The 58,954-nt window shown below is 38.5% G+C and overlaps 3 protein-coding genes across 4 annotated transcripts in view; all 3 read right to left on the bottom strand.

Annotated features, from left to right (window-relative positions):
• Positions 1 to 1,568: 1,568 nt before the first annotated feature.
• MRPS36 (mitochondrial ribosomal protein S36) lies at positions 1,569 to 14,384 on the bottom strand. The gene is made up of 4 exons (XM_027606262.2): positions 14,232 to 14,384; positions 4,541 to 4,604; positions 2,363 to 2,550; positions 1,569 to 1,833 (listed from the first exon to the last, which is right to left on the bottom strand). The coding sequence occupies exons 1-4, from the start codon at positions 14,271 to 14,273 to the stop codon at positions 1,816 to 1,818; spliced, it is 312 nt and encodes a 103-aa protein (XP_027462063.1). The 5' UTR covers positions 14,274 to 14,384; the 3' UTR covers positions 1,569 to 1,815.
• Positions 14,385 to 18,358: 3,974 nt separating this feature from the next.
• Positions 18,359 to 47,273, bottom strand: CENPH (centromere protein H). The gene is made up of 9 exons (XM_027606244.2): positions 47,016 to 47,273; positions 36,102 to 36,157; positions 28,633 to 28,681; positions 28,163 to 28,237; positions 25,526 to 25,582; positions 25,099 to 25,162; positions 24,712 to 24,763; positions 22,457 to 22,620; positions 18,359 to 19,745 (listed from the first exon to the last, which is right to left on the bottom strand). The coding sequence occupies exons 1-9, from the start codon at positions 47,147 to 47,149 to the stop codon at positions 19,653 to 19,655; spliced, it is 744 nt and encodes a 247-aa protein (XP_027462045.1). The 5' UTR covers positions 47,150 to 47,273; the 3' UTR covers positions 18,359 to 19,652.
• Positions 47,274 to 52,314: 5,041 nt separating this feature from the next.
• CCNB1 (cyclin B1) overlaps positions 52,315 to 58,954 on the bottom strand; it is an 8,814-nt gene continuing 2,174 nt past the window's right edge. Inside the window, exons 4-9 of one of the 2 annotated variants that reach the window (XM_027605747.2) lie at positions 57,610 to 57,792; positions 56,025 to 56,183; positions 55,377 to 55,613; positions 54,961 to 55,101; positions 54,293 to 54,403; positions 52,315 to 53,644 (exon numbers count right to left, since the gene is read on the bottom strand). In XM_027605747.2, coding sequence (XP_027461548.1) covers positions 53,537 to 53,644; positions 54,293 to 54,403; positions 54,961 to 55,101; positions 55,377 to 55,613; positions 56,025 to 56,183; positions 57,610 to 57,792 — 939 coding nt within the window. In that variant the 3' untranslated portion in view covers positions 52,315 to 53,536. The remainder of the gene's footprint in view (positions 53,645 to 54,292; positions 54,404 to 54,960; positions 55,102 to 55,376; positions 55,614 to 56,024; positions 56,184 to 57,609; positions 57,793 to 58,954) is intronic. The other variant, XM_027605748.2, reaches the window with a different exon arrangement.

Below are 58,954 nucleotides of genomic sequence, written 5' to 3'. Positions count from 1 at the left end.
TATTTATTTAAAGCTAGGCCAGAATTCCTCCTATACCATCTCTTTGGGAGCTCATCCTACGACACCAATTCCCACTGAACATGCCTTTTTGCCCTACTTATGCTAATTCTGTAAAAGTGGTCATTTTTTTCATTGTGACATTCATGGTAGGAGCTGTAGTAAAGATGGCCTTCAGACGGTTCTAGTATTGGGGCTTCTGACTGCTGGCCCATGGTAACACAGAAGTCACTCTTCATTGCCTGAAACCACTCTGTTTCGGAAAGCAAAAATATTGGCTTTCTTTTACTGAAATGAAAAAATTAGGGAGAAAAAAGAGAATAGTGCTAACTTTTATGAATATTTTCCAATTAAGTTTTAAAAATGATAACAGAAAAATCATGAATCACATTGTTTTTCTGAGTCACCAGGACAGCTTATTGCTAGTACCAAACACCTGTCTCATATTCGACTTGGGCAACATTTATACTAGGCCACAACAGAGAATTTACAAGAGAAGCAGATCAACTATGGAATAGCAAAAAAAAAAAAAAAAAAAAGCAAAGCTTAGTTCACAGGCAAATGAGCAATACTCAACAACAATTCAACTGTTTCTTTTTTAAAGATTTTAAATTTATTTATTTCAGACAGAGAGAGACAGTAAGAGATCAAGAGTGAGCGGGGAGGAGAGGGAGAAGCAGGCTCCCCACTGAGCAGGGAGCCCAACACGGGGCTCGATCCCAGGACCCCGGGATCACGACCCAAACCAAAGGCAGATGCTCGACTGACTGAGCCACCCAGGCGCCCCTCGACTCTAATGCCCATAAGCTACCCTTACTATTAGGGATGACTTCTTCGAAGCATATTCTAGAAATCATTCAAGGTATGGAAGAAATTTTATTTAGCTTTGTGAGGCTTTACTTTCACAATAATACATACCCTTGGCACTGTAAGACCCTATTAAAGTTTCATAAATTGCCTTAGTAAGGTAAATATTTAGGTTGATTTTATGACACTTTCAGACATTAAGTGTGAGAAAGTTAGTGGTTTCCAGAATTTGCACAGATGATGACAATTAAAACAGTAAAATAAAGAATAAGACTTTCTCAACACCCCTAATAACATATTAAGTTGCAATTTCTAATCAAACACCTATTTCTAGGTTATATTCATTTTGATCTCTTATTTTCCATTTTAAATTCTGGTATTTTCTTCTGAATACAGGTTACAAATAATCTTTTGTATTAACTCCCAGTTTTAATACCACAAAGTCACCTGTTTTACCTTGACTATATTTTTATCATTTAGTGTAGGATACACTTTTTAAACTAGTTATACTCCAGTAACTTTGTGAATGAAAAAAAGGGGAAGAAAATTAAGAACAAATAATGGAGTCATTCTTTCACTGACCCTCATCCAATTTCAGGAAAATCACTTCCCAAAAGCAGTAATTCTAATAAATCTTTCCATGTCTAAAAAGAAACTGAAACAAAAGGGAAACCATGGGAAACCTGTGATAGTTTACTAGATATTGTGTGCTTTTAGTAGCTCAACACTGGTAATACTTGATAATCAAGAGTAAATTAATAGGCTAACATTTAAAAATGTATACTTTAATAAGCATATAAACAATTAGGTAAGCTTGTGGAGAAGCTGACCAAGATACATATATTAGGAGATACAATTGTCCATCTAAATTTTCTAGATTTCTTTTTTTTTTTTTGCAGAGTATTTATTCAAGTTATTTACTATATAATTTCTCATGTGCCATTTTGGAAGTCCTTTATTGTAAAGACTAGTCCTCTGTCTGATGACAAACAGCAGCCACACTGTCAGTGATTATTCTGGACCTCCACGCTGAAAAGGAAAAAACAAAGCAAAAAGATTGGGTGTTAAATTTACAGAAGAAATGTTTTCATGGCCACTATATGAATTTACACTATTTTAAGCAAATGATCTTTAGGTGTTTAAAAAAAAAAGTTTCGGTTTTTCATTCCTCTTAGGCACTCCTATCAAGGTTATGAACAATTTCTGATCTGGAAAGGGCTCAAGGTCCACTCTGATTGGTGGTCCTCAAATTTCATGGTCTCAGCAGCCCTTCACACTGAAAAATTACCAAGGATTCTACCGAGCTTTTTTCATGTGGTTATAGCTATTGCTACTTCCCATATTCTACTTCCACACATATATTCCTTCATGTACTTTTACTGAGGGCTTGTACATGGTTTATTTCTCATATTCCTGGTCTACCCAACTATTTTGGTGTTAGCTACTGACCCACCATGACAAGGTGATGGAAAGAGCAAGTAAATCAGCCTATGAAATTCCAAAAGCCAAAAATGTTCATGTGTTTTGCACAGTACTAAGATAAAGAACAATGACATACTTGGATAAATTCAATTTCTTCTTGAGATACAAGTTTCCTTCTGTATTTCTGAGGTAATGTTTTTATTATTTCTGCAGTGTCTGGTGGACCCTGATGCACCAGCAAATCTGGGGATTTACTTCCCTTAGAATGCTGTGAAATTGAAGAAGAGTGAGACGGTAGTCCTGCTGATCTCAAAACTTCTGATACTGAAAAAAAAAAGGTAATTAGAGAAATAAATTGTTCAGGTGTCTTAAAATACTATTTTGAGTCTATTATTGAGTAAGCAAGTCATTCTTCAAATGCTAAGCGTAATTCTGAGAGGTATTACTGAGTAACTTAGTTGAGTACCTATATTTAATTTCATAAAGTTCTTTTTAAATAAGGAGGTAGCTGGGGGCACCTGGGTGGCTCAGTCGGTTGGGTGACTGCCTTCGGCTCAGGTCATGATCCTAGAGCCCCGGATCGAGTCCCACATCAGGCTCCCTGCTTAGCAGGGAGCCTGCTTCTCCCTCTAACCCTCCCCCCTCTCATGTACTCTCTCTCTCATTCTCACTCTCTCAAAATAAATAAATCTTTAAAAAAAAATAAATACATAAATACATAAATAAATAAGGAGGTAGCTGGGGCGCCTGGATGGCTCAGTCAGTTGAGCGTGTCTTTGCCTCAGGTCATGATCCCAGCGTCCTGGGATGGAGTCCCGCATTGGGCTCCCTGCTCAGCGGGAAGCCTGCTTCTGCCTCTCCTCCCCGCTTGTGCTCTCTCTCTCTTTGTCTCTCTCAAATAAATAACTGAAATATTAAAAAAAAAAAGGAGGTAGCTTTAAGTGGATGAATTACTCAATCAAACAAGTCTGTAAAATAATAAAATTTCTAGGTAGTGGAGTTCAACCCATACAGATAATCTACCTGACTTAAGTTTTGTGTCGCATTTACAGTTAAAAATATCCCTATAAGGGGCACCTGGCTGGCTCAGTCAGTTAAGCGATTGCCTTTGGCTCAGATCATGATCCCAAGGTCCTGGGATGAAGCCCTGAATTGGGCACCCTTGCTCAGCACGAAGCATGCTTCTCCCTCTCTCCCGCTCCCTGTTTGTGCTCTCTCTGTCAAATAAATAAATAAAATCTTAAAAAAAAAAAAGGATATATATATATATATATATCCCTATAAAATTTGATAAACTACTCCCTGAATTAAAGATCAAATATAGGCGCCTGGGTGGCTCAGATGGTTAAGCGTCTGCCTTCGGCTCAGGTCATGATCCCAGGGTCCTGGGATCGAGCCCCACATCGGGTTCCTGGCTCAGCAGGCAGCCTGCTTCTCCCTCTCCTTCTGCCTCTCTCCCTGCTCATGCTTTCTCTTCTTTATCTCTGTGTCTCAAATAAATCTTTAAAAAAAAAAGATCAAATATAATAAAGACAGGGACAATCATAATGATCACTGAGTAATGTATAGCATCACTATATTGGACACTGTAAGTTAATTATACTGGAATTAAAAAAAACAGGGACAAAGGATCGGGTAAAAAGGAGGGGCAAAAGGAAAACAGGACTTGTTCACAATCTTCAGTTACTTTATAGGAAATAATTGCTCAGGGCTAAGGCAGTCTTTACCTATTGAGTGAATGAATAAATGAGTGAAAGAAAAGAAGGTCAGCTGGGAGAAAAATATAGGAATGGCTACTATTCCTCACAATCTCTCCAATGTAAGCATTGGACAGAAGAAAGGAAAGAACAAAAATTTCCCTATATAAAATCGTTTTCATTAAAACGATAACTGTTGAGTCACTACCTTTTTAAATGGAGGTAATAAGTTAATTTCTACTTGCACGAAACCTAGCAGACCATTGTGATCTAAGCTACAATGGTCTCGCTGATTTTAAAATGAGAAATAATGCCTATAACAGAATATTCATATACAAATATGCCTGTACATATATTTTTTTAAAAATCTGAAGTACAGGGGTGCCTGGGTGGCTCAGTTGTTAAACGTCTGCCTTCAGCTCAGGTCATGATCCCCGTGTCCTGGGATCAAGCCCAGCATCGGGCTCCCTGCTCGGCGGGAAGCCTGCTTCTCCCTCTCCCTCTCCCCCTACTTGTGTTCCCTCTCTCGTTGTGTCTCTCTCTGTAAATAAATAAATAAAATCTTTAAAATAAATAAATAAATAAAAATAAAAATAAAAATCTGAAGTACAACTTACCGTTAGGTTTAGGATTGTCTCTTCTGTCAGGGAACCTTATTAATGGAGTATGTGGCTTGACTACCTAAAAGAAAAATAAAATACATGGGGAAAAAAAGATGAAGCACTAAAATAAACTCATTAACTATAAAAGAAACAACCTACTGGGCTTCATAGATACTTTTGTTAAAATAAACTAACTTAGTATTTGACAGCAACTTTAAATCTTCCTATTTTACTCTTCCCCAACCAGGAAAGCTGGTCTATGAACTATTAATTTGTTTATCTTATCTGTTCTTCATAGTAACTTTGGACTTTGCACATTATAAGACATTTTACTATACTACCAACTGACCTCAGAAACAACCCTATGAAAAAGATGACACAGATTTTATGTTGCATGATATATACTGCCCTGCTGCCTGGTAGAATTCTTGACTTGTATTGTTGTTTTCCTACTATGTCAATATCTAGCAGTGTAAAACAGCGTAAGAAGCATACTGAAAATTAGGTCATTAAGAAAATACTTTTGGAGGCTCAGTTGGTTAACCGTCTGCCTTCAGCTGAGGTCATGGTCCCAGGGTGAGAGACTGAGTTCCCCATCAGCGGGGAGCCTGCTTCTCCCTATGTCCCCCGCTCCCTCTGCTTGTGTGGGCTCTCTCTGACAAATTTTTAAAGGAAAATACTTTTTCTGACTACAAAAGTAACACATGTTCTGTGTAAAAAATTTGGGAGAAATGGAAAAAAGCACAAATAAGAAAATAACTATCTATAATCCTCAAACCCCCATAAAACAGACTTAAACACTTGTTAGCACATTTGGTCTGAGGGCTATACCCACAGAAATATATATTTTTAGAATATTGTTTTTATAACAGGTATTTGCAGAGTATTAATGTTTTATCCCTAAAATTCCAGATAATGCTATAGAGGAACTTAAATGGACCTTTCAATATGAAATTATCTGAATACACAATGCTAAGACTCTAATGAACAGTAGTATTTGCATCTAATCTCTAAGTTGCTCTGTAACTAATGATATTGAGATGTGCGTTTATCTGCAAAATATCCGTATATATGTACTATATATTATATATTTTATATGACTACAGAAGTAAATAGGCTTGTTGGGACTCGTCTGAAACCACCACCGTAATTGGGCTGCTGTGAGAAAATGCTGCCTCTCCCTCTGCCTGCCACTCCCTCTGCTTGTGTGCTCTCTGTCCTCATGAATAAATAAATAAAAAATCTTAAAAAAAAAACCAACAAAACTCTAATGTAACATTGTGTGTCAACTATACTTAAATAAAAATTTTTAAAAAACGAATTCTCCCTCTAGTGACTCTTTTTCCCTTTTCATAGCCAAGCTTCTTGAAAGAACGTTCTTCTAGCCATCCACTCTCAATACCCCATTTGAAAGTTTTTAAAATGTTCAACAGCTTTCAAGATAAACTTCAAACTCCACGTTCGTCCTTCACAAGGCCCATCCTGATCTGGCATTTCCTTAGCTCTCAAGCCTCATTCCCCACCACTGTCTTATAGACCTTTTATTCCAGGTATTCTTTTTTTTTTTTTTCATTTTTTTATTCCAGGTATTCTGAAGTACTTTTCTGTTCCCTATTCATCATGCCATTCAATCTACAGCTTGTGTTCTCTGCCAGGAAATCTATCCTCAGTCCCGCCCCACTTCCATGCCTCATGCTTTCATCTGGTTTTGTTTTGTTTTTAAGATTTTATTTACTTGAGAGAGAGCAAAGGGGGGCAAGAGAGAGAGCACGAACAAGGAAAGGGGCAGAGGGAGAAGCAGACTCCTCGCTGAGCAGGACACCCGAAGCAGGGCTCGATCCAAAGACCCTGGTATCATGACCTGAGCTGAAGGCAGACACCTAACAAACTGAGCCACCCAGGTGCCCCTCATCTGTTTGTCTTTTAAAACAATCAAGTATCACTCCCCTCTAAAAAGCTTTCCTGATTTCAAAGTGGGATTTTAAAACTCCTCCTTTGTGTTTCCACGGCATCCTGAACATGTTAAGAATATTATGCAGAGGACAGATCAATGAGCCAATGATTACAGGACAGCTAAGCTCCTGAAAAGGCAGAGTCAGAGAAATTAGCATTTCTGCAGTAGTGCCTGGTACATAGTAAATGCTGAGGAAACATTTGCAAAGTGAGTGAATAGAGACCATTTGTAAGTTAGGACTATGTATATATACACACACTTACACAACTGTATGTACACAGAATCCATTTCAGCATTACTTTTGCATACTTAAAAATATGATGTAATATGCCCTTATAGATTAAATTTCCAGTTTCGTGTCCACCCCCCTTTTAAAAGATTTTATTTATTTGAGAGAAGGAGAGAGAGAGAGAGAGAGAGAGAGAGAGAATGAGCAGGGGGAGGGGCAGAGGGAAACAGACAAGCAGACTCCCTGCTGAACAGGGAGCCCAATGCAGGGCTTGATCCAGGACCCTGAGATCATGACCTGAGCTAAAATCAGATGCTTAACTGACTGAGCCACCCAGGTGACCCTGGTATCCCCTTAAAAGAAATTTTTCTAAATACATGAGTAGAGAAAGTACTATAATTAACCCTAATAAACAAAAAATAAAATAAATCCTGACAAACACATTATACAATTTCAACAGTAATATAATCTTATTTCATCACCCGTTCCCCCATTAAACAAATCTCAACCATCTCCTCTTACCTGTTAATACCTTCCATATGTATCACTAACAGAAAATGGATTTTTGTGAAATCACAACCCCAATACGTTTTACCACAAGTTAAAATTCTTTAATATCATCTAATACTTAGCTTATGCTCAAATTTTCCTCACTCAAAATTTGATTTTTAAACTCTAAATGTAAACACGAAGCAACTCTGTATATTAGTTGGGTAACATAACTAAGAGAATAAAAAAGAGCTAATCCAAATAACTTTCATAGTGCTTAGACTATACTTCAGTCTAAAGGCAATGGTAATAACAAATACAAAGAAATTTTGAACTTCTTAGTTTGGTGTTGGTTAGTTGTATAAATACAGCAATTCTGAAACCATTTTCTATCTACTGTAGGACTGAGCCAATGAGTACCTACATTTATACTGATGTTTGGGGGAGCCAGGGATTTGCCTGTGGGAGAAAGAAAATACAAGTGTGGGATTGTGGGGGAAGAGAAGGAAGAATGCTGGGGTGTACAGATTGGAATCTAAGGGGTCAGTATAAATTCATGATAAATGCCTTGAGTTTATTCAGCCTGTCTCATTAATGGATATTTGGGTTGTTTCCAGTCCTTATTACAAATAATGCATACAGTAAATATCCTCATACTATTCTTATCTGTGCCAGTATATCTGTGGGATAGATTCCTAGGAAAGAGATTGCTGGGTCAAAAGATAAAAATCTAATTTTGCAAGATACTGCTAGATTTTCTTTCACAGAGGTTCTACTGTTTTACATTCCCATATTGGTTCCTAGAGCGACCAGTAAGTGCCTGCGTACACACAGCCTTCCCAACAGACTTATGTTATCTAACTTGCACATTTTTAATAAACTCTAAGTGAGGAAAAATGTTATCTCCATGTAGTTGTAATTTTGACTTATTGTGAGGCTGTCCAGTTTTTCACATGGTTAAGAGCCATTTTCATTTCTTCACCTGTGAAGAGTATGTTCACAGCTCTTGCCTATTTTTCTGTGCTTACAAATTCTTTATATAGTATGGTTATTAACCCTTTTTCTGTTGCAAATTTTTTACCTAGTCTTTTTTTGTCGAATGCTTTTTAATTTTTTGAATGAGTAAAGGTGTTTTTTTTCTTTCTAGTACAGCCCAAATTGTCAGTTTTTTCCCCTTACTGTATCTTGATTTTAAAGCATAGTTGGGAAAGTTTTCACTGTTCCCAGGTTATAAAGCCTTGTTTTCATTTGGTATTGCATGGTTTTGTTTCTTTTAATTTTCAATTTTGAAATAATTATGGAGTCATAGGAAGTTGCAAAAAATGTACAGGGAAATTCCAGGTACCTTCATTCAGTTTCCTACTACAGTAATATCTTACATAACTACAGCACAGTAACAAAACCAGGAAACTGACATTGGTACAGTCCATATAGCTTATTTAGATTTTATCAGTTTTATATGCACTCATTTGTGCATGTATAATTCTTTGCAATTTTGGCTTCATTTTTTACATTAAAATATCAGATCCATATGCAATTTATCACTTCCTCCCCAACAAACCCCTGACAACCACTGATCTTTTTACTGTCTCCATAGTTTTGTCTTTTCCAGAATGTCACGTATTTGGAATCATTCAGTAAGTAGTCTTTTCAGTTTGGTTTCTTTCACTTAGTAACATGCATGTAAGTTTCCTCCATGTCTTTTCATGGCTTGATAGCAAATTTCTTTTTAGTGTTGGGTAATAGTCCATTGTCTGGATGTACCACAGTTTATGTTATCTATTTACCTACTACTAAAGGATATCTTGGTTGCTTCCAAATTTTTACAATTATGAATAAAGCTGCTATAAATATCCATGTGCAGGTTTCTATGTAGACATAAGTTTTCAACTCATTGGGTAAACAGCAAAGTGCAATTGTTTGATCATAAAGTATACCAAGTTTTTAAAGAAACTGCCAAACTGCCTTCCAGTTTGGAAGGCTGTACCATATTGCATTCTCACCAGGAGTGAATGAGAGTGCCTAATGCTCCACATCTTTGCCAGAATTTGGTGGTATCAATGTTCTTCTGGATTTTGGCCACTCTAATAGGTATGAAGTGATATTTCATTGTTGTCTTAATTTGCAAATCCATGATGACATATGATGGTGAGCATCTTTTCATATGCCTGTGTGTGATCTGTCTTCCTTGATGAGGAGTCTATTCAGGTCTTCTAGGCATTTTGTTGTTGTTGTTGTCTTTAAGTAGGCTCCACAGCCCAGCGCAGGACTCAAACTCAAACTCAGGACCCTATCAAGACCTGAGCTGAGATCAAGAGCCAGACACTTAACGGAATGAGGCACCCAGGCACCCTGCCCATTTTTAAATCAGGTTGTTTTCTTATTAAGTTTTAAGAGTTCTTTGTATAATTTGGATAATGGTCCTTTATTAAATGTTTTTCGCATATATTTTCTCCCAGTCTGTGGCTTGCCATCTTTAACTGTCTTTTGCAGACAAGAAGATTTTAACTTGAATAACATCCAGCTTATCAATTATTTCTTTCACATATCATGTCTTTGGTGTTGTATCTAAAAAGTCACAGCCAGGGACGCCTGGGTGGCTCAGTTGGTTGGGCGTCTCCCTTCAGCTCAGGTCAGGATCCCAAGGTCCTGGGATCCAGTCCCGAATTGGGCTCCCTGCTCAGTGAGGAACCTGCTTCTCCCTCTGCCTCTGCCCCTCCCCCTGCTTGTGCTCATCCATGCTTGGGCACGTGTGCTCGCACTCTCTGTCAAAATAAATAAATAAAATCTTTGCGGGGGGGGGGATAAATAAATAAATAATAAAAAGTCACAGCCAAACCCAATATCATATACATTTTTTCTTATGTTATTTTCTAGTTTTCTAGTTTTGCCTTTTACATACAATTCTATGATCCATTTTGAGACAATTTTGTGGAGGGTATAAGGTCTATGTCTAGATTCATTTTTTTCCAAGTGGATATCCAGTTGTTCCACAACATTTATTGAAGACTATTTTGGGTGCCTGGGCGGCTCAGTTGGTTAAGCAACTGCCTTCGGCTCAGGTCATGATCCTGGAGTCCCAGGATCGAGTCCCACATTGGGCTCCCTGCTCAGCAGGGAGTCTGCTTCTCCTTCTGACCCTCTTCCCTCTCGTGCTCTCCATCTCTCATTCTCTCTCTCTCAAATAAATAAATGAAATCTTAAAAAAAATAACTATCTTTTCTCCATCTATTGTGTTTGCTCCTTTGTCACAGTTCAGTTAAAATAGCTTTTAATTTTTAATTTTCCCTTTCTAAGTCTCTTAGTTTTAGCTATGCCTCATATATAGCATAGCATTGGATAGGCATTTGTCAGCCAATTTGAGAATAATTTTCTAAAGGGGATTTAGATCATTTACATGTACAGATATAATTCACAAGTTTGGTATATTTTGTCACATCATTTTATGATTATTTAACAATAAATTCCTTTGTCATATTACCTTTTTCTTTGCTTTCATTTGTGTGATTTTTTTTTTAATTTGGAAAGATTTGTAAATTGTACTTCTGTGTATCTATATTTACATTACTACCTTTACATAATTCCCTTAATGGATAATTTCTGAGATACTACCCATTGGTTTATTATTATGAGAAAGAATGAAAGCAGGTGATCAGGATCTCTTCTCTGCTTTCTTTCCCATCTTTTACTACCACTTAATAACCAGGGGCAGTAGCAAGTGTATTCTACCTTTTGTATATTCTTCCCCCTTATTCCTCCATTTTAAAAGTTGAATTAGAGCTATACTGTCAAACAATAGTATTACCAACAAGTCTTTCACCCGTATCTCCATTATTTAGTCTTAGTTCTTAGAGCCACATACATTCAACATTCATATCCGTTTCCTATGTTTAAACAACTCCAAGTACAACTAAATATTCCTTAATTGTCTTTCATTCTCTGGGAGATCTAGTAGGAAGGGCTCTAGGGAACAATATTCCCTGAGTTATTGAAGATGTAGAAGGATTTGTGGCCTTTACAACTTGAAGGTCAATGTCGTTAGATATATCTCTGGTTCACATTTTCCATCTTTAACTACCTTAAATATGTTATCCACATGTCCTCCTTTATGAACTATTATTGTTGAAAACTCTAACTTTTGCCCTCTGTTAAGTGTGGTCTTGTAGCCTGGATCACCCAAATTTTTTCTTTTTCTCCTTTAAAAATCTAAAGATTCTAGGGGCTCCTGGGTGGCTTAGTCAGTTGGGCATCCGACTCTTGGTTTCGGCTCAAGTCGTGACCTCAGGGTCCTGGGATCCAGCCCTGTGTGCATCAGGCTCTCCGCTCGGTGGTGAGTCTGCTTGTCTCCCACTCTCTCTTGCCCCCTCCTCCCCATGTGAGCACTTGCGCGTATGCGTGCTCTCTCTCTCTCAAATAAATAAATAAATCTTAAAAAATTTTTTTTCAAGATTCTACTAGAATATACCCATTAGTCGGGCGCCTGGGTCGCTCAGCCGGTTAAGCGGCTGCCTTCGGCTCAGGTCATGATCCCAGGGTCCTGGGATCGAGTCCCACATTGGGCTCCCTGCTCAGCAGGGAGCCTGCTTCTCCCTCTCCCTCTGTCTGCCTCTTTGCCTACTTGTTCTCTCTCTCTAACAAAATCTTTAAAAAAAAAAAGAATATACCCATTAGTCAAACACAGTTGGTTAATTCTCTCAAGCCTAAGGTAGAGGTTTAAGTCTTTTACATCAGGTAAGTTTTATTAACTTACAGGTTTTGAGACTTGTTCTATTTGCTTTTACTTTTTCAGACTACTTATTATACAAAAGTTGCAGCTTCCTGTTTTTATCTACTTCTATGACTTTCTCTGAATCCTTCTTTTCCTTCATTATTCTGTGATTTTTTTCATTTTCCTCTTTTCATGCACTATTCCTTTAAGAAAACTTCTGAGTTGCCTATTTACCTTTATATTCCTTCTACTTTAGTATTTACTTCTGAAAAGTTCTAATTCACTGAGTTCAGAGCTTTATTGTCCCTAAAGTAACCTAAAATCTAACCGCAACTACAACCTTTTAACGTATAGAACTCTTCTCTGTTACTTCCCACTGTAAGCTTCACCAAACCCTTCATTTCTTTGATTGTTCCTTTTTCCAGTCAACTGGTTCCACCCTAATTTTATCTCGTTTCTTATCTAGCCCAGAACACAGGGACCATTCAATATTCTATAACCAGCACTCTCAACCTCCTCCCCGGAAGTGTATCTTCACTCCACTGGTAAATCTCAAACCTTCTTCCCATGTCTCATGTCTCATGTCTCATGCAGTCAAAATGATTTTGTAAATAATAAATTATCATTTTTCTGCTTACATCAGCCCAAATATATCAAATATATATGCTTGGCATTCAGACATTTTTATGTCTTTTTGTAGATAAATGTATGTTATTTCTCTTGGGTATAAACCTATGAGTAAAATTGTTAGGTCACAGGGTACGAATGTTTAACTACCAGACACTGACAAAACAGACTTTAAAAAGTGGCTATACGAATTATACTGGGTTTTAGGTGCTTCACATTGTCATCTCTCTGTATTGCCAGTTTTTAAAAAATTTTTTTAAAGATTTTTAAAAAAATCTGTTTATTTGACAGAGAGAGACAGCGATAGAGAGAACACAAGCAGGGGGAGTGGGAGAGGGAGAAGCAGGCTCCCCGCGGAGCAGGGAGCCCCATGTGGGGCTCAATCCCAGGACCCTGGGATCATGACCTGAGCCGAAGGCAGAGGCTTAACAACTGAGCCACCCAGATGCCCCATCAGTTTTTAAAAATTCTAATAACTTTGGTAGATGCAGTAGTACTTCCTGGCTTTAATTTGTATTGTCCGGCAAGTATTTCACAGGCTTATTGCTCATTTGTGTATCTTCTTTTGTGCAGTTTCAACTTTTTAGCCCGTTTTTAAATTGAGCTATATATTATGGATATGTATGGTTATGCATTATGGATACCAGTCCTTTGTTAGAGGTTCTCCTTGTCCTCACAGAATCTTTAATTAGTTAATGCTCAGTATCTACCCACTGAATGGGTGAGGATCATTCCTTGCAATGAGACCGAAGGCTGGGATCTAGGACTATCTTTCAAACTGAAACAACTTTAAGAAGTCTTTTTAAGAGGTGTATTTGTGCAAAGGTAATAAATGCGCTTCTCATATCAAAGTTAAAAATCATACAGTAATATACTTTGAGAGTATATTTTACACAGATTGTGTAAAACAACCACAAATGTGGAGGTTGTGTCCCTTTATATACCAACTTTACCTCTCCTATTTAATTTAAGCAATCAGAGATGGAGAAGCAAACATAAAAGCTATCAGGAGTTAGTAACTGATGTTTGGATTAACAAAGTTCCTCTAGCTACCAATCTAAACTCAAGGGGAAAAAAGCTTGGGAAACCAACAACATCTGTAATGTAAAGCATTATAGATAAACTTAAATAATATCTTTTTCCCCCTCCAACTCCCTCCATCCAGCCAGTAACTAGACGCCTGGACTGGTGGGGGAGAACAGGCCCGGGGTAAGGACGGAGCTCGCAGGGCCAGTTCTCCGGCCATTCCCGAGACCTTGAAGGGACACTGGGTCAGATACAAGGTTCGCTTCCTTCCACTTGCCGTTACCGCCGTCCTTACGATTGGCTGATCCGGGACATCACAGACAATGCTAAACGTCGATTGGCCAGACTATTGCCAGGGCAGCCTAGCCCGCCGACTGCTAAGAGGGCTACGGAGGTCCTGGCGGAGTACAGTCCGGGAGCCGCGTAGCTGCTCTGTGCCTACACTGCAGTCCTGCAGCCTGGCTGGAACCCTCAGCTACAGTCCCGGCTCACTGCCCGACCCAATGGGCTCAAGGTCCAATTCTCACACATGCCCCCGGGCCGCGTCGCTGGCGCTACCCGAGGCCGCGGTGACCGCGCAGCCTCCGCCACCGCCCTGTCTCCCCAGCGCCTTTGCTATAATCAGCAGTATCCCTACCGCCCACGGTGCGAAAAAGCGACCGAATTTCCTTACCTGAACGACCCGGCTGGCAGACGCCATCTTACTGCCCATCATGACCCCAGGATGTGGCAGCAGTTTCCGGGGCGCTCGCTAGGCGCAGAGATAACAGGAATCCTGGGCAGCTGGGGGCGGGCCCTGCCTGTGGCGTCACCGAGGAGGGACGAGCGGGCATTCCCGGATCCTCCTCCACTACGGAGCTAACCCACCCTCTGTACCTGGCCCCGCCCCACCCCGCCCCACTTCCCGCCTAGGAACTGCCCCACGTGCTCCCCATTGTTCAGTTTTGCAGGCGAAGGTTTGTGGTGTTGGGTTTGTTCTACACATGAGCCTACGAGTAAACTAGGGCCATTTCCTCTCCAGATAGCCAGTTTCTAATTTAAGTAGAGAACAAAATTTAATCTGAAACCAAATAAGTAATACAAAGTCATGTGGCTTCCTAAAACGAACTATCTCGTTAAAACTTGGGAGTTAGTGGCAGGCTCAGGGAGTGGTCAATTCCAGGTCTACACTAGGCTACTTATTATTCCCTCACTTACTGGCATTACTTGATAGGGTCTACCATTAATCCTGATATTAAACTGTCTGCTTCAAGTATGAGAGAACTCAAAAGTGTCTTTCTTTTTGAAGCAAAATGCTTCCATATCATTCCCCAAAAATTATATTAAATTTTGTGGCAAATATTAGTTTATGTTGTTATAAATTTTAAATACACGATATGTTGCAGCCACTTAACATAATTCTGTAGGTAATGTAGCCAGCCATAAGTTGTTTTAAATAGAGTGACACATTTGATGACCTAGATCAGTGGTTTCTAAATCTGGGAAGCTTCTTAGAAATATGTTATGGTGAGGGCGCCTGAGTGGCTCAGTCAGTCGTTAAACGTCTGCCTTTGGCTCAGGTCATGATCCCAGGGTCCTGGGATCGAGTCTCACATCCGGCTCCTTGCTCCGCGGGAAGCCTGCTTCTCCCTCTCCCACTCCCCCTGCTTCTGTTCCCTCTCTGGCTGTGTCTCTCTCTGTCAAATAAATACATAAAATCTTAAAACAACAACAAAAAAAGAAGTATGTTATTGTGCCCCCAAATGGGCCCTTCTGATAAAATTTAAATTACACTGAAACACTATTTTCACCCATCCAACTGGTCAACATACATAATTTGGATAACATCTTGGGGAGGTTGTAGGAACACAGGCACTCAAACACATCTTTTGGTAGGAGTAAAAGATGGTATTTGAAAAACTTACATACTGAATGACTCCAACTATATGACATTATGGAAAAGGCAAAATTATAGAGATAGTAAACAAGATCAGTGATTGCCAGGGACAAATAGGCAGAGCATAATGGTTTTTAGGACAGTGCAACTATTCTATTATGATACAATAATGGTAGATACGAGTCTTTTTACATGTCAAAATCCATAGAATGTACCACTTTTGGGTAATAATGACATATTAATATAGGTTCAATCGTAACAAATATACCACTCTAATAAGGAATGGTGTTAGTGGGGGAGACTGAATGTGTAGGAGCAGTAAGTATATGGGAACTCTTACTTTCTGCAATTCTTCTGTGAACCTAAAACTGCTCTAAAAAATAGGCTATTAAAAAAATTCTTTTAAGCCACCACTGGTGAAACCAGATAATGTGTTCTTAAAGCTCAAAAGTGGTGATGTGTTAACTCTTAAGTGTGGGAATCTCTTCACAATGTATATGTACACCAAATGAAGTTGTACACTTTAAATATCTTACAATTTTATTTGTCAATCATCTCAATACAGCTAGGGAAGAAAAGCTCAAAAGCAGCAGAATCTTAGATTTCTAGTACAAAGACTTTTCGTTTACACACAGAGAAACAGCAAGTTTCTATGTGAATATCTACAGTATTAGATTCTCATTCTATTTCTTAAAAAGATTTTATTTTTTTTTGACAGAGAGAAAGAGAGAGAGAGAGAGAGCACAAGCAGGGGGAGCAGCAGGCAGAGGGAGAGGGAGAAGCTCCCTGTGCTGAGCAGGGAGCCGGATGTGGGGATTAGTCCTGAGCTGAAGGCAGATGCTTAACCGAGCCACCCAGACATTCCCTAGATTCTCATTCTAAGGTCATTTAAAAGACATAGACTTTCTTAGTTACTTTTCTAAATAAATGTTTTTCATTTTCCTTTATGACTATATTTAAGAAATGATTATGGAAAAAGAAGTCCCATAATTTAGAGATTTTATTAAAAAATAAACTTTCCAGGGGTACCTGGGTAGCTCAGTCAGTTAACCTTCGGACTCTTGATTTCAGTTCAGGTCATGATCTTGGCATCCTGGGATCAAGCCCCACATCTAGCTCCATATGGGCTCAACGCAGAGTCTGCTTGTCCCTCCCCCCAACCCCCTGCGGGCACTGTCTCTTTCTCTAAAATAAAGTCTAAAAAAAGAAAGAAAGAAAGAGAGAGAGAGAGAAAGAAAGAAAAAGAGAAAAAAACAAAACTTTCCAAGTCCTCAAATACAAAGAATTCTCCTGGGAATACCTGATAATAAATTTCAGAAAATGTCAAATGCAGTGCAAATTACTGGTCATATTGGTATGGATTTTGTTTTGGGGAATCTCAGCCAGGAAAATATGACTTTTCTTTACTTGTGAATTTATTTCTAAGTGTTGATATTCATACTCCACAGAATTCTCATCCAGCTCGCTTATAAATTAATTCTCTCTAGGATGAAAGTAGATGATAAAAGTAGTTAAAGTGGAAGGAGCAACTTGCCTCATCCCTCAAATCATGTCTTCTTTTCCTACTGCTAATCAGTTTCTATCAGTCACCATCAGGTATGTCATCAGATCATTTGATTACTGACCCCACTCAGGTCCTGTGATTTCTGTCTACACTCTCAATACTATTATTTGGCTATTCTCATGAACCTTGATAAAAAAATTTGAAACTCCTGGGGCACCTGGGTGGCTCAGTCGTTAAGCGTCTGCCTTCAGCTCAGGTCATGATCCCAGGGTCCTGGGATCGAGCCCTGCATCAGGCTCCCGGCCCCGCGGGAAGCCTGCTTCTCCCTCTCCTACTCCCCCTGCTTGTGTTCTCCCTCTCCCGCTGTGTCTCTATCAAATAAGATCTTTTAAAAAAATAATAAAAAAAATTAAAATTAAAATAAAACTTGTTGGGGCGCCTGGGTGGCTCGGTTAGTTGAACTTCGAGCTCTTGGTTTCGGCTCCAGTCATGATCTCATGGGTTGGGGGGGGATAGAGCCCTGCTTTGTGCTCTGTTCCCAGCGAGGAGTCCGCTTGACGGATTCTCTCCCTCTGCCCCTCCCCCTGCTTGCGTGCCTACTCTCTAGCATAAATCTTAAAAAAAAAGTATATATATATGTACATATGTATGTCTATATATGCATATATGTACATATATACATAAAACTTGTTTTATAATAATTTATATAGACAATATCCAAGAATACAGTATGGCAAAAAGAATAAAACTACACATAAATTATAATTTATCAAAACAAATGAAGACTGTAAATATTTCAAAGAAAAGTATTTAGAATTCAAATTTAGACTAATCTCTGTATTTCCATTATTGATCTAAAGAACAGATTTCAAATGCTATTTTCCACTACAGTGTATCTTTTCAAGTTTAAAGTCCTTCTTAAGAAAGTGCTGAGGGGGGCGCCTGGGTGGCTCAGTTGGTTGAGTGACTGCCTTCGGCTCAGGTCATGATCCTGGAGTCCCGGGATCGAGTCCCACATTGGGCTTCCTAATCAGCAGGGAGTCTGCTTCTCCCTCTGACCCTCTTCCCTCTCGTGCTTTCTCTCATTCTCTCTCTCTAATAAATAAAATCTTAAAAAAAAAAAAAAAAAGAAAGTGTTGAGGGGCACCTGGGTGGCTCAATCAGTTAAGCTTGGGTTATGATCTCAGGGTTCTGGGATCGAGCCTCAACAGGCTCCCTGCTGAGCAGGGAGTCCACTCGGCCCTCTGCCCTTCCCCCCACTCATTCTCTCTCCAACCAATAAAATCTTTAAAAAAAGAAAAAGAATGTTGAAAACACTACACTGTTTATGAAAATGATTAGTGGCTCCAAACTAATAAAGAACTCAAATTAGAGCTTTCTCTAAAAAGGGATGGGACACTATAAAAGATAGCAAGTTCTTTTTTTTTTTAAGTTTATATATTTTTAGTAATATGTATACCCAACGTGGGGCTTGAACTCACGACCCTGAGATCAAGAGTCACATGCTCTACCGACTGAGCCAGACCGGCACCCCAGCAAGGTCAAGTTATTAATAAGAAAGAGTAACACCTACTCTTTTTACTTTTTAACTTATAAAAGTAATATGTGATATAGAAGTACAAAATAAAGAAGTCACAATTACTCTATAATAACCACAAGTCTTAACATTTTGGAAGTGTTTATCTTTTTTGTTTTTCAAGGTTGAGGTGCTTTATTTGGGTTTCTGTTTAAAGATGTGGATGGATGGGAAAATAAACAAAGATGCGGATGGGGTGTGGGGGACTTCGGGAGATGTTGGTCACGGAGTACAAAAATGCAGTTAGAAGATGAGTAAGTTTTTGGAGATTGAATGCACAGCATTGTGATTATAGTTAACAGTATTATATACTTCCAAGTTACTATGATCTTAAATGTTCTCACCACAAAAAAGAAATAATTATGTGACATGATAGAGATGTGAGCTAATGCCATGGTGGTCAAATCAACCCATTGTATACCTTCAACTTACACAATGCTATGTCAATTATATCTCTGTATTAAAAAAAAAGAGGCAAAAAATGTGTTGAGATAAAACTAAAATGAGATTTATTTCAATAAAATACAACTGATAGTTGAAAAAAACATCAAGATGTCGATACCCTTTTCTAATTTTTGTAATATTTTAGTTGACTGACAAATGCACAAAAGTATTCCAAATAATGGGGGGTGGAGGGATGGGTTAAATGGGTGAAGGGTATTGAGGACACTTGTTGTGATTAGCACTGGGGTGTCATATGTAAGTGATGAATCACTAAATTCTACTGAAACACTGTATGTTAACTAACTGGAATTTAAATAAAAACTTGAAACAAGAAAGAAAGAAAGAGAGGGAGGGAGGGAGAGGAAAGAGAAATGAGAAAAGAAAAGAAAAAGAAAAAAAGAAGTATTCCAAGTAAGAGTTGGGACTGCCAGAAATGTTGCAGAAAAAATGTCCACATTCAATGGAAAGCCAGATTAGATGTCTTTCGGGGCCCTTGCAAGGCTAAGACTGTCAGATTGTTTTAGAGAATGCCAGTCACTTTAATTAACATAGTTGAAAGAACAAATTCCATGTTATAGTGTTAAGCTACAAAAACTTTGCAATATTAGTTCCAAAAACACTAAAAATTTTACTTTAAATTTGCTATTTAAATGACATATTAAAGACTGAAACAAAAAATAAAACAGAATTCTTATTAGATCATGGTGAGATTCTTCTCAAGCTGTAGAACGGTTTCCTTAAAGGCAGAATCCTCTGCCCAATTGGCTTTACTTCCTAAAATGAGATTCTGTAATAAAAAAAGAACAAAAAATTTATGTTAAAGTTATAAGCACGTTTAAAAATATAACAAGATTTTTAAAAAATCCTCTTTCACTAATTGTTTTTTAAGATTTTATTTATTTATTTGAGAGAGAAAGCGAGAGAGCAAGCACAAGCAGGGGGGAGGAACAGAGGGAGAGGAAGAAGCAGGCTCCCCACTGAGCAGGGAGTCTTATATGGGGCAGACTAGATCCCGGCATGACCTGAGCCGAATGTAGACACTTAACCCATGGAGCCACCCAGGTGCCCCCCATCTTTTACTAATCTTATCAAATATTTACCAAACTAGGTATGGGCATCTACTCTATGAAAAAATACATTCTTGGGGTACCTGGGTGGCTGAGTCAGTTAAGAGTCCATCTCTTGGTTTTGGCTCAGGTCCTGATCTTGCAGTATTGAGATCGAGCACCCCCCACACTCCACTCCCTAAGGGGAGGGTTTGCTGCTTCAGATTCTCTCTCCCTCTCCCTCTGCCCCCTCCTCCTACTTATGCACGTACTCTCTCTCTCTAATAAATGAATAAATAAAATCTATTAAAAAAAGAAAAAATACATTCTTGTATCCTCATTTCCACTTTCAGTAAGGGTTCAGCCTCCATCCCCATAATGCTAGGGACTATTTACAATGTTTACAACAATTTTTTTTTGGCTTCATCAGTTTTTGGAGACAGCTTTTACCTACTAGGGATGTTTGCAATGGTATTCTAGATTAAAGGAAAAAGACTGCAGCTGTGGTTCAGTCATTTTGCACTTCTACAGTGAAAAACAATTTAAGCATAAACTGTTATGCCCTATTTATTTTTATTTTTTTTAAGATTTTATTTATTTATTTGACAGAGAGAGACACAGCAGAGAGGGAACACAAGCAGAGGGAGTGGGAGAAGGAGAAGGAGACTCCCCGCTGAGCAAGGAGCCCAATGCGGGGCTCGATCCCAGGACCCTGGGATCATGACCTGAGCCAAAGGCAGACGCCTAACGACTGAACCACCCAGGAGCCCATGCCCTATTTATTTAAAAAGAAAAACTATGGCTCAATGATACCAAGTGACTAATTCAAATCCTGTTCAAATAGATTTTAGAATTTAAGTGTTATATTGTTATATATAAAAATATTTAAAAACTTGTCCTATACACGGAACATTCTTGCTACTGGGCTGGTGTATATAATATATAAATCCAATTAAATTTACAAGGGCAAGGGGGAAGTAAACATTCAAATATGACTGAACCCATTAGGGGCAGGAGCTCCAAATGTAGCCAAAGCTATGTTCTGCTTAGCAAAGCAATGATTTCATTAAATCAAAATTAACACTAAGAAGATATGAATAAAAGCTAAGAAAAACAAAATAATGCAAGTCTCAAAGCAGTAGGAAGGAACATGTGCCAAAGAAAATTAAAATGATCCTGTACTGGGGCTCCTGGGTGGCTCAGTCATTAAGCATCTGCCTTCAGCTCAGGTCATGATCCCAGGGTCCTGGGATCGAGCCCCGCATCAGGCTCCCTGCTCCACGGGAAGCCTGTTTCTCCCTCTCCCACTCCCCCTGCTTGTGTTTCCTCTCCTGCTGTGTCTCTGTCAAATAAATAAAAATCTTAAAAAAAAAAAAAAATGATCCTGTACTTACGATGCAATCCTCCACTGGAGGTTAGTCTAAGGGACTTCTTTATTCCTAATAGAGTAAAGCTCTGCTACTAAAAGGTAGGTTTAAGACCTGATGAAGAGGGGTGCCTAAGTGGCTCAGATGGTTAAACATCTAACTCTTGGTTTTGGCTCAGGTCATGATCTCAGGGTCATGAGATTGAACCCACGACAGCTCTATGCTCAGCGTGGAGTCTGCTTCAGATTCTTTCCCCCTACTTCTCCCTCCCCACTGCTTCTGTTCTCTGTCAAATGAATGAATGAATGAATTAATTAATTAATTAATAAATAAAATCTTAAAAAAAGACCCGAGGAAGAATTTCTTACGGTCAGATATAAGAACTCACATTCTACAAGGATATGCTTTACACATAATAATAAATATTTACTTTACACATAATGGGCAGTTTTAACTGTATATCTTCCTAATTGAAAACTGGTAATTTAAGTATTTCACCTCAACAGTTTGAGACATTTTATAATTCAAAAGAGAAATGAAAACCCTCCAGAATAAAGGAACACATAAAATTTAAGAGGTAATATGGTAATAACTACCGACATTTATTGAAAATTTACTTGGACCAGACATTATGCTAGACAGATTAACATGAATTATCTTCTTTATGTTTTACAACCTCTTTTTCTAAACAGGGAAACTGATGTTTAGAAAACTTAAATAATTTGCTCAAGGTTCGCAACTATTAAGTTGCAGTATAGTATAGATCGTAATTCTAGATTCTCCATCACCCCATCCATGTTTTCCCCTACCTCCCAAGTTTAAGTTCTAATGCTTTCCACCATTATACCTGTCTCCACAAAGCTAAAATCATTCCACTTATAAATGCCTAAGATCTAACCATAATGAAAAGTCAAAGCCTTAAACATTAAATAGATATAAATTCCAAATATAGGTAAACAGACTAATATTTAGTATTGAATTCATGATTTTTTCAGGATCAAAGCCTAACTGAAAGCAAATCTGAAAGTAACAGAACAAATCATTTTTAAAAAGTTCTTTACCTACTTTCCTTATATAAATATTACCTGAAACACATGTTGAATAACTGTCGTAATTTGTATCTCCATCTGCAGGTTTTGTTGTATGGTCTTTATCTTGTCTGAATTTTCCATATTGGCCAAATCATTTTTCTGTTTGTTCTTTTCAGTCTGTATTTCTAAAAGCTTACTTTCTGAAGCTTGTTTTAATTCTATTAGGTTAAAAAAAATACTATATTTAACAACTCCTACAAAAAAGAATCTGGAAAAACTGTGAAGTAGAACAGTTCCTGACTATATCAGTCATGAGAAAATGTTTAATAAGCATCATTTTAAGTTGCAGTTCCATTTTGACCTGAAAATGACTTTCGTGGTGAAAAATACCAGTATTTTAATTTTATCCTTAGCAATGTCCTGCATGAAATATGTTCAGGGTATGTACGTATGATAATGACAGCTGTCTACTTATGTTTGAAGTGTTAAAGAGGACTTACTCAGGGTTGCCAAAAGGAAGGCAGAAGATACATAAGGAAATACCTTTTCCTCCTTTATTTACAAAAATGACACATCAACAACATAAATTTTCAATAAGAGATTCTCTTCTCCAGGGATAAACACATCATCAACCATTTCCTATAGTTCCTGAAATGTTCTAAGAATTAAACTATTTGAAAACATAAATGGGTGTGTCCCAGGAGCTTGGTTCCTTGATATAAATGGATCAAAAACAGGTTGGAATGCGATGGAAAAACATTAAACATCCAAAGAGTGATTAGATCAGATGAGCGGAACTACTTCTGACCCTGAGATTACTTACAAACAGGCAAATCTGTGTAATATTTAAAAATAATAAATCATGCCTATACTATTAAATGAAAAAGGCAGTTTACAACATAGAATAAAATGAGGCCAATTTTATTAGATAAGAAATAAGCACCGAAGCCCTGCAGCTAAGGGTCTGACTTGATTTCTACCCAGGTCATGATCTCAGGGTTGTGAGATCAAACCCTGTGCCTGGCTCCACACTCAGCATGGAATCTGCTTGAGATTCTCTCTCTCCCTCGGCCCCTTCCCCTGCTCATGCTCACTCCTTCTCCCCCTCAAATAAAGAAAATAAATAAAATCTTTTAAAAAAAAAAAAAAAGGGGGATGCCTGGGTGGCTCAGTTGGTTAAGCGGCTGCCTTCGGCCCGGGTCATGATCCCAGGGTCCTGGGATCGAGTCCCACATCGGGCTCCTTGCTCAGCAGGGAGCCTGCTTCTCCCTCTCTCTCCCTCTGCTTGTGCTGTCTCTGTCAAATAAAATAAAATCTTTAAAAAAAAAATAAAAAAATAAAAAATAATTTAAAAAAAGGGTGGGGGCAGCTGGGTGGCTCAGTTAGATGGCTGCCTTCGGCTCTGGTCATGATCCCAGAGTGCCGGGATTGAACCCCACATTGGGCTCCCTGCTCAGCAAAGAGCCTGCTTCTCCCTTTGCCCCTCACCCCGCTTGTGCTTTCTTGCTCTCAGATCTCTCAAATAAATAAAAATCTTAAAAAAAAAAGCACTGAAGAGTGATTATCTCTTCATAGTAAATTATAAAATTTTACTTTCCCTAAGTATATTTTTGTTTCCAAATTCTACTGAAAATGTGTATTACTTAAAAAAAAATTTTCAATAATTTCAAAGCAAAAAGCTATCTCATGTTAAGTTAAAAAGCTGTAGAATCATATGTATCAAATGATAACTTAAAATTATGTATATATAAATATGTTTATATGGACATGGAAAAAGTACTGGAATGATTATGCCTAACTGTGGTCACACAGGAAGGAAGTATGGCTTTCACATTATACTTTTCTGTATCATTTGATTTTTTTCTCCCTGAGAATATATATATGTATATATATTTTTTAAGATTTTATTTATTTATTTGACAGAGAGAGACACAGCGAGAGAGGGAACACAAGCAGGGGGAGTGGGAGAGGGAGAAGCAGGCTTCCCGCGGAGCAGGGAGCCTGATGTGGGGCTCGATCCCAGGACCCTGGGATCATGACCTGAGCCGAAGGCAGACGCTTGACTGAGCCACCCAGGCGTCCTCCCTGAGAATGTATTAATTTTGTGATTTAAAGTTCTAAAACAACAGAAATAAATCAAGTGAAAAACATTTTACATACTAATTTTAAAAATGCCATGTGTAAAATTTTAAGAAAATCTGAAAATTAAGAAATTTCTCAATGATTGAGATAACTGGCAATCTCCACTGTAAGTGAAAATGTTTTCTACAAAAAAAAAAAAACAAAAACAAAAAAACTGTTCTACATACGTAATCTCTTCTTCCTAACATCAAGTAGTTTTTCCTCCAAATCCCAAGATTCCTGTTATTAAAAATAAAAAGATTAAGGCACATTACCTAAGAACAAACCTCTAACACATCACTGAATTTTATCTATTAGCCCATGTTTTCCAAACCTCCAGTTTTCAATCCCTTTATTTCTGTACCAAAAAAGAAAAAGGACAGTAGCTTAAATTTTAGTAATTAGCCACAATAGTCAGAAATAACTGAGTTATGAAAAAAAGAAAACTTAAGAACAGAGAATTCCAGTCATACCAGTAACCTATATAGTAATCCTATATAATCATACACAATACAGTTGCCAGCAACAAGTTACTGAAATCATGAGAATGCATAAGCAGCCCAATGTGCAGTTACCTGGTGTGATTTCATTATTAATTTGTTTAGCTTTAATACATGTTTCATGTTATCCATGAGCACACTGAAAAGGAATTAAAAAATGATTTGTTAACCTTAATTAAAAATAATAAATATCATTAATGAACAAATCAATTACTATGTATTTCCTTTCATGAAATTTACTTATACTTCAACAGAAAGTCAACTTTTAACAAAATAAACCTGGAAAAGTTTATATAAACTAAACTGTTTAAAATTAGAGGTGCGGGGCGCCTGGGTGGCTCAGTCGTTAAGTGTCACTTTTCTTATTCCCCAGATAAAGGTGGTTGGCACTGACAGCTAATTAAAAAAAATTCAGAAACCTAAAGTCATTATGCATATCTCCCTTCTTACTCTCAGCCTTAACAAATTCAGAAAAAAAGAAAAAAGAAAAAAACAAGCATACCTAGTCTTGGGGTTAATTTTCTCCAGGTTTTTTTTAAGTGCAGCCGAAAGTTGCATCCTACAATGCAAGGAAAAAAGCTGGCATTATAAAACATGGATAACATTTGTGGTACGTTGAAAAGAAAAAATGTATATATACAAGTTAAAGATGGATTTCCCTTTAAATGTAACCTAAACCATAAGTAGGTTTATAAACACTATTGTATGGGAAATACTTTGATAAATAAGTCACAGAAATGGAAAATAACAAGATGGAAAGGGCTGTGCATGTGGTTGTGCACTGCCAGGCTGAGGGACCAGTGAGACTTGAAATCAGCCTGAGCTTTGCTCTCCAAGCCATCCACCTTGGTGCAGGGCTAGGAGGAAACATTAAGGCCCTACAGAGATCAGCACAGGCCTGACATGGAGTTAGGGCATACAAAGTCATACCTGAACGTAAACTTTAAAATATGCCTACATACAAACAAACTGCATAAATTACTTTTAAATCCAAATAGCTAATAAATAATAATGAAAAGGCAATCAACTTAGCAATATTAGAGTCATTTCTTCCTTTCTCTCACACACAAAAAAATTCAATTCATTAAAACAAATATCTCTTAATAGCTCTGAAATCATCTTAAAAATATGATCTAGGGACCTCACTGATATGAGGAATTCTTAATCTCAGGAAACAAACTGAGGGTTGCTGGAGTGGTGGGGGTGGGAGGGATGGGGTGGCTGGGTGATAGACATTGGGGAGGGTATGTGCTATGGTGAGCGCTGTGAATTGTGTAAGTCTGTTGAATCACAGATCTGTACCTCCGAAACAATACATTGTATGTTAAAAAAAAAAAAGAAAGAAAAAGAAGAAGATAGCAGGAGGGGAAGAATGAAGGTAGGCAAATCGGAGGGGGAGATGAACCATGAGAGACGATGGACTCTGAAAAACAAACTGAGGGTTCTAGGGGGAGGGAGGTGGGAGGATGGGTTAGCCTGGTGATGGGTATTAAAGAGGGCACGTTCTGCATGGAGTACTGGGTGTTATATGCAAACAATGAATCATGGAACACTACATCAAAAACTAATGATGTAATGTATGGTGATTAACATAATAAAAAAATATATATATATATGATCTAGGGCACCTGGCCGGCTCAGTCTGTAAAGCATGCAACACTTGATCTCAGGGTCATGAGTTCAAGCTCCATGTAGGGCAAAGAGCTTACCTAAAATGAATTAATAAAAAATACATATAATCTATATAATGAGCCAACTTATGAGACTAGGGAAAAATGTTCACTACTGGGTGCCTGGGTAGCTCAGTTGGTTGGGCGACTGCCTTGGGCTCAGGTCATGATCCTGGAGTCCCAGGATCGAGTCCTGCGTCGGGCTCCCTGCTCAGCAGGGAGTCTGCTTCTCCCTCTGACCTTCCTCCCTCTCATGCTCTCTCTCTCTCAATAAATAAATAAAAATCTTAAAAAAAAATGTTCACTAATAGAAGCAATTAAGAGGACTTTAACTACTTTTCAATTAAATGTGTAAGAAATTCATCTGGGAAGGCCAGAAACACAAGGAAGTAATTTTTAAAAATCATTCACTTAATTGAGATTATTAATTCAGATCACATAAGAGTTCCTGTTTGTCTTATTAACAACAGTATACAAATACCTACCACAAAGCTTTCTAGACATAGTAAGCATTCAAATATTTATTCAATGAATTTTAAAATATGGATGCAAAACCTATATTAAAAATATATTTAGGGGAGCCTGGCTGGCTCAATCAGTAGAGCATGAGACTCTTTATCTCAGGACTGTGAGTTCGGGTTCTGAGTTCAAGCCCCATATTGGAGTTTTACTTAAAAACAAAATCTTTAAAAATCAGGAAACAAACTGAGGGTTGCTGGAGTGGTGGGGGGTGGGAGGGATGGGGTGATAGACATTGGGAACGGTATGTGCTATGGTGAGTGCTATGAATTGTGTTAAGATTGATGAATCACAGACCTGTACCTCTGAAACAAATAATACATTATACGTTAAAAAAAAAAAGAAGATAGTAGGAAGGGAAAAATGAAGGGGGCGAAATTGGAGGGGGAGACAAACCATGAGAGACTATGGACTCTGAGGAACAAACTGAGGGTTCTAGAGAGGAGGGGGTGGGCGGATGGGTTAGCCTGGTGATGGGTATTAAAGAGGGCACGTATTGAATGAAGCACTGGGTGTTATACGCAAACAATGAATCATGGAACATTACGTCAAAAACTAATGTAATGTATGGTGATTAACATAATAAAATAAAATTAAAAAATAAAAATATATATAGATATATTTAAACTTGATGACGATTCTTTTACTTGATTAATAGTTACTGTAGTAATTGAATCCATGTAATCCTTTGAAACACTGGATGGGATTTAAGCTCACCCTTCTATTTCCTTGATTGACATTTTATTAAGTCAAGCTTATGTAACTACTTCAAATGAAGGTATTAATGAATGACGTAACCTTTCTCTCAGAACTCAAAATCTGTGTAACCATTATCTAATGATCATATCACTTGATTAATCATTTAGACTAATTAAAATATTCCCTCCACCTCAAATCATACCCATTTTTCATTCAGTTCACAATGCTTATACCTAGAATGTAAAAATTACCTGTCTAATGCAAGCTTTTTTATTTCAAAAGCAATTTTCACATCTTCAATTTCATTTTCCAGGTCTTCAATTTTACTATCAAAGAAGCATGAACAAAAAAAATTCAGCAATATCAGTATCAAAAAAATTCACTGAATATCAAAAAACATATAAAGTAAACCTTTGAAAAAAATAAAATGACCCTATCTACATAAAATTATTCTACAGGCTCCCCACACTGATGCATTCATAGATTTGGTAAACAGATGCCTCTGAGATATTCAACTAATTATCTGGTGAAGGGGAATGCCAAAAGTGCTAATGTGATCACTCAGGTACATGTTAAGTCCATTTCCCGTATCAACAACTTCTTAGTACATGCATAAAAAATTACTTGGAAAAATAAAGAAAAGGAAAATGAAGATAATGGTGTAAGATGGGTAATTATATCGAATCTTAGTAAATAACACAAAATTTAAAATATGACATACGCTTCAATTTGCTTATCTTGCATGATTTGTTCTGGAGTTTTTTCTTCATCTACAAATAAATAATTTTTTGAAGTTAGTAACAGTTTAGAAGAGTGTGGTCCAACAAAAATATAAGCCACAAATGCAAACCAAAAATTTAATTTTTTTTAGTGCAAGTGAAAATATTTCAGTATAATTTATTTTAACCCAATAGGTCTAAAATATTATCATTTCAACATGTAATTAATCTAAAATTACTAATGAAATATTTTATAATCTTTTCTTCTGTATTTTTCATTTATACTCCCTCTTGAAGACTAACCACATTTCAAGTGTTCAATTGTCACATGGAGCTAGTGGCTACCATACTGGACAGAGCAGTTTGAGAATAATGGAAAATAAAAAAGGAGTAAAATATTAACATGAGCAATGTAAAAAGATCATCTGTATGTCTATATGTTAGAAAAAAAACAGTTGGGGGTTCCTGGGTTGCTCAGTGTGTTAAGTGTCTGCCTTCGGCTCAGGTCATGACCTCAGGGTCCTGGGATCAAGTCCTGCATAGGGCTCCCTGCTCAGTGGGGAGTCTGCTTCTCCCTCTGCATCACCCCCATTCATGCACTTGCATCCTCTCTCTCTCTCACAGAAATAAATTTAAAAAAAAAAGAAAAAACAATGGGAAATTAAAAGGTAAAATTACAATATACAGTTTGTTTCAAAAACATGAAATACTTAAGGATAAATTTAACAAGATATGCATATGACCTCTACACTGAATATGTTCAAATACTGAAAAGATATATCATCTATAGGTATTAGAAGAATCAATATGGCTAATACAACAATTTCCCCCATATTGATCTATAGATCCCAATCAAATCCCAATCAAAATTGACTTTTTTTTTTCCTGTAGAAACAGGCTGATTTTAAAATGCATATAAAAACACAAAGGACCTAGAACAGTCAAAACAATTTTGATAAAGAAGAACAAAACTGGAAGTTACAGGAGTCGATATCAAGATTTACTATAAAGCTACAGTAGTCAAGATAGTGTGGCACTATTGGAAGCATAGATAAATACCTCAAGTGAACAGAGCAAAAAGCCCAGAAATAGACCCACACATATATACAATGGAGAAAGGAAAGTCTTTGGAACACACAGTGCTAGAAAAATTAGATTTCCATAGAGGGAAAAAATGAACCTTGATCTTTACCTCACACCATACACAAAAATTAACTCAAAAAGGATCACAGAACTGAATGTTAAACCTAAAACCGTAAACCCTGTAGAACAAAACAAAGAAAATCTTTGTGACCTTGGAGTGGTCCCAGACTTCTTAGGACTTAAAAGCATACACCACAAAAGAAAAAACCTGATAAAAATCACTTCTTCATATTAATGCCTTTGGTTCCTCAAAGATAGTTAAAAAACAAAGGCAAGTTGGGCACCTGGCTGGCTCTGTCAGTACAGCAGGCAACTCTTGTTATCAGGGTGGTGACTCTGAGCCCCATGTTGGATGTAGCGATTACTTAAAAATAAAAAGATCTTCAAAAAAACAAAAAAAACCCAAAAAACAAAGGAAGCAACAAAGTGGGAGAAAATACCTGCTGAATATATAAGTAGATACACAGATACCTACATATCTATAGATATATACTTAACATCTCTATATATATACCTGTAACCTATATATATAGATAGAGACCTGAAAAAATAACTACATTTGTAAACGAAGAACCCAAATTCAGTAAGAATAACAATCCAATTAAAAAAATAGGCAGGGCGCCTGGGTGGCTCAGTTGGTTGAGCGACTGCCTTCGGCTCGGGTCATGATCCTGGAGTCCCGGGATCGTGTCCCGCAACGAGTCCCGCATCGGGCTTCCCGCTCGGCGGGGAGTCTGCTTCTCCCTCTGACCCTCTTCCCTCTCGTGCTCTCTCTCTCTTTCTCTCTCAAATAAATAAATAAAATCTTTAAAAACAAATAGGCAAAGATTTTAACACTTCATAAGAGATTTACAGATCTACTTCATAAACGTAGATATATTAATTGCCAATTACCACATGAAAAGATACTCAATATCATTAGTTATCAGGGAAATGTACACTAAAACCACATGAGATACCACTACATACTTATTAGAATGGCTAAAATTCTATTAAATTCAGTGTTAAATTCTATTTTTTATTTTTTTGTTACTTTTCTGCTTTTTAATTAAAAAAAAAAAAAGCCTTAACAGTTGATGGGAGGTGAGGATGTTGCAGCCACCAACACAGCCCATTCTTGGAAGAACCTCTGTTACCTACGGTAGGAGAAACCTGGAGCTGCAATTACAAGGGGACACAAGACGAAAGGGGATTTTTCCTTCGGAGGGGAGGAAACTTGCTTCGTTCACCGCCGAATGTCGGGGGCCTAGCACAATGCTGGCCACTTCACTGGCGTTCGAGAAAACCTCGAGCTGGCCAGTGCCGTACTCGCAAGACGCTGTGGAACACGGACGGGCGCGGGAGCCTTTCCTTTCAGATCAGGCAGCGACAACCCAGGTCGGCCGGTCCCCGACAGCACAGCGCCCTCGCCCTAAGCTCACCCACCTTGGGCCACGAGGAAACCACGAGCCGGGAGCGCGGACCGGAGATGACGGGGAGGTTTGGGGGAGCAAAGCTACGCCCGCTGACAGGCTTTAAACTCCAGTCAACAGTATCAAATTTTAAAGATGATGCTGAGTATGTGGAAATCTCATGCTTCTAGGAAGAATGTACCAGAATGGTATAATCATTTTTCTCATTTTTTTGTAAAGATTATTCATTTATTTGAGACAGAGAGAGAGAGAGAGAGAATGCACACAAGCCAGGGAGGGAGGAGCAGAAGGAAAGGGAGAAGCAGACTCTGCTGAGCAGGGAGCCTGATGTGGGGCTCAATCCCAGGATTTTGAGATCATGACCTGAACGGAGGCAGATGCCTAACCAACTAAGCCACCCAGGCACCCTGGTGTAAACATTTTAGATGTCTGGCAGTTTCTTAAAATGTTAAACATATAGAGGTACCTGGGTGGCTCAGTCGGTTGGGCATCCGACTGTTGATTTCAACTCAGGTCTTGATCTCAGGGCTGTGAGTTCAAGCCCTGCATTGGGCTCCACACTGGGCATGATATTAAAAAAAAAAAAAGTTAAACATGGTTACCACATGAGCACACAATCTCACTTTTAGGTATTTAACCAAAAGAAATGAAAAGAAGTGTCTACAAAAAGACACGTAGAAATGACAAATGTCCATAGCAGCTTTATTCATAATGGGAAAAAACTGCAAACAATTCAAATGGCCATCAACAGGTGAATGGGTAAACAAAACTTGGTAGAGTCATCATGAAACATACCCTACAATAAAAGAGGAAAATTTACTGAAACAACAACATGGATGAATCATAAAATTATGCTGTGCAAAAGCAGCCATACATATTGGGAGTGACTACTATCAGGTATTGGGTTTCTCTTTAGGGTGATGAAAATGTTCTGGAATTGGATATTGGTAATGATTGCACAATGTTGTGAATATACTAAAACCTACCTAACTGCACATTTTAAAATGAATTTTATGTTATATGAATTAAATCTCCATTAAAAGAAAGTTGTCATATACACACACATAAATACATATCATATAATGCTGTTTACATCACATTGTAGAACAGTGCTGTCCAAGAGAAATTTCTGTGATGGTAGAAATGTTTAATATCTCTGCTGTCCAAAAGGGTAGTCACTAGACACATGTGGCTACTGAGCATTTGATATGTAACTAGTGCAACTAAAGAACTGAATTTTAAATATAATTTTAATTAATTTAACTTTACAAGGCCACATGTAGCTAATGGCTACAGCACTGGACAGCCCAACTCTAGAAGGCAAATCTATAATAACATAAATTATAATGGTGGGTGCCGGGGTAAGTATAGGACTGACTGTGAAATAGAACAGGGGAGGTATAACAGAAATATTCTATCTTGGGCGCCTGGGTGGCTCAGTTGGTTAAGCGACTGCCTTCGGCTCAGGTCATGATCCTGGAGTCCCGGGATCGAGTCCCGCATCGGGCTCCCTGCTTGGCGGGGAGTCTGCTTCTCCCTCTAACTTTCCCCCCTCTCATGTGCTCTCTCTCTCTCATTCTCACTCTCTCAAAAATAAATAAATAAATCTTAAAAAAAAAAAAAAAAAAAAAAAAAAAAAAAAAAAAAAAAAAAAAAAAAAAAAAGAAATATTCTATCTTGACTGTGGTGGTGGTTACACTGATATATGTATGTATATATATTTGTCAAAACTCAACAAACTGTATGCTGAAAATGGATGCACTTACTATTTTTTTTTAAGATTTTATTTATTTATTTGATAGAGAGAGAATGAGAGATAGAGAGCACGGGAGGGAAGATGGTCAGAGGGAGAAGCAGACTCCCTGCTGAGCAGGGAGCCCGATGCGGGACTCGATCCTGGGACTCCAGGATCATGACCTGAGCCGAAGGCAGTCGCTTAACCAACTGAGCCACCCAGGCGCCCGGATGCACTTACTGTTAAAAAAAATCCTTCAACCAATAAAGTAACATATTCTTTTAATGGTAAAATAATTAATTTTAGATAAATATCTTTTTTCAAAGACTACAACCTCACTTCCTGCCCTAAAGCTGTAATCTCCTTTAGTTGTAGAAACTCTACAGTGTGCACTATTAAGCCTACTCAAGTGTTCAGAAGTCATAATCCCTTAAAAGAAAAATTATATATAGATGGAAAACAAGGACTCTATTGAGAAGCTGGACTACTTCTTAACACTTGGACTTTACTCTCATGTCATCTTCTCGAAGACATCATCTTTGATCACAGTATCTAGAGTAGCCCCTCCTTATGACACCATTATTTCCTTCATCACACTTAACCATACTTCATAGTTATCTTGCAATGTTTCTTTCCTTACCTGTTTTGCTACACAGAATTTAAGCTCTACTGGGGCAAATTCTGCTTCTTCAACACTATGTCTCCATGCCTAGTTAGATGTCCCTAGTGGGGACATATTGAATACTTAAAAATGATTTGAATGAATGCAGGAATACACAGAGATAATTTTTCAATGGCCCAAATTCTGAATAGCTTTCCCCCTACAGGCTGTCCTCTAAAAAGATACATTATCTTTTTTTTTATTACGTGGGCTCTCATGGTAACAAAAGAATTTAGCCATATCCTACCTTCATTAAACATCACTAGTTTAATACAAGGAGCATGGGCTTCAGAAATGAGAAGATCATTAATGCATCCAGGGGAAGGGAAATGACTTACCGGTAATTTTTTTTTTTTTTTTTTTTTTTTTAGTTTTAATTTATTTGAGAAAGAAAGAGAGAACACAAGCAGGAGGAGGGGCAAAGGGAGAGGGAGAAGCAGGCTCCCCACAGAGCAGGGAGCCCGATGTGGGGCTCAATCCCAGCACCCTGGGATCATGACTTGAGCCAAAGGCAGAGGCTCAACTGACTGGGCTACCCAGGTGCCCCCATATTGGTTGTTATTGATGGTAACATTATTGATATAATGGAAGGTCATGGCTTTGGAGGCAAGAAGACCTGTTTCACAACCGAGTTTCAAAAATTACTAGTTATGGGGTGCCTGAGTGGCTCAGTTAGTTAAGCGTCTGCCTTCGGCTCAGGTCATGATCCCAGGGTCCTGGGATCAAGTCCCGCATCGGGCTCCTTGCTCAGCAGGGAGCCTGCTTCTCCCTCTGCCTCTCTCTCTGTCTCTTATGAATAAATAAACAAAATCTTTTAAAAAAAATTACTAGTTATACCAAGCAGAAAAGCAGCCAGGGGGCCCATTTCATAGTCCTATTTTTTTGTTGTTGTTTTGCATAAAAAGACTTTAGAAAGCCTGGACTATCAGATGGACAACATACTAGAACTGCCTTTGGATCTATGGCCTTATAAAAGAATCTGAGCAGAGTCTGAAAAGTTCCTAAGTTAAACATGTATTCAGGTGAAGTGACTAAGTCATCTCTGTGGCCCCTCAGGTTTTCCACAATTCTTGATTCAACCTAAAGTATTACTTGGTATTATTCTTTAAGCCTATTTCACAGAGAAAGAAAGACTCACCAAAACCTATCTTTGTAATCCAAAGGCTTACAAATTAGGTTGTAATAATGGTTATTACTTTAGGAGAGCTAAACCATTATATTAGTACTCTCTTGCTCAAGATGTCTAGATTTTAAAAGATAAATTTACATTTTTTCAGGAATGACTGGGTGGCTCAGTCCGTTAAGCATCTGCCTTCAGCTCAGGTTATGATCCCAGGTTCCCGGATTGAGCCCTGCATCAGGCTTCTTGCTCAGTGGGGAGTCTGCTTGTCCCTCTCCCTCTGCCCCTCCCCCTGCTTGTGGAATGTGTCTCTCTCTCTCTAATAAATAAAATCTTTTTTTTTTAAAGATTATTTATTTATTTATTTGAGAGAGAGAGAGAGCATGAGCTGGGGGAGGGGGAGAGGGAGAGGCAAACTCCCCACTGAGCAAGGAGCCCAATTTGGGGCTCAATCCCAGGACCCTGGGATCATGACCCAAGCTGAAGGCAGACGCTTAACCGACTGAGCCACCCAGGTGTCCCAAATCTTTTTTTTTTTTTAAGATTTTATTCATTTATTTGAGAGACAGACAGAGATAGTGAGGGAAAGCACAACTGGGGAGGAGAGGGAGAAGCAGACTCCCGCTGAGGAGGGAGCCTGACATGGGGCTTGATCCCAGGACTCTGAGACCATGACATGAGCTGAAGACAGATGTTTAACCGACTGAGCCACCCAGGTGATGCTCAAAAAAATAAAATCTTTTAAAAAAATGTAAATTTTTTCAGTGTTTAAAATCAAAATTATCATTCATATCTTCAAGCTGATCTCCCTTCTGCCTCTCATTCCTATCTTCCAGTGTTTCTCAGAGTATAGATTTTAGATTACTTGCTTAACAATCATCTGATCCACTAATTTAATCTCCAAGTTGTTCATGATCAAGTCCTATGATTCCTTCCCACAGAAATTTCCCAATTCTCTGATCAACAGAACTTAACTTCTTGCATTATTATTTAGTTTTGTTAATCTGTTTCCTGAATTCCTAACAAGTTCCTGAGGGACAGGGCAATTGTGTTTTCTTTCTTTTTTTTTTTTAAAGATTTTATTTATTTATTCATGAAAGACAGAGAGAGAGAGAGAGAGAGAGGCAGGGGGAGAAGCAGGCTCCCAAGGAGCAGGGAGCCCGATGCGGGACTTGATCCCAGGACCCTGGGATCACCACCTGAGCCGAAGGCAGACACTTAACCATCTGAGCCACCCAGGCGCCCGTAATTGTGTTTTTTGCCTTCTTATATAGTATAGTACCACATTATGCTGACACTCCCATTCCCTAAATAAATTTTTGTAAAGTTGATTTTCTTTTCTCTAGAATACTGTTCATCACCAAGCTCACAAAATCTTATTTGAAAATGAAAATACTTACTTGCATCAACTACTGATTTATATTCCAAGAGTTGTTGTTTTGTCTGTGCTCTTAGCCTGAAAGCATAAAGAAAAGAGAGTCTTTTTTTAAATTAAATAAACTCTACCCCCAACATGGGACTCAAACTCAAAACCCCGAGATCAAGAATTGCATGCTCTACTGACTGAGCCAGGCAGGTGCCCCAGAAAGTCATATATTTATAGAGGTTTTACTCATTACTATATTACCAACTCACCTTTTTCAGAAGTTTATGCAATAAAATGAGTGTAAGTAAACTCAGCAATAAGTCTTCTAGTTTGGCCTGATTTATTTAAAGTGGGTGTAAAGAGAGTTCTTAGTTGAAGATGGGGTTGTAGGAAAAACTATGTCCTCCTCCATGGAACACACCAAATTACATCTATTAATTGAACAATTCTTCCTGAAAAACTAAGAGCTGACTGAACAGCTACTGAATAACCAAAAATAGAACAAAAGAGAACAGGAAGAGAGATGGAGACATGCCACAGTTAAAAGAGTAACTAGCATATACAGCCACAGCTCCAGTCAGCCAGCTAAAGTCACCAACCACACACAGTCTGCACAGAGGACACCATACACAAGATCACCCCTTCAAGTTTAGGAGAAGTAGCTCTTTACCTTTCTATAGAAACAAACACAAAAACTCAAGCAAAATGGGGAGACAGAGGAATATGCTCCAAAAGAAAGAACAAGGGGGAAAAAAAAAAACACCTCAGAAAAAGAACTAAATGAAACAGAAATAAACAATAAGCCTGAAAAAAAATTTAAAGTAATGGTCAAAATGGCACCTGGTGGCTCAGTTAGTTAAGCGTCTGCCTTCGGCTCAGGTCATGATGCCAGGGTCCTGGGATCGAGCCCCACGTCAGGCTCCCTGCTCAGCAGGAGCCTGCTTCTCCCTCTCCTCCCCGACTGTGATCTCTCTCACTATCTCTCTCAAATAAATAAAATAAATAAAATCTTTAAAAAACAAAAAATAAAGTAATAGTCATAAAGATACTCACTGGGCTGAAGAAAAGAGTGGATGAACTCAGTGATACCTTCAATAACAAGACAGAAGATATTAAAAGAAACCAATCAAGAGGAATTGAAGTTGAAGAATGCAATAACTGAAAAAAAAACATACTGTAGGAAATCAACAGCAGATTAAAGGATCAGAAGGATATATCAGTGATCTAGAAGAGAGGGTAATGGAAAGCATACAAGCAGAAGAGCACAAAGAGAAAAAAAGCTCCAAAAATGTAAATAGATTAAGAAATCTTTTGGACAATATCAAGCAAACATTTACATTATTGGGATTCCAGAAGAAGAGAAAGGTGTAGAAAAGTTATGTGAAGAAATAAGTGAAAACTCTCCTAACCTAGGGAAGGAAATAGATCTCCAAGTCCAAGAAGCACAGAGAGTTCCAAACCAGATGAACCCAAGGAGCTCCAGACCATGGCACACAATAATTAAAATGTCAAAGGTTAAAAATAAAAATAAAGACAGATTTTAAAAGCAGCAAGAGAAAAACAAAAAGTACTTAGAAGGGAAAACATGAAGCTATCAGCTGATTTTTCAGCAGAAACTTTGCAGGCCAGGGCAACCCTGTTCACTCCTGTGAGCTTTTTCTGTATCCTTGCTTAATAAACTTCTGTTGCTTTACTCACAAGAAAAAAAAAAAAAACTTTGCAGGAGAGAAAGGAGTGGCATTATATATTCAAAGTGCTGAAAGGAAAAACTAACCAAGTACCTGCAAGGTATTCATATTTGAGGAGAGAGTTTCCTAGACAAACAAATGATAAAGAAGTTGATACCGCTAAACCAGTGCTATAAAAGTAAACTGTGGAGAGGTCAGTAAAAAGGGAAGAGAAGGGGGAAAAGATCTTTTCTTTTACTGTTTTTGTTTTGCTTTTTTTAGAATGTGTTTCTTTTCTTCAGCCCAGTGAGTATCTTTATGACTATTACTTTATTTTTTGTTTTTTAAAGATTTTATTTATTTTATTTATTTGAGAGAGATAGTGAGAGAGATCACAGTCGGGGAGGAGAGGGAGAAGCAGGCTCCTGCTGAGCAGGGAGCCTGACGTGGGGCTCGATCCCAGGACCCTGTGTTTGAAGTTAGATGACCAGAAAAGTAATATGGACTGTTATTCATTTGGATATTATATATGAACCTCATGGTAACCACAAACCGAAAACCTATGGGAGATACATAAAAAATAGAAAGAAGCCAAACAAAACACTATATTCACCGGTCACAAAGAAAGAGAGCAAGAGAAGAAAGAGAGCAAGGAAGGTGTTTTGTAGAAGAACTAAGTAACACAACCAGAAAATAAATTTTAAGAATGGCACTAGGTACACACTTATCAATAATTACTTTAAATGTAAATAGCCTAAATACTCCTATCAAAAGACATAGAATAACAGAATGGATAAAAAAACAAGACCCATCTATATGCTGCCTACAATAGACTCACCTCAGACATAAAGACACGTACAGACTGAAAGTGAAGGAATGGGAAAACATTCACCATGAAAATGGAAGCCCCCCCCACCAAAAAAAGAAGCCTAGGTAGCAATAGTTATATCAGACAAAAGAGACTTTAAAATAAAGACTATAACAAGAGACAAAGAAGGGCATCACATAATGAGAAAGTAATCAATCCAAAAAGAGAATATAACAACTGTAAATATCTATGCACCCAACACTGGAGCACCTAAATACATAAGTCACCATTAACAGACAAAATGAGAGAAACTGATGCTAATATAATAATAGTAGGGGGACTTTACAATACACTTACATCAATGGATAGATCATCCTGACAGAAAATCAATAAGGAAATAATGTCTTTGAAAGACACATTGGACTAGATGGACATAACAACATACACAGAACATTCCATCCAAAAACAATAGAATAAACATTCTTTTTCAAGTGCATGGGTAACATACTCCACAGTAGATCACATATTAGGTTATAAAACAAGTCTCAATAAATTTAAGAGTCAAATCATATGAATTTTTTTTTTTTTTTACTACAATGGTATGAAACTAGAAACAAATCACAAGAAAAAAAAAAACTGGAGGGGGGCTTGGGTGGCTCACTTTGTTAAGTGACTGACTACCTTTGGCTCAGGTCATGATCCCAGTGTCCTGGGATCAAGCCCCGCATTGGGCTCCCTGCTTAGCAGGAAGCCTGCTTCTCCCTCTCCCACTCCTCCTGCTTGTGTTCCCTCTCTCGCTGTCTCTCTCTCTGTCAATTAAATAAATAAAATCTTAAAAAAAATTTTTTTAAGGAAAAAAAAACTGGAGAAAATACAAACACATAGACATTAAACAACATGATACTAAACAGCCAATGGGTCAATGAAGCAATCAAAGAAGAAATGAAAAAATAGGGGTGCCTGGGTGGCTCAGTCGGCTAAGTGTCTGCCTTCAGCTTAGGTCATGATTCCTGAGTCCCAGGATCAAGACCCGCATTGGGCTCCCTGCTCAGCAGGGAGTCTGCTTCTCCCTCTGCTTGTGTGCTCTCTCTAATAAATAAAATCTTTAAAAAATATATTAAAATTAAAAATAAAAGGAATAAAAAAATACATGGAGACAAATGAAAATGAAAACACAATGGTCCAAAATCTTTGGGATACAGCAAAAGCAGTTCTAGGAGGGAAGTATAGAGCAATACAGATCTACCTGAAGAAGCAAGAAAAAACTCAAATAAACAATCTAAACTTACACCTAAAAGGAACTACAAAAAGAAAAACAAAATCCAAGGTGAATAGAAGAAAGGAAGTAATACAGATCAAAGCAGAAATAAATGACATACAGACTGAAAAAAGAAAAAAAAGGAAAAAATATCAGTGAAACCAAGAACTGGTTCTTTGAAAAGATAAACAAAATTGATAAACCCTTAGCCAGACTCATCAAGAAAAAAAGAGAAAGGACCCAAATAAATAAAATCAGAATCAAGAGAAGTAACAACTGAAATCAAGAAATACAAAGGATTATAAGAGCATACTATGAAAAATTATATGCCAACAAACTGGACAATCTAACAGAAATAGCTAATTCTTCAAAACACACAATCTTACAAAACTGAACCAGGAATAAATAAAAAAGTCTTAATAGACCAATTACAATAAGAAAACTGAATTGGTAATCAAAAAAACTACCAAAAAGGGATGCCTGGGTTGTGAGTTGGTTAAGTGTCCAACTCTTGGTTCCAGCTCCAGTCCTGATCTCAGGGTTGTGAGATCAAGCTCTGCACTCAGCATGGAGTCAGCTTAAGATCCTCTCTCCCTCTGCCCCTCCCACTCATGCTCTCTCTCTTTCTCAAATAAATAAATCTTAAAAAAAAAACCTACCAAATGTTCCAGGACCATATGGATTCACAGATGAATTCTACCAGACATTTAAAGAAGAGTTAATACCTATTCTCAAAGTAGTCAAAAAACAAACAAACAAACAAAACAGAAGAGAAAGGAAAACTTCCAAATACATTCTACGAGGCCACACTACCCAGATACCAAAACCAGACAAAGACACAACAAAAAAAGAAAAATTACAGGCCAATATATCCCTGGTGAATATAGATGCAAAAATCCTCAACAAAATATTAGCAAACTGTATACAACACATTAAAAAAATCATTCACCATGATCACATGGGATTTATTCTAGGGATGCAAGGGTAGGTCAATATTTGTGAATCAATCAACGTCATATACCACACCGACAAAACAAAGGAAAAAATCATATGATCATCTCAATAGAAGCAAAAAAAGCATTTAACAAGATTCAACATTCATTCACAATAAAAACTCTCAACAAAATGGGGTTAGAGGGAATATACCTCAACATAATAAAGGTCTTCTACAAAAAACCCACAGCTAACATCACACTCAGTGGTGAAAACTGAGAGCTTTCCCTCTAAGGTCAGTAACAAGACAAGGATGTCCATTCTCACCACCTTTTAAAAAATTAATTAATCAATTTGAGAGAGAGAGAGAGAACAAGAATGAGCTGGAGGGGCAGATGGAGAGGGAGAGAGAATCTCAAGCAGATTCTGGACCCAGTGTGGAGCCTGACACAAGGCTCAATCTCATGACCCTGAGATCATGACCTGAGCCCAAACCAAGGGTTGGATGCTTAACCAACTGGGGCGCCTGGGTGGCTCAGACATTAAGCATCTGCCTTCGGCTCAGGTTATGATCCCAGGGTCCTGGGATCGAGCCCCACGTTGGGCTCCCTGCTCAGCGGGAAGCCTGCTCCTCTCTCTCCCACTACCCCTGCTTGTGTTCCTTCTCTCACTGTGTCTTTCTCTGTCAAATAAATAAAATCTTAAAAAAAAAAAAAAACCAACTGAGTCACCCAAGCACCCCCACCCTCACCACTTTTATTCAACATAGTACTGAAAGTCCTCTCCACAGCAATCAGACAAGAAAAAGAAAAAAGAGGCATCCATTTTGGTAGGGAAGTTAAACTGTCACAGACAGCATGATACTATACACAGAAAATCCTGAAGACTCAACCAAAAACCATACTAGAATAAATGAATTCAGTAAAGTGGCAGTATACAGAAAACACAGAAATCAGTAGCATTTCTATATGCTAACAACAAAGTCACAGAAAGAGAAATTTTAAAAACAACACCATTTATAATTGCACCAAAAACAATAAAATACCAAGGAATAAACTTGACCAAAGAGGTGAAAAACCTGTACTCTGAAAACTATAAAACACTGATGAAAGAAATTGAAGATGACACTAACAAATGGAAAGACAGTCCACGTTCATGGATTAAAAGAATAATGCCAAAATGTCCATATTACCCAAAGCAATTTACGGTTTCAAAGCAATCCCTACCAAAATACCAACATCATTTTTCACTACACTACAACAATCAATACTAATATTTGTATGGGGGGCGGGCAGTGCCTGGGTGGCTCAGTTAGTTAAGCATCTGACTTCGGCTCAGGTCATGATCCCAGAGTCCTGGGATGGAGCCCTGCTTCGGGATCCCTGCTCAGCGGGGAGTCGGTTTCTCCTGCTCCCTGTCTCCCTCCTCCCTCCCCACTTGTACTCTCTCATGCTCTCTCTCTCTCAAATAAATAAATAAAATTTTAAAATAAAATAAAATTTTTATGGAACCGTAGAAGATCCCAAATAGCCAAAGCAATCCTCAGAATGAAGAATGAACCTGGAGCTATCACGATTCCATATTTCAAGATATACTACAAAGCTGTAGAGATCAAAACAGTATGGTACTGGCACAAAAATAGACAAATGGATTAATGGAACAGAATAGAGACCCCAGAAATAAACGCATATTTATATGGTCAATTAATCTATGATAAAGGAAGCAAGAATATACAATGAGGAAGAGACAGTCTTTTCAATAAATGGTTCTGGGAAAAACTGAACAGCCACATGTAGAAGAATGAAATTGGACTACTTTCTAACAACATACATGAAACTAAACTCAAAATGGATTAAAGACCTAAACAGGAGGCGAAACCATAAAAATTCTAGAAGAGAAGATAGGCAGTAATTTCTCTGACATTGGCCATAGCAAAATTTTTCTAGATATGTCTCCTGAGGCAAGAAAAACAAAAGCAAAAATAAATTATTGGGACTACAACAAAATAAGTTTTTGCATAGCAAAGGAAACCATCAACAAAATGAAAAGGCAACCTACTTAATAGAAGATCTCTGCAAATCATTTATTTTATAAGGGTTAATATCAAAAATATATAAAGAACTTAAACAACTCAACACCAAAAGAAAAAACAAACAGCCTGATTAAGAAATGGGCAGGTGACCTGAATAGACATTTTCCCAAAGAAGACATACAGATGGGGCGTCTGGGTGGCTTAGTCTTTAAGCGTCTGCCTTTGGCTCAGGTCGTGATCCCAGGGTCCTGGGATCAATCCCCGCATCCGGCTCCCTGCTCTGCGGGAAGCCTGCTTCTCCCACTCCCCCTGTTTGTGTTCCCTCTCTTGCTGTCTCTGTCAAATAAATAAAATCTTAAAAATAAATAAATAAATAAGAAGACATACAGATGGCCAACAGACACATGAAAAGATGCAGTTCAACATGACTAATGATCAGGGAAATGCAAATCATAACCACAATGAGATATCACTCACATCTGTCAGAATGGCTAAAATAAAAAAGACAAAAATACAACAAGTGCTCGCGAGGATGGGGAGAAAAAGGGTACCCTCCTGCATTGCTGGTGGGAATGTAAATTAGTACAGCCACTGTGGAAGAGAGTATGGAGATTCCTCAGAAAATCAGAAGTAGAAATACCATATGACCCAATAATTTCACTATTTGAAATTTACCCAGGGAACGCAAAAACACTAAGTCGAAAAGATATATGTATCCCTGTTTACCACAGCATTACTTACAATAACCAAGACATGCAACCTAAATATCCATCAGTAGATGAATGGATAAGGAAAATGTGGCATATACGCTATGGAATATTTACAACCATAAAATATGAGATTGTGCCATTTGAGACAACACAATGGACCTAGAAGGTATTATGTTAAGTGAAATAAATCAGAGACAAATACCATATGATTTCACACATAAATGGAATCTAAAAAAAATGAATAAACAAAAGGCATAATCAAAACTATAAATACAGGGGCGCCTGGGTGGCTCAGTCGTTAAGCGTCTGCCTTCAGCTCAGGTCATGGTCCCAGGGTCCTGGGATCAATCCCCGCATCCAGCTTCCCTGCTCAGCAGAAGCCTGCTTCTCCCTCCCCCACTCTCCCTGTTTGTGTTCCCTCTCTTGCTGTGTCTGTCAAATAAATAAATAAAATCTTAAAGAAAAAACTATAAATACAGAGAACAAACTGATGGTTGTCAGAGAGGGGGGTTGGGCAAAACCGGTGAAGGGGAGAGGCAGGTATAGGCCTCCAGTTATGGAATGACTAAGTCACCAGAATAAAAAGCAGAGCATATGAGTGAAGTAAGTCAATCAGAAGAAAGAAAAAGTCAATCAGAGAAAGACAGGTATGATATGACCTCACTGATATGAGGAATTCTTAATCTCAGGAAACAAACTGAGGGTTGCTGGAGTGGGGGTGGGGTGGGAGGGATGGGGTGGCTGGGTGATGGACACTGGGGAGGGTATATGCTATGGTGAGCGCTGTGAATTGTGCAAGACTGATGAATCACAGATCTGTACCTCTGAAACAAATAATGCAATATATGTTAAGAAAAAAAAAAGCAGGAGGGGAAGAATGAAGGGGGGGAATCAGAGGGGGAGACGAACCATGAGAGACAATGGACTCTGAAAAACAAACTAAGGGTTCTAGAGGGGAGGCGGGTAGGGGGATGGGTTAGCCTGGTGATGGGGATTAAAGAGGGCACGTTCTGCGTGGAGCACTGGGTGTTATGCACAAGTAATGAATCATGGAACACTACATCAAAAACTAATGATGTAATGTATGGTGATTAACATAACAATAAAAATTTAAAGAAAAAAAGCAGAGCATAAGGAATACAGTCAGTGATATTGTAATAGTTATGTAATGGGAGAGGTGGTAAGCTATACTTATGGGGAACATAGCATAATACATAAACTTTTCTTTTTTTTTTTAAAGATTTTATTTATTTATTTGAGAGAGAGAATGAGAGATAGAGAGCACGGGAGGGAAGAGGGTCAGAGGGAGAAGCAGACTCCCTGCTTGGCAGGGAGCCCGATGTGGGACTCGATCCCGGGACTCCAGGATCATGACCTGAGCCGAAGGCAGTTGCTTAACCAACTGAACCACCCAGGCGCCCAAACTTTTCTTTTTTTTTTTTTTAAGATTTTATTTATTTGTTTGACAGCGAGCACAAGCAAGGGGAGTGGCAGGCAGAGAGAGAAGCAGATTCCCTGCTGAGCAAGGAGCCCGAAGCAGGACTCGATTCCAGGACCCTGGAATCATGACCTGAGCTGAAGGAAGATGCTTAACCGACTGAGCCACCCAGGCGCCCCTAAACTTTTCAAATCAGTAAGTTGTACACCTGAAACTAATGTAACATTGTGTCAACTATGCTCAAATCTTATGGGGCACTTGGCTGGCTCAGTTTGGGTTGTGAGTTGGAGCCTCACACCGGGTGTAGAAATTGCTTAAAAATAAAAATCTCTTGGGGCGCCTGGGTGGCTCAGTTGTTAAGCATCTGCCTTCTGCTCGGGTCATGATCTCAGGGTTCTGGGATTGAGCCCCCGCATCGGGCTCTTTGCTCTGAGGGAAGCCTGCTTCTCCCTCTCCCACTCCCCCTGCTTGTGTTCCCTCTCTCGCTGTGTCTGTCAAATAAATAATAAAATCTTAAAAAAATAAAATAAAAATATCTTTAAAAAAGGGGGGCCTCAGAGGAAGATGCAAAATGGACTCCAGTGGGAAAATAGCAACTATTGGGAAAAGTTAAAATTCTGATTTTCAAATTATATGCCACACTCAAGAAATATGGGCTACACAAGGAAGAAATACATCAAAATGGTGAAAACCGCATTTTAACGTATTAAAAAGTTTGTAACATTCCTAGGAGACAGAAAAATAACAAATATACTAACTCTTGGATAGATAATTCATATAGTTTCTTGGTTGTCCTAAGATTGTACTTAATTGAAAATCATACATAAAATAAGTAGAAAAGCTATGGGTAAAATACTAACTTACAAGAGGTTGGACATTTACATGGTAGTTTCATAATGCTGAAACTGCTCTGTGATTTTGAGACCAAGTAGCTAAGTGACATTAGAAGGATTTTTAAACCTCCATGGTTTAAGCTGCTTATGTTTAAAATTCCAAATGAAAAGAATTTCTTACAGATTAAGAAATTAGGCTAGCATTTTAAAACACACTGTAAGGGACGCCTGGGTGGCTCAGGTCATGATCCCAGCGTCCTGGGATTGAGCCCTACATAAAACTCCCTGCTCAGTGGGTAGTAGTCTGCTTCTCCCTCTGCCTGCCATTCCCCTTGCTGGTGTGCTCTTTCTCTCTCTCCGTCAAATAAATAAATAAATAAATAAATAAATAAAAAACACACCACACTGTAAGAACAGTTCTCTTAGCTGAGATAAAAAAGGTGATCCCATATCTTTATTATTTCAGAATTTTATGTTATAGGTAGGAGGGAATTTTTAAAGTGAGACTGTGAGGCTTATTAGCCAAGACCTTTCAAAGTAGTGGTAAAGCTAAAATACAGGGGAGGGAGAAAAAAAATCCCCTTACTATGATTTAGAATAACCCCCTGTACAGGACCAAACAAGTATTTTAGGCTTTGTGATTCGTACGGCCTCTACTGTAGCTACTCAACACAGACCCTGCCGCAGGAAAGTTGTGTTTCAATAAACCTTTCCTTAAGGGCACTGAAATTTGAATTTCATATAATTTTCACGTGTTACTAAATATCCCTCCAGGAATTTTTTTCGTCCCAACCACTTAAAGACATAAAAACTATTCTTAGCTTGAGGGGCCACACCAAAAGCCACACCAGGCTTAGTGGAAAAGTACAAACATCACCCTCTTGGTAGGAAATATAACAAATGAAGCTTCTGGATTGAAAAGGGGTCGTAACCATAAAATAAAGAGGCAGGACGTTTTTTTATGTAGCTAAGGCCTTAGATGCACCCCACAACCCGTTTGAATATCGGGGCCGCAGGGCTTGAGTAGATGAGAAAAGGAGGGGAAATTACAGCTCCGAAGGGCCCGGGGCACTGCAACTCTATTAAGAAGATGTAACTCTCCTCTTTTTCGAACATGAAAGGGCTTAAGGAGCTAAACTGAATGACGCATGACCCAGCTATTAAGCAACCAAGTCAGAATTCGAAGCCTTCGGGACCCTGACAACAAAGGGCGGGGCTCTGGGCCACGACGCCCGTTTGGATCCGGCCGAGCCGGCCAGAGGGCACAACCTGAGCAGCAGGGTCAAGCGGTCCTCGGGACGCGCCGTCTGGGCGCCGGCGACCTGTGGTGACCCGCCTTCCCCGCCTCCCGCTCCGGAGTCCGCGGGCTCGGCGGCCGCTTGCTCTCCGGGTTGCTTCTCCATTCTGACTGGCGCGAAGAGGAATCGCCTGGGACGGAAAGAGGCAGCCTCAGGACCCGATTTTCCCGCCACTAAATTGACGCCCGGAAAAGGCCGGAGAACCACCGCTCTCCGTCCCGCCCCTTCCGCCCTACGGTCCCACCCCTTCCGTCCCGTTCTCTGGTTGCCGTGGTTACTCCTTTTCACTCTCATTCCGGCGACTAGTATAAGACCACTACTAAGAAAAAGTGGAACTTTAGGCATCAGCTTTGTCGAGTGCTGGGGCTAGGGTTTGGGTTACAGCCGTTTGGGACACACCCCGGCTCCGGAACCGCCTGGAAGCCTGGAAGGGAAAACCCCGACACATATGGTCAATCATCCTTGGCTCTGGGACAGTGGATCTTCGGGACAGCGGTTTTTGGACCCATCTTGGCACTCCGTTAACCTTCACAGCCTTGGAAAATGGGTGTACCCGGGCAGGCCAAGAAAGGGAAACAATGGAGGATTGTTTTGTTTAAGTAGACTTTCGATCTGAGTTCTTCACGTCCAGACACCCCTCGTTTGACGAAGTTCAGGGATACCTAAAGCCCCTATACGAGGCAGTGCATATACTTGAACCCCAGACTTGCAGCGTGAAATTTCACTATCAGTAAGATTCGCACTCTGTTAACAGTTATGTGCCCCGAAGTGTTAGCTTGTCGACTGACTAGGTTGCAGTTAAGCTTTTTAGCTGGGCGGTGAGCAGCTAATGGAGAAAATGCAGGACGGATAAATTCCTGATTGTAGTTCATTAAGGGCTGTCGCTCTAGCATTGTAGCAAAAGCGCAGGAACTCAGACCTCTGAACAAGAAAGCCGAGCATTCCCCTTAAATAACTAGTTTCCCCTGAGTTATACTTGGTCACACAGTGCGCACTCTCCTTTCTTCCTCTTCATTATGAAAGTAACAGCTCCCGGTATAATTTTCGATTCAGAAGGATGTAAGTAAGACCGTAGATTCGCCACTCCTACCCCCAAACTCCTGGAAAAGCATGGTTTCCTTTCATTTTTTATTTTACACAAAAAGGGCAATGTTACTGTTTTTTAGGTTTACCCTGGATGTCTTCCAATATCTCACATCAACCGCATACTTTTAAGCAGTTGCCTATCTGGTGTCCCAGGCCAAATTTGGGACAAAGACAATGCAGAAGTTCCTCTCAGCACGAATCAGAATCATGGGGAGGACTAGTTAAAACCAACTGCTAGGTGGGTGGGAGGATGAGTGAAATAGGTGAAGGGGCTTAAGAGCAGACTTAATGTGATGAGCACAGAGTAATGTAGAGAACTGTTGAATGGCTATGTAGTGCACCTGAAATTAATATAACACTATGTTAATTTTACTGGCATTTAAATTGGCAGGTGCCTCTCCCAAATTTTCTGATTTTCATTTCTAACAAATGCCCAGGTGATATTCATGATACTGGATGGGGATGACACTTTGAGAACCACTGGAGTAATGGATTATAACTGATTTTTTAAAAATCCTTTAAAAAAAATCCAGGGTAAAACAAAAAGGGAATATGTGGGTGTGGAGCTATTCTTTAGAGAATGTCCAGTAATATAGAAGGGATAATACAATTAGCTAACTACCATCATGTGACTCCCAGTGAGGTAAATGACTCAAAATTAGTATCATTAATGGATAATAAAACTAAAGATTACAGCAGCTTTACAGCAAATCTGTATTAGGTGGTTACCATCTTAACCAGATGATCAAACTCAGTATCATCAGTAGCTTAACAACTAATATGTGACTCTAAAATGATACATGACTTGTACAAATCACCTATATTCTTGCTAGAATGCATAACCTGAACTTAACTATGAAGAACCAATCAGACAAGAAATCTAGAATGATAGGGCGCCTGGGTGGCTCAGTTGTTAAGCATCTGCCTTTGGCTCAGGTCGTGATCCCAGGATCCTGGGATCGATCCCCGCATCGGGCTCTCTGCTCCGCAGGAAGCCTGCTTCTCCCTCTCCCATTCCTCCTGCTTGTGTTCCCTCTCTCGCTGTGTCTCTCTCTATCAAATAAATAAATAAAATCTTTAAAAAAAAGAAATCTACAATGATGGACATTCTATAAGACAAACAGACTGGACAATTCATGTCTATGCCTTGAAAAACAAAAAGCAGGACAACTATTGTATATGGGAAACAAATTTTGATTGGAACTTGTTTTGGAAAAAAGCTTGTAAAACATCTTTGAAACAATGGAGGAAATCTGAATATGCACTGCATATTACATATGGAGTTGTTAATTGTCTTAATGTGATAAAGATTATGGTTATTTAGAAAATGAATTATTAGTTGCATGATGAAATATTTTAAGGTGACATATTGAAATCTCAAATTTACTTTGAAATGACTCTGAAAAAGAAAAATAGATGCACACACATATAGATATGCTCCCGACACACATACTTTTCTTTCTTTATACCTGTAATTTAATATTTGCCTACAAAAGTACCTAGAACTTTGTTCCCTAACAGGAAAAAAAATCTTTTTTATATCTTCGGAATATTTACAGAAGTCATTCAAGTACTTATCTACAGAGAAAACATTAAGTTTCAAAAAGGCTTTTTAAAGACCCCTATTTCCAACAAAATTTAAAAAACACCAACACGAAGATGTTTGACAAAAAACTTTAAAAAAGAAACCAACTACTTAGAAAATTAGCAGTTAAATAATCTCCAGATAAAGAAGAACCACAAAAGAAATTATAACGACCAGAAATAGATAAAAAGGAGGGCTTCAGAAACAAGCTATCTCAAAGAAAATGTCTAAATGCTTTTATCACCAAAATACATTGAGTATTTAACTTAAACTAGAAAATAACAAAAGAAAAAGATGGTGAGAATAGTGTAAAAACTAAAACTACAAAATAAAGGTCATAGAAATGTAACACGAAAATGGATTCTTTCAAAATACCCCCCCCCAAAAAACAAAACCTCCACGTAAGCCTGGTTAGAAAATAAAATATTTAATATCAGGAATGAGAAACAAAATATAATTATATACACAGCTATAATTTTAAAAACCTAGAATAGAGTATTTCCTATTAAATGGGGGGGGGTAATTCCTAAAAAAATACCAAATGACAATGGAAAACATATCATTTTAAGCAGATCCAGGCCAAATGATTGTAAAAGTTTAATTAAGCTAGTTTTAAGTGAATAAGGATTTCAAAGTATGTGATATAAAAATGAAAACCTCTTTAATCCACCTGAAACCTGGTAAAATACAAGAAAAACTAGAAAACCATACCAACAACAAAAACTGGGCCAATTTCCCAAATGAGATGCAAAATTTTCTAGAACATTAAATCTATATAAGTTGAGCAAGAATTCATTCCACTTTAATAAACCTCTAATGTGGATTATACCATATTAATAACCCTAATAACACCATAAGCTGAAAAAGTAAATGAATTTCCACAGCCTTGCCAATTAACAACTCTAAACAAAAACAGAAAAATACCTAAGATATAAAGACTACTTAAAGCCTAACAACAAAAATATTAAATGACAAAAACACTTGAGATGTCTAATCCAGAAAAAACACAGGGATTTGCCTATTATGATTATGTTGGAGACTCTTTTTTTTTTTTAAGATTTTATTCATTTATTTGACAGAGAGCTAGCACAAGTAGGCAGAGCAGCAGGCAGAGGGAGAGGGAGAAGCAGCAGGCTCTCTGCTGAGCGGGGAGCCCCACCTGGGGCTCCATCCCAGGACCCTGGGATCATGACCAGAGCCGAAGCAGACGCTTAACGGACTGAGCCACCCAGGCGCCCCAATGTTGGAGATTCTAATACAGTAAATACCATAAACATTGAAAAAATAAAATTAATTTTAAGGCCTAGGTTTAAGGTTTTCAACTCCATTAAAAACAAATTGAGTAAAAAAAAAAATTAAGAATACTGGTGTCAGCTGGATAAGAAAACTACAACTAGCAATAAAAGGATAGGTGGGAAATAGATCCCATTCACAATAGTGACAAAAAACCACAAACCCAACACTAAACTTGTTATATAATTAAAATTCTAATATTGGAGGGCATGCAACAAGCCTTGGAGAAAAATGCTTCTGGATGAGAAGACAGGTCTACTCAAAACCTCAAAGTTTTTCCATTAAAGTTATGTCCAAACTTTATACATTTCTTATGTTTGAAATTGCCCCCAAATATCTGAAAAATAGTGCTAGCTTCATCTTATCAGATAATGTAATAGTTTTACATTGTTTATCACAGAAAAAACAAGTAGAAATAATTAGATCAGGAAATGACAGATGGGTGGGACACCTGAGGGGTCAGATGGTTAAGTTCTGCCTTTGGCTCAGCTCATGATCCCAAGATCCTGGGATCGGGCCCCACATCCAGCTCCCTGCTTAGCGGGGAGTCTGCCTCTCCCCCTGCTCATGCTCTCTTTGTCTCAAATGAATAAATAAAATTTTTCTAAAAAAAAAAAATGATAGATGGGCATTGTTTCAATTCAGGTCGACAAGGATAATTTTGATCATGTGGCACGGGCATAAATGGGCACCTATCTGTCAAGAGTCCTACCTTATCCCATATACAAAAAGTTTGAGGGATTATAAATATAATGGGTAAATTTTAGAATTTTAGATGTTTACGGTTTTGGGATAGAGTTGACCTTAGGACTGAAAATCCAGGGGCGCCTGGATGGCGCAGTCAGTTAAGCGTCTGCCTTCGGCTCGGGTCGTGGTCCTGGGGTCCTGGGATTGAGCCCCACATCGGGCTCCCTGCTCAGCGGAGAGCCTGCTTTTCCCTCTCCCTCTTTCTGCCACTCTTGCCTACTTGTGCTCTATCTCTCGGCAAATAAATAAAATCTTTAAAGCTTTTTTTTTTTAAGATTTTATTTGACAGAGAGAGAGACAGTGAGAGAGGGAACACAAGCAGGGGGAGTAGGAGAGGGAGAAGCAGGCTTCCTGCTGAGTAGGGAGCCCGATGCGGGGCTCGATCCCAGGACTCTGGGATCATGACCCTAGCCGAAGGCAGACACTTAACCGACTGAGCCACCCAGGCGCCCCTAAAATCTTTAGATCTTAAAAAAAAAAAGACTGAAAATCCAAAAGCAACTACAGGAAAAAAAGTAGATTTGGTAATAGACAAACTTAAAAGTGTCTGCATGACAAAAGAGTATAAACAGTCAAAAGGCAAAAGACAAAATGGGAAAACCTTACATATTGATAAGTAGTCAACAAAAATTTATTCAACTAGCCATCAAAACTATAAATTACAAAAGCAAACTAGATTTTTTGCAAAATTCACAGAAATTGTGGAGAACCATTGCCTTCAGTTCTGACGGGGACACTGAACTTTTGTACACTGCTGATGACACTGAAAGTCATCTTTTGTTAAGTAGCTGCCAAAACTTTGTACATAGCCTGGAGAACCCAGTGTACAAAAAGGAAAGTACGTTATTTAATGATAATAAAGACATTTGTAGGAGCAAAGAGGAAAAGCAAGGTGAAGGACAACAGCAGAATGGTTGAACACACTAGTATATCCGTACTGTGTAATGTAATGACCAAATACAGGCAAGGCCTATCTATACATGTTAAAAGGAATTGCTTATATATAGAACGATCCCATTTCTTAGAAATCCCTGTAACAATTTATATGTATGTCTGTGTTTACAGAAGAAGTATCGAAGGATCTATCCCCAACTGTTGATACCTTCAGATGGATGGGATTGAGCTGTAGGAGTGGGGCATAAAGAGTAAATTAACTTTTCTAGATACTTTTGTAGGTTTTGAGGATCCACTTTTATTTGATCAATAAACAATAAAAAGGTAAATTAGGTTTAAAATATAAAGTTCTTATTTTTGCAAGTGAAAAAATGATATTAGCTTAAGTTGATAATTTAAGAAATAGTGGTAGAAGTAAAAACTTAGAATTATGGCAGCAACCACCATAAGAAACAGAAAAGAGGGGGCGGGGTCCTAAGGATGAGATGGCAGGCTTTTAAGCAGAACAAGGCTGCATATTCTTCAAGACAATTGGGCTTACATGCAGTATTGCCCTACAGAAGGGCTTTAAATGCCTTCATGAAGACCACAGTAACCCATATTAAGAAAGCAAAAGCCAAATACATAAAACAAAAATCACACAAGTAACAATTATGTAAGTTGGGTCCCAATAAACTGAAAGCACTTTTTATACTCCCCATCATACCTTTAACACAACTTTTAGGTTATCCTCAAGTAGGAAAGTAGTGACATTCAAATGAGTTAAGGTATAAGAAGTAAAAAGGACCACAAACTTTATTAAAAGTAAAGGTAACATATAATATGTACAGATGGCACATGGTGCCAATTTTATTTGCAGTTATAGTACTCCAACTCATGTTTACAAATTACACCTTTGCCACAGCCTTGGCTAAATCTTGAATTAGTGCAGAATTTAGCTGTGCCAGAGTGCTGATCTTAGCATGCTTAGATGTGGCATACTTGTTCTTGATAGTCTGGAAGAGAAAAGCATAGTAGTTAATGAAGGCAAAGAGGAAAACATTGTTAAGATCCCATGGTGCAGATATTCACTTAAAACATCAAAGACTTAAAAAATAAGCTATGCATCAGGGTGTCTGGGTGGCTCAGTAGGTTAAGCATCGAACTCTTGATTTCGGGTCAGATCATGATCTCAAGGTTGAGATCAAGCCCTGCACCAGGTTATGCACTGGGCGTGGAGCCTGCTTAAGATTCTCTCCCATAAAATAACACGAAATCAGAGATGGAGATAAACTATAAGAGACTCAGAATTTTAGGAAACAAACTGGGGGTTGCTGGAGGGGAGGTAGGTGGGGGGATGGCATAACTGGGTGATGGGCATTAAGAAGGGCATGTGGTGTAATGAGCCCTGAGTGTTACATGCAACTGATGAATCACTGAACTCTACCTCTGAAACTAATAATACAGTATATGTAAATTAATTGAATTTAAATAAAATTTAAAAAAATTCTCTCCTTCTGTACCCACCTCTTCCCATCTCTAACTGCCCCCCCAAAGATTTAAAAAAGGAAAAATAAGCCATGCATTTGCAGTCATGAAATCTTACGTATTTTCACTCTGCACCCTCCCACATCCCCCCACAACATCTACAGTACCCGACTTACCATGTGCTTTGTAAGCCCACGATTCACCATGACTATATTCTTAGCCAGGTGTTGCATAACATTTAGAAGGGATTCTTCAGTGTATGAGAGATAATGCTGTAGAATTGGTGTCTATGGCAACAAAAGTTAATATTAGAAATGCTCAACAATGCTTTTCATAAAATTTCTGTATCTTAGTCAAGAGTAGGGTAGGAAGAGATTCCATAGGACTGATTATAACTGAAATTTAAGATAAATTTAAGATGCCTTCTTCCTCAGCTACTCTTCTTTCATGCTTCTCTAGGACCCTGTATTTAAAAATCTATTATACACGTGCTCAAATTCTTTGACACCAACATTCTCATGCATATTCTACTCCAAGGGCATAGGGTAGCACATGGCAAACAGGAGAAATATTTGGTGAATCAAAGGAGTATGAATGAACTTCTAGCCTGTCATTTGACCTGAGTGTCTTCTTCTATATAGAAAGATGAAATTAGGTAATGAAGTGGGAGTATCCGATGAACACAAGGCAAATAAGATAATCATTTTTAATCATTCTCTCAGTAGATGCTGTATTTTTAGAAACCATTAGAATTGTCCTTTAATGTAAAAAGTCCAGTATTCATGCAAACATCACTTACAATTTAAAAGCTTAGGGTAAACTAAGTCTATGGGACAGAGCTTACCCATTCACCGTTATCAAGAATTTTCAGTGCTAAGCAAAAAGCTCCTGCTGCAATCTGAGAAGGAGGAAAGTGCACCATATCGTAGTCCAACATAGTTAGTTCCATCAGGTATTTGGCCAAAGTATGTTGCTCAACATCAACCTGAAACAAAACCCACAGGTCTCAACTTCGGTCAGGGAATTCTGTATTGGCAATAAGCAGTACGCCTGTACCTATAATTACAAATGTTTGTCTATGAACTCTCAAATGCAATTGCCCATGGAAGGCCTTAATGAAAATATTAATATACACCCTGATTGGAAATAAATAACATTTTTATGTCTTCCTCATGCGGATTTATAAGTCAGCTGAATTAGATCTGCTTGATTAGCAGTATTTCATCATACCATACTAAAAGTTACCAAAGAGATCTGTACCTCTCCAATCTTAGATGCTCTCCGAAGGAAATGCAGGGGTAGAGGGCGGCCCAAACCAAAATTTAAAGATCTTAGAATCTTCATTTCCATCTGTCTGATTTGGTGTTTAGTGTAAGTGTTGTCAGTCACAAAGGCAAAGTCACCAATTTCTGGAGGGTACATTTCTTCATATTTGCTTGCAATAAACATGGCAGTGACACCAACCAGCTGCAGCATCTTCTTGGGCACACAATTATTCTGCAATGGGAATTCCAACTGGATGAACAACTAATACGTACTTGAAAAAGGAGACAACAGAGCTATGAAGGGGACATGTGAAAAACACTCTTATAGCAAAGTCTTAATGACACTACCCCAAGACAAATGTTAGCTGGAAAATTTTTTTTTTTTTTTTTAAGATTTTATTTATTTATTTGAGAGAAAGAGAGCATGAGCAGGATGGAGGGTTAGAGGGAGAGGAATAAACAAACAGACTCCCCGCTGAGCAGGAAGCCCCATGCGGGGCTTGATCCCAAGACTCTGAGATCCATGACCTGAGCCGAAGGCAGATGCTTAACAGACTGAGCCACCCAGGTGCCCCTGAAAAAGTGTTTATGACTCTGCTAGGATCCTGGAAGGGAGAACCCTCAATTACTGAATTATGCTCACCTGCATGAACCGATCAATAATGGAAACAGTCATGTACATGGTCTCCTGCAGTAACCTGAATTTCATTTGAACCTGTACTAGCCAGTCAATAAGGATGGCTCTCATGTTTCCAGTGACTTCACGACCCAGGAGGTATTTTGGTCTGACTGCTTGCTCTTCCTGCAAAAGAATGCTGATTATCCTTTAGAGGCAAGACTCCATGTGACATTTCTGTCCACAAATATTAGTCACCACAGAATAGTAATGCAGAGTTCAGAATCTCTAACAGTGCTCAACTTAATTACTCATACAGTCACTACATATAGCTCTGTCACTGAGGAAGAAAGCAAACCTTAAATAGGACAGTTTGACAGGTTTTTTATTATGCACAGATCTCATTATGTTCAACCTACCATCACTGCTACTTGCCCATACTCTGTACCCACTTCATCCAGACAAAGCTATCATGCCATCATCTTAAATCTTTTCACTTATGATTCTAAACCCAGAACCTAAGCTGTATGAAGTAGGGAAAGCTAGCAGCAGCTACTTCCCAGGTCAGCTGGAACCTGTATGCTACCCACTCTCCTGCTCTAGGATTTAAAACCCCAAAACACTATAGAGAGAAAGAATGAACCATCAAGGACCAGCACATATGCCTGCTGAACCCACTTGGCCAAAGTTATAACTTTATTAAAAAGAAGGCAGAAGAAAACCAAAGTGGAAGCCTGGTCCTGGCAAGGAAGTTTCTATAGGACAATCCTATAGAAAATGGATGCCCAAAAAAGAGAATGCATTATTAACAAACAGTTGGGCAAATTTGATACTGTACAGCTTATTAGCATACAGAATCCTTCCTTGTCTTGGGGTGGGAGACAAATGCCACTAATAGAAAGTTTCAGAAGTGATATGAAATGAAAGAAAACCAAAAACTTTTTTTGAGTATACTCCACTTGGACACAAAGAACAATTTCCCTGGTATCACATGCACATCAGTCACAATGAGCCAAAATGCCTTGTGTTCCTGGTGGTTATTTTTCAGCATATTCTCCATTACCATCTCTCTCCTGCCTCTAATCCTCAAACTCAGAGCTTGGGACTTGTGCACTCCTAACTGTGATAGACATAAGTATATCAACCTATGGACATTTGTTAGAGTTACGGTATTATCCACTGTCACTTTGAACTTTACCTGTTCAAAATGGCAAATACAGATGTCCTTAGTTTGATTACTGACTTGATTTTTGGTACTCTGTGAATGAGAATTTGGAAGTGGAATCTACTGTTAAGAAACACTGTTCACATCCTGCTTGATTTATTGTAAACTGTCAGTGGAAAATGCTTTTTTTTTAAAGATCTTATTTATTTATTTGACAGAGAGAGACACAGCGAGAGAGGGAACACAAGCAGGGGGAGTGGGAGAGGGAGAAGTAGGCTTCCCGCTGAGCAGGGAGCCCAAAGTGGGGCTCGATCCCAGGACCCTGAGATCATGACCTGAGCCAAAGACAGACGCTTAACGACTGAGCCACCCAGGCACCCCGGAAAATGTCTTTAAATAAAGTTAAATGCAGTTTAAAAAAACAAAGATTCTAAAAATAATACAGACCTCAAGTTGTCTCAGATAAGCATAAATATCTTTCACATATTCACTGCAAAGGTTTGGATCAGCTCCATCTTCTGCATCCACATCATTCACTGCAAGAATTACATCAGAGAATGCCTGACACAGATATTCTTCTGCAGGGGCACATCCAGATGTTTCCATTGGGCTTGGAGAGGGAGTATCAACCTTGAAACAGAGAGACTTTTTGAAATAATAGCAAAGAGGAGCATACAATCTAGGAATGAAGGCCCAATTATTGGTACTAACTCAATAGACCAACTGCTAAACAGACATATAATTCATAATTCATTTCCTTAAAGGAAAAGTATCTTTCTTTTCAAATTTATTCAATTTCTCCTTAGGACAAGATTAATACAAAAAGCGAAAAGTCATAACAGACCGAGCAGATTTTAAGTTAGCAGAACCTAAACACCAATGGGTAAAACAGAGAAAAAGCAAAGAAAATCACATTCTAGACTTTCCTCCAAAGGAAATGAGTAAACAATCTGTTTATCAGCATCATGTTAAGTCAATCCAAATGAATGACAGTCTTTAGTCTTTATATCAAAACATGGACTGCTTCTCACTGCCCAGGAAATTCAAGTTCTGTCCTGACTACTAAGGATTAACAAAACTTATTATTTTTTTAAGATCTTATTTATTTGTCAAAGAGAGAGAACACAAGCAGGGGGAGCGGCAGGCAGAGGGAGAAGCAGGCTCCCCGCTGAGCAGGGAGCCCCTTGTGGAACTCGATCTCAAGACCCGGGAATCATGACCTGAGCTGAAGGCAGACGCTTAACCACCCAGGCGTTCCCCAGTTTTTTATTATTATTAGCCATTTCCTTCAAATTCCAGTTACCCCTTTGTTCAAACATTTACTGGCATTTTCTTCTAGTCAAGCTCTGTGTCAAACACTGCCTTTATAGTGTCCTCAAAGGGCTTTGAATTTAGAAGAGAGAAGTAAATGAAATGAGACTGATTCTAGTAACAAGGGTGAGGGTAAGTTAGGCAAAGTTCCAGGAGTTGATACTTGAGCTGCTTTGAAGGATGAAAAGGTTACTGTCTGAAAGAATGAGAGAGCGAGAAAGGCCTGTTTTATTAAGTGGGAGCGCAAAGTCAAGAATCAGTATGGGACTTTCAAGGAAACCTCATGTAGCTCGGCATGGCCAATTAAGAGACTGTGCATGCTCTAGGTTTCATGTGTTATATCCAGAATGTCAATACCAAAGCAATAGCCTCAAATCTCCTATCCTTAGGTATAAGGAGCTGGGCTGAATGACTTTACAGATCATTTTCTCAACTGGTTTTAACTATTATTTGTTTCTTAATTTAAAGATGTAATTGTCTT

Source organism: Zalophus californianus, chromosome 5, assembly GCF_009762305.2.
Source record: "Zalophus californianus isolate mZalCal1 chromosome 5, mZalCal1.pri.v2, whole genome shotgun sequence".
NCBI classification, from domain to species: Eukaryota; Metazoa; Chordata; class Mammalia; order Carnivora; family Otariidae; genus Zalophus; species Zalophus californianus.
This window is presented reverse-complemented; position numbering and strand designations above follow the sequence as displayed.

Coding starts and splice junctions, on each gene's coding strand:
- CENPH (XM_027606244.2), bottom strand. CDS start 47,149: ATGGAGAAGCAACCCGGAGAGCAAGCGGCCGCCGAGCCCGCGGACTCC. Junction 36,158..47,015: donor CGCTTGACCCTGCTGCTCAG/GTTGTGCCCTCT, acceptor TTATGCTTTCAG/GCTAAGAGCACAGACAAAAC. Junction 22,621..24,711: donor TGTTAGGAAGAAGAGATTAC/GTATGTAGAACA, acceptor TTAACCTAATAG/AATTAAAACAAGCTTCAGAA.
- MRPS36 (XM_027606262.2), bottom strand. CDS start 14,273: ATGATGGGCAGTAAGATGGCGTCTGCCAGCCGGGTCGTTCAG. Junction 4,605..14,231: donor CTGCCAGCCGGGTCGTTCAG/GTAAGGAAATTC, acceptor TTTTTCTTTTAG/GTAGTCAAGCCACATACTCC. Junction 2,551..4,540: donor AGACAATCCTAAACCTAACG/GTAAGTTGTACT, acceptor TTTTTTTTTCAG/TATCAGAAGTTTTGAGATCA.